Raw genomic sequence first — 52,763 nt, 5'->3', positions numbered from 1 at the left:
TTCCTTTCCTGTCTTAACAATGCTATTTATCTTCATCTCTTCTGCTCAGATTACAATTACAATTACAAATGTCATTGTAGCAGCTGCTTTTGTGAAGTCGTGATAGACTAATATCTACCACATTTTCCTTGCTTTTATAAAAGGCAGTTATCAGTATAAGGTACCAGACTAATCCTGGCTTCCTTTGGGAAGCTTGTTTTGCATCTAGAGGTCTTCTGTGCTTATATGTCTATGGATAGATTTCGTGAAAAGTGTTTTAACTTGGGAACCCCATGTGGTTGTAGGTTTATATGCATCTCCCTAAATCAAGGCTTTTGTAAGGTACTTCAATAATTTCTGTCGTCTGGAGACCCTGAACAAGACACCTTGCTCAATGTCCAAAGCTAGACTGACAGATGACACAAAATATATCATGATATGAAAACTCGTTGAATTTCAGATGATCCTAAGATTAGATTTTTTACTGCACTGCTGATGGCAAGGTGCTGGATATTATTTTCCTCCTGTTGAAAAGACTGAACAGAAAACTAGAAGCAATCTGTCCTTGCTTGCTGGAAGGACCTGGCCTTTCTCTTGGTGCCAGTCTCTTGCTGATATCTCTGCTTGCACAGCAAGTAAAATATGTCCAATTGTGCAGACTGCAAAAAAGACTGAGAATGCTTAATTAGAAATAGGCATCTTGCTTAATTAGAAACAGGCACCTTAAGACAGGCTTCTGATCTTAAGTTTGTTGTGTACTACACTGATTATTGAACATATTCAAAGTCAACCTTTATGTAGCCTTCTTCATTTTAAGAGACGTCATGCACCTATATCTGAAGACACAATAGGACTGATTCTTTTTCCAAATGCAAACCAGCTGATTTCACTGACTACACTAAAGCCCGAACAAACCGTGAGAACACTTACAGTATTCACTGTTGGTGCTTTCTCCTAGGCCTAATATTAGCATTGGGGACCAAATTATTTCCTTTGGTATAGAAACAGAACTCCCTTTGTGGCCAGTGAGAATGGTATGCACAGATCTGGAGAGGAGATGTGGGAATGAAAGCCTCACTTATCTAAATTCTGTTTGTCATTTTTGACTTTTCTAAGAGTACTCAGAAACAAGTGAACTGTGCACAATAAAGTTGCCTTTTCAATAAGGGAAGGCGTGCAAGCAGCAGCTCACACTACTGTTGCCCAAGATTTACACTGCAGTTTTATCCAAATCAGAGTTCTGTTGTGCTAGATGCTGAACATGCACAAGCACAGAAAAAAAAGTCGGATTCACCTTATCTACCTAGAAGCAATTAGCTTTCCATTGCTGGTAGCTTGAGAGAAAGGACCACCATGTCTGTCAGTGGTCATAAGGCCACTGATTTCCTTAAGCTTTTGATATTGTGATTCCATCTCTTTGAGATAGAAGGAGAAAAAAAAAACCAAACCAGTAGCTAATTGAAAATAGTCTCCTCGAAAACACTGAACAAGACTAGTTCTTAATTTCTTTTAAAAACAAAAGTGAATCTGTAAAAATATAAACATTCAAAAGGATCCAAATCTCATCATGGGTATTAATGGAAGAGCCAAAATTAATTTATTCTCAAAGTTTAAGAACTTTTATGTATGTTTTGCCTTATGTAATTTTACACATTCATCTTACAGACATTTTCACATGGTCACCTCATGTATATGTTTGAATGGGTTTTACTTATTCTTACTGTCCAAAGCCTTTGCAGTTCTACAGCAACAGGTCCATCAAGTTGTGAACTGATTTAGTACTTGGAAGCCTCAGGTTGCCCTCAGTTGTAGCATATGCCCAAGTGCAGCACCAACTAGCAAATTAACTTCCCAGCTAACATTGACTAGTTTGGACAGTTATAAGTAAATTGTTTTTGTTGAGCTGATTGTTTTAAAATTAAGCCTCCGAGCACCGAAAGAATCAGCAATGCTGAAGGAGACTCAGAGCCTGTCTTCAAAGTTATGACAAGTCAGGCACTTGGCAGTTTTCACAAGGACCTATATTTTAATATGGGCTATTTGATTATTTCTAAAGAGGCTTCTTAGCCATAAAAGAATTATGCTCATTGGCTGGACTGTGGCAAAAATACAATTGAATTAAGGATTGAAATAATTTAGGATCCAGCTGGACAAGTTGTCCCTGCGGCTGAGCAGTAACAGATGTATTAGGCTTTGGAAATTGCACAGAAAAAAAGGTATAATTGATCTAAGGTAACCTCACTACTTTATATTAAATAAATCAGTGCTGATAAGCTGAAAGGTTAGAAGCAAGAAGCTGAATTGAAGAAGGTGGACGTGGGAAAAAGCAAGTCTAGGTAAAACAAGTTAACTTTTAGGTCCTAAATGTGATAGGGACTGTGGACACTTGAGGTCTGTAAGGACAGTGGCTACGAGTTTCTAAATCAGCAGGAATTCTGTGGCGTGTTGGGGGAGAGAGGAGGAGGGGATACCAAATTGCACATCCTTGCAGAAGGGACATATTTTCTAACTGAGAAAAAAAGTTATAATCGGCCATCTCTATGTTAATTTGTGCATCTAAAATCATTTGTCACTGAAAAACATAAGTGACCCACAGTCCTCACTCTCTCGCACACATACGTACCTGTGGTATCGCTGCATTTCAGCTCAAGGATTAAAAGGAAAGGCTGCACCGTGCCCTGTGACAACCACATTACCCAGAGCAGTTGATGTTTTAGGAGTGCAGTGTGTGTGCATGTGCGTGTGTGTATTAAAAGAAGCAAATAAAACCAAAGTGTTGGCCAGGAATGTAGGATACAGTGAATTCCTTCTCGAGACACCCAGTGCCTGAACACTGCAAATGGGGTGGTACTGGAGTGGGAGGTTATAGAAAGAAGGAAAAAAAAAATTTCTCTATCTGTTCTTTGAAAAGTGAGAGACAAACTTTATGGAGTGAGAGCAACTTCAAATAAACTTGTGTATGTATTTAACGTAGATGGAAATACTGAAGGGTAGTAGAAGACAGAATTTCCCTGGTTTTCCTCACTTAAATTCTAATTCCTTTTCTACATTTCCAGACTAAGCACAAATGGTTTCATAGGCATCAACCTTGTTTCGCAAAGAATGAAAAGCCACAGGAAAAGATACTTGCATTATTGCTTTGGGTGTACATATATTAAAGTGAACATACACTTGCATGATTATTGAAAATGAGGAAAGAAGGCACACAAATCAGCAGAGACAGTATTGCCTCGACGAGGATGTTGTAGGAGTTGAGTTGCCCTGTGTCCCGCAGAGCGGATAGAGCAGGTGCCAGGGTGGGGTTGCGTTTGCCCGATGGCGGTCATGGAGCAAGTGCCCGGGGAAAGAATCACCCCCGCTGCTTCGGCTTCTGCCTGCTCACCGGCTCCGCCTTCCTGGCGGGAGCTGCGCGGCTGCCCGCGGGGGTGCAGCCGGGAGCAGCCTGGGCGCGGGAGCTGCGGCGGGCAGGGCAGGACGAGCCTCCTTGGGCTGCCCTGGAGCTCCGCCTGCCGGGGGAGCTCCCGCCGGCCGCGGCGCTCCGCGGCTGCTGCGCGGGGAGGCTGCGCGGGCAGGCAGCCGCGGCTGCTGGCACTGCTCAGCCTGAAACTGAGGAAAAGACGTTTAACGGAACCTGGGTCTTGCCCTGTGTGCCTGTTCTCTTACTCCTACAGACCTCTAAAAAGACTGGAGCTCAGTGGTTTTCTACAGAAACTAAAGACACCTTCTTTGAAAATACAGAAGACACAAACTTCCTTAATGATGCAGCAAATATGCTGGGTGCATATTGCCCATATTTGAGACCTATGAATGACAATGTTAAAAGCCAGTCCCAGCTGCAAAGTCAAGCAAAGTTTAGGAAATGTTGTCAAGATAATGTTTCGGTTTAAATTTTGCTGTGGCACAAGTGAATGGAAGAGCTGATGTTAGATCTTAGAAACATGGCTGTGCCTCTGACGTTCCTCTGACAGCCAGCCCTCTCCCACACCAGACGTCTTCTGTCTCTCTGCCATTTCCAGGAATTGAAATTTTTGTGACCTACTAATTCCACACAGATTTCCTAAAGCTAATACCAAATTTTGCCTGATTGCTCCTTGTCCTGAGCAGACAAGAATCACTGACGTAAAAGGAAGGGTAATGAAAATGCTGATTTTGAAGTTAGATGTAGATTTGAAGAATTGGTTGTTTCTTTGTTCATTTCAAATAAATGAGCTGAGATGTAACCAGCAGGTAAACATGCAGTTATCCCTCCTTACTGCGATTATTTAGTTTTCAAACTGTTCTTAATCAAAGTACATAGCTTGCATCTCAGTAAAACATAAGCACAGAGATGGCTAAACATAAAATTCTGTAGTTAAAAAATATGACAATACTTTGCCCAGCCAAAGCTTCAATTTTTATGTACTGGGAGGGTAGTGATAGCAAAAGATTAATCATCATGAGAGATTCTTCGTGAGACATTATACTCTGAAGGAAAGATGGGGTGTTCAGATGTATCCTCAACATTAAAAACCTCTTTTGCTTTCTGAAGATTTGCGTGTTTCATTCTCTTGGTGTCCAAGTTATGATGAGAGAGTGTATAATTCCTTGTGGTCAAGGTCAAAAATTATCATTCGTTGGGAAAGTTGAATATACTCACCTCCATACTGTCACTAACAATTTCCATGCTATTTCTGAGAGCATATTGTGACTTTCTGATAGCAGAGTCTAGAACCCTGTTGTAACAGCAAGTCTACAGTGGACTTCATCCTGTGCTCATGCACAGTTAGTGACAGGGACAGAAGATTATGGTGGCAACAGATTAGAGGGAGAGGAGAAGAGATACATAAACAGTGGCTCAGATTAGGCTATGGAAGAGGTCATCTGCTAGTTCAGGTCCTCTGAATGTTAATTCTTACCTTTTCTATAGGCTGAGGGTATATCTGCCTTCTGTACAGTCTCTATTCTACCTGAAATCCATCTCCTGGGTAGCTTAATATTGGGATTATTGCTCTTCTGATACACATTAGAGTACAAAGTTTTTAGCATTCCCAGGAGGGATTGTGGTGGCAAGTATGGTGATAATGGGATTCCACGTTGGTGACTGGAGTCCCATTGCACTCCATGAGGTATAAGAAGAATTTATATGCTCCTTTTCTTTCTTAGAGAACACCTACATTTGCAGTCTCCCTATTCTCTATCCTACTGGTTGTCTCTCATACCCCTTCTCAGATCATCATTATTAGTTGATTAGTCCAGATAATCTCAGCAAAAGGGTATTCTGCCTGAATTCCCCATGTCTGCAGTTTGGATTTTTCAAATTTAGGCATAAAGAAGATGACTGTGCACTGTAAAGGCAGAGTAAGTTGCTACGCAGCTTATCTCCAGGCATGGCAGAACATTGTGCTATGAGCCTGTCTACCCTTCATCTGTACTTTTGCCTCTGGTGAACTGCAGCCACTGTTCTTTTAGGATTTGGGCACACAATGGGAACCCAAGTGACAACATTCACTGCTGTTTTAAGTGACACCATTCATACACTGAGGACAGTGCGGCAGGAATGGGATGGGACCTGGGCCAGCCTTCATTGTGTAAGGGGAGGAACTGGGCTCATACAAATATAGTTGTGCTCTGGCCACAGACAGGAACTCAGAAAAATGAGTACAGGGTGGAACAGCAGTGCATGCTCTCAAAGGATCTCCTGCAGAAGGGAATTTCTTTTTAAAGAGGCTTAGAGAGTGCCAGCCCCAGGGAGTGTCTGGCAGCCAGGCTGAGGTGGAACAGAGCTGGGCAGGGCTGGTGGGTGGTGTGGCGTGGTGCAGATGGGCTGCTCCACTGCAGCTCCCCAGGGATCCTCTGCCTCCGCGGGTGGGCCCAGGGCTGCCAGCTCGCCCAAACCTCACCATGTTTAGGGTATTTTCATAAAGTCCCACCTTCTGTATTATTGTGGTTCTATTAGAAACCCAGCTTCCATTCAAGAAACATTTCTAGCTCATAAGCTTGAAAATGTGAACCATAAGGGCTCAAAACCAGAAGGCTAATAAAAATAAATGCCTTTCTATTATTGGAAGTAAAACAAATATTAATTTGGGAGGGTTTTTTAGTGTGTCTCTTAATATCTTCAGGAGAGAGAAACCACTTGAACCTCTTTCTGTGCATTCAGGGAGACATCTTAGAACCTTTCCAAGATACTTCATGTTCTGCAGCTCTGCCATGGTAGGGAGGTAGAGATGGGGAAGCAAATGGGATCAGGCCTAATTACATAATGTTCTACTCAATTGTGCTGTCCTGTAGCTGTACAGTGCAGAAATTTCCTGCACAAAGTAGCACATGGAAATTTAAAAAATAATAAAAAAAAAAGGGTGTGTGAAAAGATGTCAAACCAAAAGCAAACTAGCACGTTATTACAGAAAGTCAAGATATACTAACATACACGGTGTGAGCTATTGAGCAGCATGGAACAATGAGTTGTTCTACGTGCTCGCTCCTAATTTCTCAAAGAAACTTTTTCCGTTAATGGCAGACTGCTTTTAATTATTAGCCTTCATATTATTAATGTAGGCAGTGCTATTTCTTAATACATTCTTGTGATCTTTGTGTTTTCTGTTGGTTTTTTTGTTCAGGTTTTTTAATTTCCAAAGTCTGGACAAAGATCTGTTGAGCTTCCATATATACTGCAGAACTAAATCAAAGGGCCGGTCTCACCCCCGGCTTCTTCATTAGCAATTTGCAGATTTTGGAGGGGAGGAAGTGTTGAATATATTCAGTACCTCTTTATGAGGGGTTCAGACTCCTGCTGGGCCACACATCAGTGTGGTTTGCCTTGAGTTCAACTCCAGAAAGGAGTTCATAGTCCTTCCAGCAAGGGCTCTTGAGCTAAGGCAGTCTGATGAAAATAAGTTGAGTTAGAATCAAAACTTTCAGAGGAAGTTGAGAAGTTTCTTTATGAGAGAGAAAAAAAACTATAAAAAAAGAGATAGGTGTAGGTACTGCTTGGTTAGGACTTGGATGTGCTGGCAGCTAAGAGCTGGTTTGTTTATTTAGGTTGCAAGAAGGAATAGGGTAGCCTATTTGCTGCACTCTGATCTCTGGTTAGCACAGGAGGCCTTTCAATAAATTAACAAGTACAGAGGAAATTATAGGGGAGTTTGAGGATGGGAGAATAAGTTGTTTGAGAGTGGGACTTCTCTGAGTCTTCCTGCATCTTTTTTTCATTAGGGCTGTGGTCTAGGAGACCCTATGCCAAGTTTGGAAAGCAAACTCCACTTTGAAGGAATATTGTGTATTTAGTTACATCAGTGTATGCTGACTTAGCAAGACTAGAAGAGAGAAAATAAGAAGATAGAACCAAATTAAATTGGTACGGTCAATAGCTTCATCAGGAAGTGGGCTACTGAAGTCAAAACTACCTATATTTTGCTACATCTAGGTCAGTTACTAGTTTGTCTACTTCTTTTGGTTCTAGAATTGCTGCAATTGCCTTCAACATCTCCCTTTCCTAGGGGCTTCAGCGCCGATAACTCTTGATCTATGTGTCTGTAAGGAGGCATGAGCAGGGCTTAATGCAGCAACAGCACTTCAGTGTTCTCTTTCTCAAGAAATGAATCATTAGCATTGACCACTGACTCCCATACTATTTATCTTATACTTTTCCCTATTTTCTCTTACCCTCGTTCTTTTTTCCCTCTTCTGAGTTGATCTCAGCAACACTGTTCCAGTCCCCACTGTTGGGTAGGTCTGTGCAGCCCCTATGGGGAGAAGGAGAAAATGGGTCAGAGCTACAGGGGCAGCAGCAGGCCATGGTCTTCTTACTGGAATGAGTATGAGGCCAGGAACAGAGAAATGCTGGAAGCTTCGTGCAGTGTTTCTGTGGTATAATAACACAGCTCTGATGGCACACTAATTCGGTTTTTTTACTTTTAGGAACTACTAAGGCAGTACTGATGCTTCCTTAACTGTGCTAGTTCATTATCATACAATGTAATTATCTGATTCTGGTGTACACTTTGTAGGACCTATTTTCTGGGGCCTGTTTCTTGGCAGATCTACCTGATAACACAGTTTCCAAAAATGTACGTTAAAGGATCAGATTGCTGTGCTGAATAAATTATAAAATATTTTGGTGGGGTTTGGGGGCCTGCTGTGATAGGCTCTGTAAAATGTCTAATGTAAGGCCAGTCCAAGCCCTAAAGAATCCAAGTTTTAAAAAAAACCCAGTTAAGATTATGTAATAGGCTCAAGTCAAAATCCCAGACTTTTGGAAGGAATTTGGATGTAAATTGGAACTTGGCAGCTCTGGTGGGTTTATAATTAAAAATGCCAAATAAAACTCTGGTAGGAGCCTTACCATGTCATTGCTGACATTAACGTTAGGCTGCCTTACTGGGATTGATAGAAGCTTTCTTCCTTTTTGTTTAATAATATATTTCCTCTTGGAGGAAAACTGTGGTGGTAAAACTCAGCAAAGCCAACAATGTGTCTCATAAACAAATTCATTTCCTTCTCCAAACATTGTTTCATTCAAGAGCAATACATTCAAAATTCCTTTTAGCACTGGTCTTTAATTGGTTCCTTTTGCAGGAATGAAGCAGCTATTCTTTGAATGTCCCTTGAAGTTTGCTGAATTTGTTAAAATCTGCTGTGTTATCTCCTGTTGGGAATGCATCCTTTATTGAATTCCAGCATGGGAATGACCTTGATAACATACTTGATGTAAGACTTTATTTGGAGTTTCTTAGGAGAAACCCACACATTTGTTTTTAATAGTGAGCATTTGCCTGTAATATGTAAAAAAATCACCCTTAATGTTTCTGCAGAGTCTCAGGATGGCTTAATGATTTTTAAAACAAATGAGGGAGACCTGTTCCTGGAATGAGGAGATCTCATTTAATCCATCTCCAGAAACTTATTTAGTAAGGCCCAAGGAAGGGGTAATAGGGCATTTCCATTTGTTTAACATTAGGCATAGTTTTTGCTGCATTTCTCAATTCATTGATTTCTTGTTTTTCACATACTACTGTGATGTACAGATGTGATTTCAATAGTTTTTTTTATTGAGACTATATAGTCTCTTTGAATCCAGTTAATAAGTGTAGTTATTTGAAATGCAGATGTACCTGTGTTACTTCCAGTGTTTAATATTCTGTACAGAGAAGAGACAGAAATTGAGAGAGTGAAGGTAAAGGAAAAGAGATATGATCTAAATGATTTTGTGGCCTAGGACTGAACGCTGACTAAATTGGGGAGGAATAAGCACCCACTTGGGAAGTGTTTCAGCTGTTGAACTAAGTTCAGTTTATTATATTCTGTAGGAACAAATGAAATTCAGATTGCTAGTTGCAAGACGTTCATTGAAACAGTTATGCCACTAAAGTTATCTTGATCTTAGCATTAATATTGCCTGGAAGAGCATGAATATTTCCTGGAAGGCTGTGGTTTAGGTTAGTGGTTTGTGTTCCCTTCTTTTTGGGATGGTTTGGAATTTTTAGAAATACTTTTTATCCAATCAAGGAGTAGGGGACACACTATGTGATTGTAACCATATAGCAGGAGTGATGAGTAAGGCTAAACCTGTCTAAGACGGTCTGCAGTGTAACCCAGGGCTGAATGTGTTCAATTAAAACTATTCATTAGATGCTCTCTCATGATGAGGGATTCAGAGAAAATCAGCACTGGCTTTTGAACTATTTATCAGTTAATGAGAAACAAAACTTGTAATGAGTATGGTGAAGAACTCTGACTAGTTATAGTAGAAGCTCATAAGCAAGAAGAGGCCAGAGCAAAATCTGGCACTGAATAATGAAAGAATTAAATAGAAGTTGCCACTGTTGGAAAAAAGCCTACACACAGACCCGTCTTGTGAGCCAGCACTGACTTTCGGCAGCAGTAACTAAGTCAGTTATGAGATGAGCTTCCTCGTGCATAAATGAGGCTTTCAGCAAAGAAAATACATGGAGTTTGTTGCACTGGGTGGCAAACGCCTTCCATTATCTCCATAGCAATGCTGACTGGAAATTACTTGGCTTACTGCTCTTAGGCAAAAAGGCTGTGTCATGCTGCTGCTGTGCCTCTAGTTGCAGTTGCCTAATTACCAGGACCGGAGCGGTTCTTCCACCAGTACTGTGAATGCTGCCTGGCTTCTCGTCAGTCTTTGCTTGCTCCAAGGAAGCAATGGGGAAAGACCGACTTGGGGTGTTTTACCAGTCCTGTGCTTAGGTCCTCCAGAGAGCTTATTTTCACAATCAAAATGGAATTAATAGGGATTTTCTTCTCTTCTATCACACCCTCTTTGTGCCCTGCACTTGTTTGGGCTGTGTTTTCTGAAAAAACAGACTGAAAATGTATTTTAATGATACTTGGTCCTCTGAATTGTAGGTGGCTGTTGGAAAATTAGGCACAGAGGCACCTCTGAGCTTTAAACAACATGACCTTCTGTCTCTAGGTGCTTCCACACAGCATTTGTCTAGTGATCAAGTTAAATTTTTACCTGAGATGCTTCTTCTGAAGTAACTGCTTCTGAAGAAATAGAAAAGTGCTCTTGAATTCTTTTTAATCATTCCCCACTATCTGAAAGTGAGTGCCACCAGTGGGTCACAGGCATCTGTCTAGTGGCAGACTTCTGTCCCAAAATGAATATTCTTGTTTGATGGTTGATTTCACCACTGAAGTCATGAGCTATAGAGTTCTATTCCTTAGCATTTGGGTGACCTGATTGCAATTGCACTGTTTTTAGGAGAGAAGAGATGCTAACCTTATCATCCTGGCTTTATTACAGTTAAGGTTGCATCTGAAACAGTTGCCAAGGTGGCCTCTTTACTGATGTTTTTAATTAGGAACCATCACCAAAATAAATTGGGTTCAGTTTTGCTGTATCAGTATCATTTATTATAGAGAGCATTGTGAGCTGAAATGTATGTAGATGGCTCACAACTTAATGTCATTAAGGTATTTTATATTTTCTCATCTAGAAAATGGTGGGATACCCTGGTGGGTAGGCCTGATGTAGGATCAGAATAAGATTAGAATATATTTTTCATCTAAGAATTTAGGAAGTTTCAATATATAAAGAAAGGGGCAAAGTGCTTAATATTTACTGCACTTATAGCATAAACTACTTTCAGAGAAATATCCAGTGATTAGAAATGATTGTCTGGATGAATTACCCTGCCTTATACTGTGATATAGCTAAAGGACACTTCTAGCTGGCTTCATTTTGTATGACTGGTGTGATATGTTCCCAAGAGAGTGAAGCACTTTCTAAGGAGGGAATACATCGTCCTCATCACATCAACAGCCCTTTCTTGGGTACATTGTGACATCCTTTTTGTGGGATGTGTTTGCCACCGTGCTGTATGGGAGATGTGTGCGTAATGAATCCAGTGGAAATAAACAGTGTTTTCCCCCTTATGAATATTTGATCTATGATTTATTTATCCACCCAGACTTGGACTAATAGCATGTCAAATGCTGCCTGTTTGTTTTCCTGTTGACATATTTCTATCAGCAGTGTCTTCTGTATTATGGACAGGAAAAATATTAGCAGATTTATAAAACAATGGCTTAACGAGACCAGTTCTTTGATGTAAGCTAGATGGACTCCACTTGGGAAAATAATAAGAGATTAGGTGGAGGGGAGGGGTTTTTCATCTACTGTGAAATTGTTCACATTAGGCTGGAAGAAGAGTAAATTGAGACTGACTGACTCCACCAGAAGGTCAGATGCTGACCGGTGCTGGCAGGCCGGGTGTCAGCTAGGGCAGAGCTTGCCTCTGTACCCCTGTGTAACTGTATGGAGACCTGATATCTCTGTCTCTTGCACCTTAGCATGCACCGAATCATGGTGTAAAGAATCAGGCTTGATATCACTGAAAACGCCTAGTGACAGCAAGCAAGTCAGAGATAGCTGCAGGTAAGAAGTACAAGTACTTTGATAGGGAAAAAGATGCTAAAAGAGTCCAAATGCACCATTTTGCCATAAATGATCTGTTTAATCTATAATTTTCTGATACTCAGTTCACCTTGCACCTGAAAAAAAGAATAAATCAATGAGAGTGTTAAAGCAAAGACTTGATTATGAGGTTTGGGACACCATGAGCACCCAAGGGTAATTCATTTAGTCAGAATTCTTGCATTTCTCTCTCTCCTGTGCCGGTACCCTCCTGTCTAACTTTTGGCAAGGTAGTTGCTTTCCATTTGCCTTGGCTATTTATAAACAGTTAAATATCCAGGAAAGGTAGAAACCCTTATTATGTGTTTGTACAATACTTAGTTCAATGGCTGTTTCTTCTGTCAGAGCTGCAAAGTCCATTGTAATAAATTGAATAATAATGGAGAATTTTGTCAAAGGTGTCTCCTATTACTTGTCATTATCTGGAGGACTGGTTCTCTTTGGTTCACAGAGTATATTTTCTACTAAAAGAGAAGTTTCCACTACATAAAGCATAGACTTTTGCCTTTAAAATTGACAATAGCAAAGGTAGAAAGAATGGCTCCTGCTCGTATTTATTTCAAAGGTTGTTTTAGGTTTAGTGTAGCTTTGAGTTAATAATAGTTCAAACCTACATTCAAACCGTATAGGTGAAAATGCTACTGTTTCTCTCTCCCCAGTGTATGTTGACAATATACTTTTCTGCTTACAAGAGACAGGCTGTCAAAGACATGTAATTAAATAACATTATGGAGGTTGGCATGCTTTCATTCAAAAGACCAGCGTACAAAATCTAAACATTTTAAATTATTTCTGCTTTGAATGGCTGCTGTAGTTCATGGCTGGTTATCTCCCGTTTCAAAGACTTCCGGCATTGAGGAAAACAACTTTCCTAAAAGCTGCTGGCAGTTCTGGTATGACTCCTTCTAGTCTCCTACACTTTTTCCTGTTCATTTCTTTTTTACGTTTTAAGAAAACATTTTGAATTTTCCTGCAATCTTTGATATCAGGAGATAGGAGCAGATACAGACTGGCGTATCTAATTGTGCACTTGGCCTTATCTTTGTCTGCAAGGCTGTTTACCTTTGAAAAGGAAATTATTCTTTTTGAACAATTATAGCCTCTAAGCTTTCATCATGTCTCTCTAATTTGTAGTGCTTTGCTTGTAGTGCACTGTCAGATGCTTAGTGAAGTTATCCTTAACAAAAGGGAAGTAATTTTTATTTTTTTTTAGAAGAAAACTCTTTTTAACAATAATCTGAGCTGATCAAAATGTTCTTGATAATATGGTCTTTTAAATTCAGTGAGGATAAAGCTAAGATACTGCAGTAGGCAGGAATGAGCAGTTGTTGGAAGGGAGAAAGGAGGAAGCTGGTTAAGGTGCAGTTCTTTAGAAGAGGATCTAGGGCTTACAGATCAGCAATAGCTGTATATGAGTGGGCAATGCTGTGGTGTTGTAGAAAAGCCAAGTCTTATACTGGATGTATATGAGCAGGAATATTGACTGCAAACTACAGAAAGAAAGCTTTCTAATCTACTGAGGAATGGTAGGGCTGGAGCTGAAGTGCTATCTCTGGAGAACCTAAATGAAAATAATCAGTAGTCTAGAAAGTGCAACCTGTGAGAAAGGAAAGGAGGTTCTGGTTTTTGGCTTAAGAAAGGCAGGCTGAGAGATGCAAGAGTGAAACAAGCGTGATGATAAGCTCTGGATATAGGTATGTACAGGTATAAGTAGTTACCCTGCAGAGAAACAGAAATTAATCAGTTCTCCTTGAGTGAGGGGAACGCAAGACCTAGTGACTTCAGCTGCAGAAGTATTCAGGTTAGACCATGAGAAAAACTTTTCTAACAAACAGTAGAAATTGTTAAGCAATGAAGTAGATTGTCTGGCAAGGCTGTGCAGTCTTCCTCTGCAAGCAAATTCTATTTGCTGGGTTTATAAGAAGGGAATAATTTTTTGCATGTGTTCATTGGGTATTCTTGCTAATACCAAATTCACAAGGAAAAATCAACTAAGTAGCATTCTTAAAATGCCTCACTTTTGCTCGCAATTCCTAGAAAATACAAATTCCCCAGTCTCCTTTATAAAACCCATGACTTGTTTGAATGGTTCCTGTTGTAGTACTATTACACTACTAAATTAAGTCTCATGCAACCATTGTGCAACCTCAAGAGATAACATGCTCAAGGAGACTTCTAGTAACTAGGGAAACATGCTCTTACCTATGCCCTGTTTGGAACAAAGCAATGTGCATGCAGGCGTAGCTTTAGAGATGAGCCTCGCTTAAACCTCATTGTAACATGCTAAAGAACATTTTCAATAGACTATAGATAGTCTAATAAAAATTAACTGATGAAAAAAGTCAATATCATTGATTTACCTTCAGCACATTAAAGCATGTAATAACATGAAAACATAGAACAATTATGATGTGAGAATAGAGGAGGGGCATATATTTACTTTATACCTGTTGCAGCATGGGGGGTTTAAAAAACAACAATGGTCGGTAGTGCCTAGCTAAGGTAATGAAGTATTTCCTATCATAAAATTGCCATGTGTCTCTGAAGTCTCACAGTCAAGCTGTGGTTGTTGCAGAATATCTTAAACTAAGAGGATGGCACAATAAATGAAAACTTTAATTAAATTTAATCAATTGTGATATTGTTTTTCTTGGTGAGGGTGGTGTAATGCTTACCACCATTAATGACTAGCCATGGAAATTTTTCCTGTTTTCTAATTATTAGTATTATTGTGTGCTTTTAATAAGTACAAAGTATCTGGTTGATGCCCACAGGATTAAGCATACACTTAAGTGCTTAGCAGAAGTTGGGTCCTTAAATGACCCTTCTGTATTTCCTTTGTCATGGCACTAAACCTGCTGCGCTTCTTGAACTTTATCTGAGTAAGTGCTGCATACTGTATTTATATCAGACACATTTTTTTGTTTGCATTTTGGCTTTATGAAATGTCAGAATCAATCTTATACTAATGAAATGTTCAAATTTCATCTCAGCTATGAACATAGCGGCTAATCCTATAAGATGTTTACTTTCTGCCTCTCTGGCTATGTATAGTAACAGAGAGTCTGCCAACTTAAGCACTGCTGACAAACGTCTCCCTACTGCTAGTCAGTCTAACAAATGTTATTTCATTGAGTAAAGATTGAAAATTAATTAATTAAATGTCATTAAAATCCCTTGCAACCTTTGACAAGTTTGCTCTTACTGCAGACCAGTAAAAGTAGTTACCTCAAGACTGCATGTGCCACCTGAATCCCACCTAACTCGGTAATCTGTATGTTTTAATCTTACAATTTCTTAATTTTAATCATTGTGGAATACATCTTTTAATGGTGGTAGCTATGTTTTAGGTGGAAATGTGGAGGGAGAAAGTAGAAAGAAAGGTAGGCTGTTCCAAGGGGTGCAAAAGCAATAGGAAAAATGTAAGCCAAAGGCCACCGACCAGAGTCCAACCTTCCTAGCAAATCATTCAGAGTGTAACTACAAACCTCCCAAGCCTTTCTTTAAAATTAATTTTAAATTTTTTCCTGTGGCATTCTGAGAGTGAGAGCTATGTAATTCTCAGCGTGAAATCTCAAGCTGCTTTCCTTGTTGAAGGCTGTGGTCAAACAGTTCACAGGCAGGCTGTCCACAGAGGAGTGTGAGTGTGTTTTTCTATGTAGTGACATTTTTTACATTTAGTTTCTAAGCTTCAGACTCTGATTTTCCACATCCGTGCATTCTGAGTAGCCCTTGGCATGTATGCAAACACCACCAGAAGCCTGCTCAGGCAGAAAGGCGTATTTATTTGCACTGGCATAGTGCCTGAGGAATTACCCAGGAATAGGGCCCTGGTGTGCTGACCACCATAGGAAAAAAGACCTCAAATGTTTCTCAGGTTTCTGATACCCAGGGAACACTTTGTTTTAGATGGGAATTGCTAGGCAGACGACAGATGTGGCCAAGCAGCCCTTACCCTGGGCAGCAGTCCTATGAACGGTCATTAGACCTGTCACACACCACCCCCCTTCTTTGGACTCCCAGGGCTCTTAGTCCTGCTGAGTTCTTGAGAGGGGTTGAAGAGGTAGAACACACAGCTATCTTGCAAAATTTCCCTTGCAAACCATTCGGGAATCACTGAACTTTTTTCCCCTCTGTGTTATGGAGCAAGCTGATGAGGAAGAGGAGGTAACACCCACAGGAACATTGCAATGCTCAGAAGCAGCAGCCACTGCCTGGCTTGGTACCTCTGACTGATGCTGCACAGCTACTGACTGTGAAGACAGATCCATTTCCTGGATGCTTTCCATTGAAGTGTTACTGGTCCTCATAGTTCAACTGATGGACAGCAACCCGCCAGGAATTATGTGGTTTTGGCAGTTTAGGACCAGATCTTGTAGCAGTGTGATCTGACATGAAATCTGGATGTGTTATCTCTGTTTCTGCTTCTGCAATTTTTTAGGCAGTGCCACTGATACAGCAAAGGAAGTACAAATACAGTTTTAATTTTCTTGGATCAGAAGATCTTTCTCTCCAAAACCAAACTCTGGTGTGGCCAGTGGAGACCCTGTTGGTTCACCTTCCTTAAACAAATTGATCAGGATTAACAGTATTAGTATCTTCCTTTTTCCAGGGTGAACAGGGAAGGTCCCCTTTTCTAGGTGGCTTGCCATTGCCTTTCATGTATTCAGAAACAGGAGCTAGCTTTTAAAAAATGTAGATGAGATTTATTTGTAGTGTATGTACACAGTTTTCAGAAAACATGAAAAACAGCAGCCCATGAGCCTCTGTTCTTGAGAATTAGTTGTGTTTTCCTCTTGTAACAGACTTGTCCTCTTCTGATTTTCACCCTTGTTCAGTTAAGATTGCTGGAGTTTCTATATACTTTACAGTGTCTTATTTTGGTATCTGTGAAGGATTTATCATCAAATCCATGTTATAGCATGACAGAGAAGTACTGATTAAATAAATGATATTTCCTACAGTGACATGGGACCAAAGATACCTTCCTACTAGCTCTACTGTGCAGGACTCAAAATAATCCTTAAGCAGCCTGTAGACTTGAGAACCTCAGGAAGTCTCAGAAGGGTGTTATCCCTCAATGAGGACCATTTTCTGTTTAGTATTTTTAACCTTCTTCTTCTGTTTAGTTCCTGCTCTGTCACTTAATGTAATGCCCGTTTATTGCAGACTGCTTTTAGTTTGGTCCTTTTAAAAGCTCCCTGAGGCACAATGATGCCTAGAAATTAATGTATTCCCTTCCCGCACATCAAGCAGATGTGTGTATATTAAGTTAGTGTCTCTAACATTTAGCTGATTTCTTTTCAGGGCATAGTTGAATCACTGCTACATACCAAACCCATTTGTGGCCTTTCCTCCTTAAACTACTGGGATATGTACATTTATATACACAATATTTTTAGCTTTAATTGCAAAGTGCTTGTATGACTTGCAGGTTTTTATAAAATCATTAGTCCTAAATATGCTATGCTATTGGGCAACATAGTGCTCCAGTTGTTGAATGTGGCTGGATTCAACAGGAGCACGTGTAAGACACCCTTGGCATTCCAAGACCTTGAAGTGGTTATCTTTGGCATCTTTGCCCACCCATCTTTTGCTTACTGGTTGGAATAGAAGTAATCTTTGAAAAGATTACTGGTTGAAAAGCTGAGGACTTCAGTTAACGTGCTAGGTAAAAGCATCCTTGCCAAGGAATTAACATATATTCCAGCTAATTATGCAGCTAGGTCAGGGTAACTCCTGCTTCTTCTCTAAAGTGAAAGAAAATCCTCTCCTAATGTTTATATTACACAAAGCCATGATTGTTACTTCTCAACTGTGCTTGAGGTCACTAATTATACCTGTAAATGGTGAAGCCTTATTTTCTGTTAGAACAGGGAGGTGTCCCTCCCCATACCCGCAAATCTTCTTTGTATTATATCTCCTCTTGCTGAGGAAGTCAACAGAAGTAGCTCTTTGGAAGAGCATCAGTCCTGTCCTACTTTCCTAGCCTTACCATAAAGAAAAGTGCCATCACACTCAGAACTAAAAATGCCAACTTCAGGTTGTATTGTGTTTATCGAGGTAAAACATCATAAGGATGATTTCCTGGAAATCCCCCCAGCCCCTTAATGTAGAGAGAGTACCCTTCCCACTCTACTAAAAAGACTTAGCTGTTCAGGTAAAGTCTTTCAAAAATATAGGTTTATTTTAAGCACATGAAACATCAGGATAGGCACCATTATAAACACAGAAAGATTAAACATGGCAATGAACTTGCAGCCAGACAATACAAGCAATAACTTAGAGGCAGAGGTTACCATTTCACATATGAAAACCTGCTGAAAATTGGTTATTTTTGGTTCTAGAAATTCTAGACTTTGCTCATCTCAGTATGCCCTCTCACTCCACCCCTTCCAAGTTTTTATTTAGAAGAATTTGTGTAAATACTTTTTGTGTAAATAATATTTTAAATATTCTATAAAGTGCATTCAGATGAGGGATGGAAAAAGGTAAAGGCCCAGTTTCCAGTGCACTAGAGGGGACTGAGGCAAAACATACTCAAATCATAGACTGGAAAGAGATTGGTTTTGAATCAGACCCTAAGAACACATTGAGTAATGGCACAGTAATGCAAATATAATTTCTAGGAGACAACTTTAGAGTAGATACTAATTACTAGAACTATGGCTTGACAGCCTATTTGCCTCTTAAGTTTTGCAGAGCAAGGTCACATTCCTCTGTTGATAATTACTAGAATAAAAAAATGCTGAAATTCAAAATGTTCCTTCTAATGTGATCCTGAACAGTTGTTACTGTAAACAACATTCTGTTTATTTTGAAATAAGTCTATCAATTCTTGGGTCTTATTGTCCGCATTTTCCTGTAGACTGTGAGCTGCTATCTGGGAATTCCAATTAGTTTTTGTTGTTAGAAGTACAGTCATTTCCATCCTTAACTAGCCTTTAAGCCTGAAGCTGTTTCTGTTAACATCAGTGAATCAGCATGTCTTGTTCAGAAGCTTAGGCTTTATAGTTCACAAGCAGCGAAGCAAAATCTAAGGACAGCTAAAAGAGAACAACCAGCTTCTTGTAACTCATTTGTGTCTCTCAGAAACTTGAGAAAGGCTAAGGGATATTGCAAATTAAAACACTCTGGCATCATTTTTTCCCTTAAGACATGTTGGGGATGTAGAGGAATTGAGCAGCACCAAAAATTCCACTTGTTCTTACACAAGAGGATTTCTCAGTCTCCATTGAGAGAACACTGCAGTGCTGGAGCCTCTTACCCCTCTTAGCACATCTGTTACTTTTGTGGAAGCTTGAACTTGGAAGACAGTGAAAAACATTCCCAGTATTGTGATACTGACATCAAGGACAGAATAGTTACAGTGGTTTTTCCCTTACACTCAAACAGGAATAACTCCTCCTGCTATGAAAGTACAAAAAGAAACCTTTTTTTTTAATTGTAACGTCCATCTCTATTCCTCCTGCTATGAAAGTACAAGAAGAAATCTTTTTTTTAATTGTAACTTCCATCTCTATTCTATAGCAATTGTGCTTATGAATAGTTAGGGAAAAAAATCCTGTAGAATTCAAGAGCTGGATTCTTTAACTCTTCTCAGTCATCCTTTTTGTCAGAGGTACTCAAGTTATCCTCTTCATTGCCTTCAGGACAGACTTTATTTCTTGCAATTGGTGTTTCTGAGACTGGGATTGTTGTCTTTCTAACCGGACTGTGTTTGACTTCAGGTGACTCGCTGTCATCCTCCTCCAACATATCTAACTGGTATCTCTGTAGCTCTAGGTACGTAGTAAACAACTTGGCATATTCTGGATGCTTCAGTGCAAAGTCCTTGAACTCATCTGAAAAATACAAATGATACAGATACTATAGTGCAACAACAGATCAGAGAACATTTCAGTGCCTGCTCCTTTTACTGAAGCTGATCTCCAGTTACTTTCCTCTGAAGCATCTCAGGCATATCCCACAAAGTATCTAGGTCTGTGCTTCAACAGTTTTACCCAGAAACCACCAGATATTTTCAGGGAGAAAAAAAGATAGGAAACTCTCACTGTCAATATGACTAATGAGTGCTCTTCGTTACAAAAGGATGTAACTTACCATAGGACAGCTTCCCGGTTTCGTCTGCATCTATTTCTTTAAAGAGCATAGAAACATCAAGCTCAGGCACCCCCAGGGCTGACTGAATGATACAAGCAAACTCATCTTCTGTTATAGTGCCATCCTCATCCACGTCAAAGAGCTGGAAAAGACATAACGTATAGAAATACTTCAGTATCAGTTTGCCTCGGAACCTTCTGTGCACATCAGCCACCCATATCAGATTTCTAGTATTCAAGAGGTGATCTGCAAACAATGCCTGAGATTTGAAGAGACTGGCTGCATTTCAGCTACTCTCTCTTGCAAAAGATTTTATGTGTTTTCCCTGGAATAAGACTAAGCAGACACTTAGCAGAGCAATGTACATGCTGTAGTTGGGATTAGAACACTCTGCAACAACAAACAAACCTCACAGCATTAGTTCAGTAATAAAACTCATACAAAACTGATAAAAACAAAACATAAACAAAGGTTTATGTTTATTGTCACCATAAGCTATGATGAGGGTCTACTGGATTCAGCCACTCTATACTGGAACGTTTTAGGTTTTAGTCTTCATTTTCATTAAGTTATGGCACATCTGCCATCAGATTTAATTTGCCATAGTTTATGCTCTGACGTAAAATACCTAAATACTGGTATACGTGATTGGTCACCTACTAAGGAATTATTGTAATTAACAAGGAATTTTGGTGACTGGAATGCAGGCAATAGATGTACACTGATCATTCCATCCTTCCCGGTGCAGTGACAGTAAGTATCTGCTATGAATCAACCCCTTGAGAAATACAAGGATGGATGGCTGTAATTCTTAAGTACTTGCTACAGGCAAACTTTCCCATTGCAAAGGGAAAGAACATTTAGTGGCAAATAAACCAAGTAGCAACAGGAAAAACCCATAGTTCCATTTCAGACTGAAACAGGTTTTTACCAGCTGAAACTGGGCATAAAAACAAATTACTAATTTTATAATCAGCACAACTGTTAAGATACTGAAGACTATAGTCTAGAAAACAAAATAGTGAAACAGCAACAATAGCTGCTAGGTTTGCTTCTTCACAGGAATCTGTAATGATAAAACATCCCTGAAAAAGCACAAATCACTTTGAACAGCTGCAGCTCTTATCTGTAAGGCAGCCAGTGGGTATAATGGATTGCCATAAAAATTCTGGTACTTCCTGAGTATGCATCAGTACTAAAAATTACCCAGTTTAAGATGAACATGATCCATCTCTCAATATACTGTTTGATATGGTTCATTAGAACAGATTAGTGGGTAAAATAACTGAATCTGTTTCAAAGATCTACTAAAAAAGTCACTGAAGCATTTTTCTATTGAAGGACTCACCTGGGCCTTGCTGGTCATATACAGCCTGCTTGTACTATCAGGACACCATAGTACAAGCCAATAGATCTTAGATGCGGCCCAATTTTGGATGTGCCAGTCTTGAATAGCCCTTCTTGATTTACCCCCCTCCTCCTCTTTGTTAGCACAGTGACTCTACTGAGCGCTTGACCCACAAGAGGATATTGCTCCATCTATTGTCTGCTTGTGACATTGAAGAATCACAGCTGAAAAAACCTCAGGCGAAAAAAATGCATGTGCTGCTGAATCATTTTTAGAGTTGGCCTGCCAAGTTACATATTCATTAGTGCCTTCACATGGCTTTTGAAACCCTTTTCTATGATGCCTGCAATTCTCCCCCTCCCCTTCACACCCTAAATGTCAATTGGTTTAAGAGTATTACTCACATTTGCATAACAGATTGAAGCTATAAACTTATGATTTGAAAGCTAACAGATTTACAGTCAGTCTTGATTTGTCAGGTTTGTAGATTTACACTAAATTGAACTTACCTTAAATGCCATGCGAATAGTCTCTTCTGTGTTGGCTGGGTTACAAAGAATAGACAAACCAATTACGTATTCTCTGAAGTCGATGGTGCCATCTCCATTCTGTAATCAAAATATGCATGGCAGTAGTTACAGTTAATATTGCAAATCACTTCAAAAGCTGTTGTATAGATCAACTATACAACATGCACTAAGACAGTTTACAACACTAGAGGTATTTGTTCTTCCTGGAAAAAATACTAAGAGCTCATTAAATATATGTACTACTAGGGCTGAAGTAGCAATACACATACTTTCAATAGCTAGAAATTGGGTATGAATTTCTATCTTACCAACACCCAAACAAAAAATATTTAAAACAAATTACAAGTTTTTCTTTAGTGTATGACCTCCAAGAAGCCTCTAACAAGAATTGGAATACATGTGTTTAAGGTAATTGTAACAGTTCATGTAGGACCAGCAACATCCTAGAATAAATAGGCCAACAGTGAGGCTGTTGCCCTGCGTTAATTCTTCCAAAGAACCTTCAGCAATAAAATATATGCCAGCAAAAGTACAGCCTGATGATGCAGTAAATCTACATGGTCTAACTTAAGCCTCTCTTTGAAGCAAAAGCATTGCCCTACATGCTGTTCTGAAGCCAATACACTGTCCTACCTTTTAAGCCAGGAATGCAATGAATTAAATTGTAACAGCCTCTCTGATAGTTCCAGTTCTGATCTGAACCAACATTTCAATGTGTGAGCTACAAAGCTACATCAACAAAACACTTGAAGCTTGCTTTGATGGGATTTGTGATTAATTCTATGTAAACTGCATTATATTTGCAGATAGGGAAAATGGCAGATGCCTGTTGACATTTATGCTTAAGTCAGTACTGTTCCTGTGACCATACTGAAAGTTTCTTGAAGGTTTTGGAAAACATCCTGTCTGGAGAAAAGCCACATATAAGCGTTAGGTGGTGGGACATAGAGTAGTTAATGAAAGCACAGCAGAGATGACTAGTAGCTCATAGTTTGGAACATTCACAATAAGGGCATTCATCAAAAACATTTTACAAGGAAACAAAAGCGTAAAGCAGAGTTCCCTTTGTGGATATAATGTGTTGCACATTTCAAGAAGAAAAAGATTTTTTTAAAAGTGGACTCCCTAAGTCTGAGAACAGCACAAAACTTTTTCAGCCAAGCAGGAGAGGGGTGGTCTCCTGGCTAAATCTGGAGTGAACAGCCAGATCTAGATTCTACTTCTGGCTCCCCTACCAACTTCTAATGCCCACTTGAGCATACCAACCTTAACCTTTCTGTTCTTGGTTTTCTGCTGCTGAATCGTGGAATATGGAGCTTGCCAGTGGAGAAATGCTAAGGCTGCTCTACAGAGTGCTTGAAAATCTTGAGTTCTATGAAATAGGGATTTTTGCTACTGAATTTTAGGTTTTAAGAGAGTTCTTGATTAAAATATGTGTAATAATGTGTTGAGTACTAACTCTTCTTTATCAAGCTATACATTTGACAGTGTTTAAAACTGTTAAGATAGAATTTTATTTAGCCTTCAAAACCAATCCAAGACTGTTTTGAGCAGACAACTGTTATTTTCTTTATATCAATGGTCTAACCAATCTTTTTTGAAGACATGCAACCTTTGAAGATCTTGTACTTTAAAAACCTGTGAATTTCAGTGAAACTTTTTAGCAGAGATATGAATAGTCCTTCAGTTACTTTCAAGTGTGTCTCACAGATGTAACTTTTGACAGGTTTTAATCATTAGAAAAGGACAATGTTCTCTCATAAATGCTGTTTTATTTATAAATCTGTGCTCTCATTATACTGCAGAGTTTGACTAAATATTTTGGCTACATCGTAGTTCTCATAATAGAGATAACATCTAACTTTAAAATGTACCATTATAAACCTAAATTTTTAAAACAACTGAGGCAAGAGTGTAGATAATAATTGTTCAAAGTTCCATGGAGTATTATTTTTGGACAGTTTTATAGACAGTGTTCTTTGCAAAGGATTGTTTGATGTGACTAGAATATTTTTTAAAATTTATTTTTAAAGTTAAGAATATGTATCACAGGAAAAGAATTGGGAAGTAAACTTTAAATAAAATAGTCTCATTACAAAACAACTTCTGACATAAGTTAACACAGCTGTGGCTGCACATGGAAAAATGACAAGAGCTAATAAGGGTCATATTACTTTCACTAAAGTGCTAAAACCCAGTAACCAAAACTGAGTGCAATCTGATACACAGAACAGCCCTCTGAGTAGGAAATAAAGTTACTATACTTGCAAGATCATGTTGTGACTAGCTCTACTAAACCCTAGGATGCTGGCTAACTTCCAAATGCTCTGGCATTTTGGTAAAGGAGAAATGATAGGGTTGTTGCCTGGAAAAAGAGATGGGAGTTAAACTGAAAATGCACGAAAACCTTCAGTGCTTGTGTAGTACCACTGCAAACAAGCACTTGCAATAGTCTTTCTACATGTACCTAGCTGTGTTTGCAGCCTGTGCAACCAAGAATACTTCAAGGAAGCAACATGAGAGCTGAGCTCCAATTCTCTAAATAGCAAAGTAGAACATAAATATTTAGGTATTTGTATTTACATTACATACAATAATCAAAACATAGTGTAACCTCAACAACCCTTGTTTTCTTTAAAGAAACTAGTTTTCTGCTACTGTTTTCACTATACATGCTATGGTAACTAGGGTTTTATTGTTTTTTTATACAATACAGTAAATCTTACACTTTGGGAAACAAGAAAGTTTGCATTGTTATAAGCAATCTCCACCTAGAGTTGCACAAGGACTGCAAGACAGATGCAATCAATAAAGTCTAAAGTAGTACTGCCTCAAAACGTTTTTCTCACTATGTGAGGCAGTGGGAAAAATCAAGTGTGTATGTGTGTGCGGTAGTCGGTTGTGTTTAGCTAAGTAAACCCTGAGTCACTTACAGGGAGGGCTACCACAGAGAAGCTACAACTGGACCATTTGGAGAGGGACTGCAGATGCACCTCTCGTGTTCATATCCAGGCTCATCATGTAAGAGGCTATTGCTATAACCGCAGAATTCCCACCGTCTGTTGCTACATGCAAGTTCTAACTAGTCAGAAAGGGAAATTCTGAAACAAACCTGCTAGGATGATGCTTACCTGGAGGTATCACACTCTCCCTCACGCTCACTTTTCTATTGCTCAGAGACCAGATGCCACTGTGGATAACTCTGTGCTTTCCCACTGAATAACTGGGAGGGGGGTGAATGCCATTAGGAAGGAACTGACCTCTTTCATTACAATTTGGGCCAATACAAATATTTTTACTGTTTCTGTCACCCAGTTTGGTATTAAACAAAGTGCAGGAGGAAAAAAGTCTTGGCAAAGGTTGTAAGTTACTCCTTCCTAAGTTGCAAGTAAAAGGCTTCTGCAAGTATACCAGGGAGGAGATTTCATCAGTTTGGAAAATACTATTTGCCAAGTGTAACTGCAAGACTTAGAAATCAAAGCTATGGAAATTTAGAAACAAAGCCAAACCACAGTACTCCATTAGCATTCAGATGCCCTGCAGGTATTGTGTGGTATTTTTCAATTAGTCACTGATGTCTCCCTGGGGAGGGGTGGACTCTTACTTCTGGAGACTGCCTGTAGTACAAGGCTGTGCTGCTCAACTCATCCTTTCACATTCCAGTCAGCTAGCACACACCCTGGACAATTTTCTTTTAAAGCAGCAGAGCCCTGCTGAGAAATCAGCCTTGTTATATTGCAGTGCAAGAGCTGTTTTCATCAACTATGTAATCCTTAATTCAAAGAAATGTACCTTTGACAGTTCATGTTATTCCTTCTTCTTTTACTCAGAAGTTGACATCTAGACAGAACTGCATAACTAGCTTGAGTGAGACACTGCACCCTGATAAAATTTAACTCAGTCAGAAGTTGATTTTGGCTGGCTGGCTGCTATGTGACTGCATTATTACAGCAAGCTTCTCTAAATATAAATGCAGTATTTTAAGATGTTTTCATTATAACTATAATAAGGCTTGAAGTAAAGAGAGAAAAGACTAGTTAATAGAATTGTGGGAAGGCGAAGAAGGTTGTAAAAGTAGCCTTATATAAGTCTTCAATTTTGTCCTAGCCAGCAGGTAGAGCTGACAATACCACTCAGGTTTTGCTTCAGCAGACAAGCATGAAAAAGCAGAAGTAGGAAGGAAATGAAATATGATTACGTAAATTCATTGATCATTATAGTTATTGCAACTCTCATGTCTTTCCCCTTCTTAGAAATAACTGCACAACTCTCCTTACTAGTGATTGCCTTCAGGCAAACAGAGCTTTATTCCAGCTTAGCGAATGCCGACAAATCAAAACAGTACCATCAACACCAAACTTTTTATATAATTGTTATAATCATATACAAGCCACTTTATGTGAAGAAGTAACTAAGCTTTGATCCTTCAACACATTCCCTCACTTCAGAGTGTAGAGAGTTTTCTGAGACAGACTTATGCAGCTGTTCAACTGACAAATTACACAAACCCTTCAGAAAAGCAGGCTAATGCATGCACAAGAGGAATCATAACACTTAAAGCTGAACTATCTACCACTCGCTACCTCTGCCTTAGAGTAAGGAAGAGACTACAGTTCTACAGTACAGGATTGTAGTCTTCCATGTATATCTTCCAGACAAAGCTTATTCTTCTCTGCTGTGCCTTCACGAATACATGGTCAGCTGCAGCCAGTCTTCAATAGTCATTTTGATCTGTCCATTTCCATCTCGGTCCAGGGACTTGAAGGTCCGGAACATGCTGTCCATTCGTACCAAGCAGCTAATGAAGTTGTTGAAATCCATGCTACCGTCCTCGTCAGCGTATCTGCGCACAATTACCTGGAAGAGTTGTTCGTGCAGGTGGAACCCTGCAGCCTTCAAGGCGCCTGGCAGCTGAGCTCTCCCAACAGTGCCTGACTGATCAGTATCATACTGCTTGTACACACATTGCCATTTCTTGATGTTGTTCCACAGATACTTGAACTCTTCAAAGCCCAGTTTGCCATTTGTATCACTGTCCATGACGGCCACCATGCTACGGCATGTGTCTAAGCTGAAGCCATCTGTCTTCAGGTCTTGATGTCTGGAAATGACTTTGTTCAGGATGTCCCGTAGCTCTGTGGCACACACTTCCATATCATCTCCAGCCAGCTGGACAAAAAGGCGACGGAACTGTCTGATCTCCTCACTCTCATAAGCTTCCACATTCGTGAAATGATTGTGAGGAGGTGGAGGTGGCTCCGGGTTATATTGAGCTGCTGCTTCACTTATAAGATTGACAAGACCTCCAACAAGTCCTCCAAGATTCCCTCCATGTCCTCCTCCTGTTAGGAGACCTCCAAGGCCACGTACAAGGCTCCCTCCACGACCACTACCACTTCCTCCACTCAGCAAAGCTTTAACAAGGAACATTACGAAGATTTTTTGAAGGCAGTTACTCAGAGATCCAGCACTTCTGTAACTCTCCGAAGCCGTATTGTGTCTGAGCTGGGCGTGGGCAAAACACAGCTTATCTGCATGCTTAGACTTGATCACGTCTGTGCATGTCTCCAGCTGCCAGTTATCTCAGGTCTCAGTAGTTTCTGTCAATTGTTGCTATGCCTCTATTTCTTTTTTTTCTTTATTGCATAGATAGCTTTATGTGATTTGAGGAATCTTTTTAGAAAAAAATGCCAATGATGAGGCTTAAAGCCACAGAGCAGAAGTCTCAAAATACTCGTGCTCGTAACTGAAGCAATTTGAAAAGAGCCCTGCCACATTAATGTGACTGTTCCTCAGTTAAACTGATCTCCTTTAAAGATGAATGCAGTGCAAGCTTACTAGGGTCTTGTTTGTTCTTCCAATCTTTTACGCCTTCAACCTTCTACTGAATTCAGCATTACATTGCTAATTCTAGTCACTGATGCTGTTGTGCCAGATAGGGAAAGTGAAAGGAGCCTTGATTGCCCTTAATTATTTTGGTTGCCATACCATATTTTTTTTGTATGTACTGTGCTTCAGGACTCAGCTTACATGTTCACAGGAGCCAATGGTCCAAGATCCCCAGGCAAGAATGAAGAAAGGATGATTACCTAGCTTTACTAGAGCTTCAATGCATTCTGCAATTAAGGAAATAAATTTGACTCTTCTCTATTTTAGAGCTTGTGAAACCTTTTTATCTGGAAAAATCCTGAAACAGTTTTAATCAGCATGTACAACGCAATGACTTCCCAAGGACTGGCGTACTGCTAAAGCTAACTTGATCAGGAAGAGTGATGCTGAGTTGGGAGAGCTCCTGCAATAAGAAACGTACTCCAGTTCAAAAGCACTTGAAGTACAATGTGCTGCTTGCATTGTAGCACACATAGGTTGTCTAGAAGTAAGATGAATTCTATGTTATGCTCTAGTCACTAATGCTTCTGCTATAGTCAGAGGGACACATCCACAGAGCAATTTTTCTCATCTTCAGAGAGAAGTAGAAAATGGGAGAGATCACCACTGACTACGGGGGAAAGCCTAAATGATCAAATAAATACATAGCCTCCTTTAGGGCTGGAGATAGGCAAGAGGAGTCCTTATAAAGTCTAATATCACCCTTCACAAACACAGCAGGAACATATACTCTAGTCACCTTCAATGTGTCTTAAATGATCTACTTACAACTTCATCACTAAATTAAGCTGTCAGATTGTACATAAACTCAAAATCTGGGGTAGGCAAAAGGAAATATTCAGCCATTACCAGCACGAAGATTATCATCTGATGGTGGTGCAGCAACTTGCTCCAAGAGATGGCTGTTATCTCACAAGCTACAAAGTGACCAACCTTTTTCCATCAAAACTTAAGGAGGAAACTGTAACAGTCACCTATCTTTTCTACAAGAATTGTTAACCAAGAACCATTTACTAAGCTGGACATAATGAATTAAATATCCTTTTGGGATGTGAGTTTTAACAAAATATTGTCAATAAGTCAGTTAACCAACTACTCACCCTGTCAAAGAGTAGAAACAGCTCTTTGAGGACATCTGAAATAGGCAGCTTCAAGTACTCTGCAAACTCCTCAATTCCAATTCTTCCCCCTTTGGAAGCACTTGCAATAGCAGCAAAGGTATCCAACTGCTCTCTGACATGATTCCATTTTAGGCTATGCAAACATGAGGGAGAGGAGATATTTCTATACAGCAGATCTTGGACAGATGGAATTTCAGTAGGAGTTATTACAGTGTTCAAAGACAAAAAATAGCCAAACAGACATGTGTGTACAGCATTAGAAATGCTGTACTTCCAACCTGATATTTTATACAAAATTAGCAATTAAGGACTGCTCCCCCCCCCTTATTAATATTAAAAGCAGGCAGTTCTATGCTTGGGTCTATCAGACTTCCTTAGAGTAACTTCCCAAACTAGAATCATCTGTGCTAGGTACTAGGCGAGTCTAGCAGAGAGCTTTTCAGTACCATAACTTCAGATGCAGCATTATTTTGCTGCATCATGCTCTAGGGTGAGTATTTCCTTAATAGATCTCAGCTCTATTAGCTAACTCTCTACCCAAACGCTAGTATTGCTACAGCCTGAGAAGTAGCTGATCTCTTTGCAGAAATACACCACTGCCCCTCAGTAGGAATAATGAGGATTGCCATGTAACTATTGACGATTGTTCCAGACAGAGTGCTATAAATGGATATATAGCACACATGTAATAAGCCGAGATTCACTGCGCACATACTTCAGATTTGACCACAGCCATGCCAGGTTATTTGATGGAGTTACTGCATGATTAAGTGGTTCAGTCCTCAAATTCCACTGTATCCAGACAGAAACAGTCAACACCACTAGCGAAACACGCCTACACAATATAACTAAGAACAGTAAACCAGCGGCTGAAGTCTTGGTCTGGAAAGAAGTTTTTTTTACTTCCTACCACAAACTGCCTGTGCACTTCCACAAAAGCAATTTAAATTGGGCGCCAAGATTACCATCGAGTGCCTAAAATAGGTATTGCTGTACCTTCCTCACCTTTTGGTGAGATAAATCTATAAAAGATTAGAAAAATGCATTTTTCCTCTTGTAACACTGCCCACATAAATTACTTGGGATTAGTTCTTACTGGGGTTTTCCTAATCTCTGATTTCCATATAGTTTATGTATATAGGTTGTATACATAAATACACTATATTACTGTCATGGTTTAACCAGGACAATTACACATGGCCCAAGTCAATTGTCAGGTAATTTATCCTTTTGTAGATGACCATCAACACCTGCAGCACTGCAGTAATTATGCTACCAACAGCTAAGCTGCCCTTACTTGAGTTTCTTGCTGATTTTAGTGAACTCCACCAGCCCAGCTTCCATGGGTAAAGTCAGCTGTCCTGCTGAAATCATCAGTCGGCAGTCTTCAAAAGTGTGATCAGTGACTGGCACGTTCAAAGCACTGAAAAAAAATTAAGGAAAAAGAAAAATCAGTTTCTTGTATTAAAATTACTTTTAGTTGACTGTTTCCCTTCTCTGTCTCAGTTTGACTTTAGTGCTAATATACAAAACAAATGGTAATTCATTCTTGCACTGCTGCAAGTAGGATAAAGCAATACATGTCAGTTTGTGAAACCACGCTGTGAAACTATATTATGGCAGTGTCATGATGTTTAAAGATTTACAGTCTTGTAAATGCAGCCCAGTAACCCTGGAGAACAAACCACCTACTTATTCTTGCCAGGCAAGTAAGGGAGAAATTTATTCCAGCTTTTCATGAATTGAACATACTATGTTCCAGTGTAAGACAACCTTCTTTATGCTCCATGTAAAAACAATCAGGGTGTTTTAGTATAGGAATTTGACACCTCTTAGTGAAATTCTAGAGCAATTCCTATATAGAGTACCTGGGACTTGACTAAATTGTACTTTATGGCTAGGATATATATGGAATTGCTGGATATAAAAGAAAAGTTCTCAAAGATTTTATCCATGACTCATTACATACGTTGCCATGGTTTGTCGGACTCTGTTGGCAAAAAGAAAGGGATCATTCTTTTCTTCCTCAGTAGGAACATGAACAGGCAGAAACTGAAAGAGATGAGTTATCCAATCAATTCAATAGTCACCACTTTATTAGCAACATGAACAATTTCTTGTTATTTGGAATGGGGGAAAAACAGAAGAAAAAAATTAGCCATGCAATAAAGGAACTGGACACTAGAGGTCTCAACCGCCTTAGAAACCTGGCTCTTCTGTCCTAGCCACACAAACGAGATTTAGTCCAAAACTACATCTTAAAGATTGGTAGAAGCTGCTTTAATATGAAAAATCAGCTCCCCGAAGAAGGAAAGTATAATAAATGCATACTTAGTTAGAAAATAAATGCTTCATTGGTAAGAATGTGAGTCTGAAATATTGTACAGTCTTTTTCAAAGATCCTTTATAGGTGATGTTATGTACTGGAACAGTGTATGTAAGATTTTTAACATTTTTAAATATACACTGCAGTTCCACCTTGTACCTATTATCTGTCAGCATGTGACTAATAGGTTTCCTGTGAGTTTTTCCTCCATGATAAAAATGTTAAGTAATCTTAGTTCTGAATTGTAATTAGAGCACTAACCAGATACAAATACTGTAAAATTTTGGAACTCCAAGCAGAGAGTAACAACCTCGCCCCCCCAAAAAACCCCTATCCTCCCAAACGTAGAAAACACTCCAGATATCTAAATGGCAATACATTTACAGTTGAGGATTTATTCAGTGTTAATATGTAAGAAGTTGAAGTAGCATTACACTAAAAATGTACTATAGATGAATTATTATCTAACATAGCATAAATCAGCATCTGTTTGTTTGCAAAGTAATGTGTGTGGAAGAGTATTTTGTTCTTTACACTTCAGTGTACAGCGTCTGCTTGCAGCTCTGTTTATCATGCCTTTTCTCAGTTTTGGTTATCATTCATCTGAGTTCTGCTACTCCCCGCCCTGCAATCTTGCCCTTAAATCTAAGAATACACCAATTCTAGATTAAGTGTAAGGTGTTGCTCATGGTTCATTGAAAGACACAGTTGCTAATTATGTGTTAATATCTTTCTTCAGTTATACTGCAGTTGCTGGTGATGCACTAATTTAGTGGTTACTGTCTCATATATATGCAGTCCATCCTCAACAGCCTTTTTATGTTTGTTTTTAAGGAACACTGCCTCTTTATGATTAAAACCAGTAAGTTTATGGAATCAGTTGTATGTCAGATAGCCACAACAATTTTCTGTTTATACCTAAAAGTTTTCTACCCTTTAAGGACAGCAGGGGTCCAGATGTTCACATGAAGGTTTGAGATTTCATTCCTTCCGTAAGCAGTTGCCAGCTCTGTTCAAGGTCTGACATATGTCCCTGCCTATTACAACTTCCCTTCAGAGCCACATAACTCTTAAATCGAGGAAGCACAGGCACACTGTACAGACACAGGAAACTGTGTCATCACTGGGTGAGATGAAGTTATAACTCTGAGAAGTTTATCTATGCAAACATGGGTCATGGTCATGGTTATTACATCATTTGAGGCTAAGGTTTTGCTCAGACAGCAACCTAAATTTCTGGCAGGTTAAACAACACCTCTGTCCCCTTCAAAAAACCTACCTACAATTATTCATAAAACCAGTTTGTCGGAAACCACAGCTGGGGATGAAGAATTTGGTTTCTTGGCCTCCTGAGGTGGCATGCATGATCTCACACACACCCAGCTGCTTATCTGGTGAAGGCTAGTCAGTACACCTTCCCTGTCAAATTGCAGTCCTGTAAGAAAAATTCTTCACAGCTCTTTCAGTAGTGAAAATTCTTCTCTGATCTGCTTCTGACCTAGTGTCTCTTCTTACAGAATTTGCCAAATGCTGTATTCTTTTGCAGCCCTAAGCCGCACTGCCAGGTTCACTGTTTAATCTTCAATATCCAGAGTTTGTTAGAATATGACTGGACACGCACACACACTCCCTTGGACTACAGGAGTACATTGCTGCTGGTGCACAGCAGGCAGAGGCAGCACAAGACTGATGGGAGTGGAGAGGCTACTTGCTCACAGTATGGGACAGCGACAGAAATGCCCATTCCTAAAAGGAGTAGTCTGATTCCCTCCTTCCCAGGAAAGTTTGCCTCTTCTCTTTTTAGAAATGGAAGGACTTCTGCATTGATGCTAAGAAATTAGTTCCACTTTGGGGACACATGCTGCTCTGAAAGCTGCATGTATTTTCATGTTTCAGTTTCATCTTTTGGAACATGAAATTTATTTTCTAATAAAGAAACCTGCCTTCTAAAGGCAAGTTTGAATTCTGTTCTGAAGTAGGGGAAAACAAATCTTTTACTGGGAGGGCTACATTAACTATTTCTTGCTCCCACACATATAAATCACATAAATATGTCCTTCTGTACAAAATCATTAGGAGAATTAGCCCTTTAGTACACCTAAAAATACGTGTCTACTGCATGTACTGTACAGTTACAAGGTGCTCCTTTAAAATGAATTTCATTGTTTCACAACAAAGGCCATATTGCTAATTGTTAGTACTAGCAACACTGCTTGCATTCACAAAGCCAAAGCTTTGCTAAATTCTGTGTTTTGCAAATAAACAGCAAAACCTGTCTGATTTCTCCCATTCCTCAGGTCCCTAAACCATCTTAGTCCACGCTGACAATCCTTTGTGGTGTGGTAAGGAATGTGAAGTACAACACTTAAACAAACTGATGGCACCTCAGTTATCTGGCTCTTCACTACTGTGTTCTGGATGTTGACTCCTTGACAGGGAGCAGTTAGAGTATGTGTACTAGTATTATGAAGTGTGCATGTTCTTTCAGTTGTCATTCATCTGTCTTTGTGGTGCGTAGCTGATTTTGATGATCAAGGGAACCGGTTCATTATACAAGGCTCAGTACAAGTACTAGAGTCCTTAAGTAAGCTCTTAGTTGTAGAAACCTTTTAGAGTTCAGTCTGGGAAGACGGTGAGGAAGAAAACGAAACTTTGAAGTCAGCAGGGAAATAAGAAGGTGGGAAAAAGAAGTTGTTACCTTTAACAGAACGTATTATAATTCTTAGTTTTAACATCTGTAAAATGCATGTGGTGATAATATGCAATGATTTTACAATGCTTTAAAAATAAAGGCATTTCTGACACCTTTCTTTTAGGAACTCATCAGATTAAGTGCTACATAAATATGGGCAACAAATCTAAATATATTACTCACCATGATTCTGTTCTTGTTTCTAAGACATTTGTTTATTATTCACTGACAGTGACTAATAATGTGAATAATGCATTTATATTCAGTGGTTGCTGAATCTTGGTACAAAAATATTTCTCATTCTTACCTCAACTTCTACTCTTGTGAACAGCTGACACAGTGTCATAACGCACAGCTCTTTTCTGCAGGCAAAGAGAAAGAGGAAGAAAACCACATTTTACTTATTTAAAAACAAAGTATTTGCACATAGGTAGATTAAACTTTTTAAAGCATTGACAAAAACACAGCCAATATTGGGTGAGGTTTTTATGTACCTGCAGTGACGTTTCCTGAAATGTTGCTTTCAACATTTTTCCTATGGGGCTTCTGTATATACCTGCTGCTTACTCATTGGGCAGGCAACTTATTGTCTGTTGTCACCCATACTAACAACACTCTACAGTTCTTTGGCCAGCAGCATGTCTGTATGTTACTTGATCTTTAAAGAGGTGAATACCTACTGTATTTCAAAGCTTTAAGAGCTCTGATTCTGAGAAGTACCTTTACTTTATTTTTTATTCTCTCATCTGCAAAATGGGACCAGTAACTTCCTTCTGCAGAACTGAAACAAGGATTTGTTGGTATTTGCTAGCCATTTTGCAAATTAGAGTAGCGTTTACACAAATGTGTTAATGAAGTGTCAGTATGTTCGGGACCATGAGTGCTTTTAAAAAAAGTCACAAATTTTAGTATCAACAGGTAGGGGGAGGAAGAAACTGCAAAAGAGGATAAGCATAATCACTTCCACTTCTGACTTGTTCTTTTCACTGTGATTTTTAAGCAGAAATGCACATTTGCTCTTTACTTTAAATCGGGCAAGTTACAACAGAAAACCTTCAATCAATCTTTCTTCTGTTCTTGTTTTGGACAAAATAAAAAAGAGAAAAGGAAAAGGCAGGAGAACAGCTAAGGGATTCCTTCTACTTTCTTTAGAAATCCACTCTTAACACTTGATTTTCTAACACATAACATTATGTATTCCTCCCAGTAAGGCACAAAAGTAAAAAGTAGTAAGTGAAAGAAGAAATTGGGTCAGGAGGTTTCTGAGAAGGAGACTGGTACTGTCCCATCCTGGCTGCAATATCCAGGAAGTTTGAGAAAGATTGTGACAGTTCTGCATTTTGTGACCTGCAGGTTTGTGCGGGGGATGTTATTCTCCTGGTTCCAGTTATTTTTGTTAAGAATCTCTAGATTCTACTCCATCCATCTTTTCTCTTCCCGTGATTTTACCAAGCTGTTCCTTTCATCTTCTCACAGGTTTCGATTTGAGCCTTCATCATCCAGACACCAAGCTTAGAGCATTTCTCAATTTTTAGTGAAAGGGCAGCCTCCTCCCTTCCACAGGAATACCTCCGACTTAATTTCTTTCTTCACCTATTCTTATACAATCTCTTGTAACTGAAGATATAACTCCTTTTCAGTCTTCCAGCATTCATCTTTCATAGGGGAATTCTGTAGTACGTTACTGAATTTGCCATGTTCATTACTCTCAATATGCTGATAACTGTAACACCAGTAATAATAATAGCAAAAAATTCTTGGGAAACAGATAGGCATTTTCATCTAGGTCAGCTTTCATAATGTCCACTCTGTAAGTGTGCAGTGGCTAGGATTAACTAATGATAGCTTTAAAGGTGCTTATGATCTGCTCCACTAGTTCAGTCATTAACTGAATTAAAAATTTTAGTCACTTAGTAAATCAGTACTACTGTACTTACACTACGTATTTCACATGAAAATGTGGTATATGGATTCTGCAAATCCACATTTTAATGGATGTTTATAAGGTGAAAAGTATTTTCCACACATATTTTGAGTGCAGCTGTAAAGGTTTTTTTAATACTTAATAAAATATTTTAGCATACTAGAAGGCCACCTGTGTTGAGAAATAAACACAGATCCATTGCCTAATTGGTTCATTGAAATATTTTTCAGTATTTCATTACTTCAATGTCAGATACTATATATAGCCTCTTCACTGGAATCTCAAAAGAATTGCTTTTGTTGAGTCAGGCAAAAATAAAAACATAAAGAAGAATCCTAGATATTTGAATGGGGAAAATTAATACTTGTTTTGCCCACCTTCTTCATTTACTCTCATATAACTTCCAATGAGATGGAGGAATGAATAAACAGAGGGGATAAAACAACATTTATTTTTTCTTGTTTGTATACTATGTAGGAAACTGTAAACTTCTATGGGTTTTGATGACTATAATTGTTTCCCAAAGCAAAAGAATTTAAAATCTTTCTTTTGCTCTAGTGTAACATGCAAAACAGGAGAAAATTAAACAAAACAGTGATAGAGGGAAATAATGCTTCCCCATTTGCAAACCCTTCCTCTAGCCATTCAGATATGAAATCTGCTGCATGACAACATTATTCCCAAGTATTTCCCCCTCATAAAAACAGATCTAGAAGAACATGTGTCTTGGCTTAGCTGAATCTGTTTGGCAGACTGTTTAGCAATGGGGGAAGAAAATTCTGTATGTAATTTTCAGTAGGATTAAGGAACTTACAATGAATAGCCCTGCCATGTCCAGGTCACAGTATCCTGAGAAAAGAAATAAAACACAGAAATGTATGACAAAATCAGATGAAAGTTAGGGAGCAGGTAAGTTACAAAATAAAACAGGCACAAGTTTAGTAAAAGCAGATGATGGTTTTATCATCCTGTAGTGAAAATAAATAAAGGTGTTGAGGCGACTAGGATTTCTTGCCTTAAAAATTTGGAAAGAAACATGGCAGACTTTTGAAAATATCAATTGGGAATAAAATTTATACAGTTACTTAAATATTTTAAATCATTGATTCTGATCCAAACAACAGAAGTAGGAAAAAAATAATCTAGTAAAACTTTTTCAGATGACCTCACTAGTGATTTTAGAAAGGCACCCTCATAGATATGTTTGATTTAGTTTTTAAGGACATTTCTGCATAGGTAATCTATCATGCTTTTTCTTTGCTTTTTTGCTTTGCTTTTTTTTTTCTTATTCTATGTTTATTACTTTTTATATATAATTTTTACAATGTATACTGCAGATCCTTAAATCCTATCAGAGAAATAAGATATCAGTTCCCTTTAGTGGTTCACTTCAGTTTTGAAATTGATTTGTAAAAGGATTTTACAAAGGAATTTTTGTAAATAACAACAACAACAATAACAATCACTTGTTTTTCATCTTAAAAACCATTAGGAATTAAAAGTTTGGTCTTTTCTGGATTTGTTGGATGACCAGATAGTTTAAAAAAAGTTAACAAGTTGCTAGACTCATGTCCCAGCATTACACCTGTCAGTGAAGCAGAGACATACATCTGTACCCCTCAACTTGGCAGAAAGTGTAAACATTTACTGGACAAAACAAGGGAAAGTTGCATGAAAAGAACCATCTGCAAAGCTGCCTTCCTGAGGTGCCTGAAGGAGGGGGTGGTGGAGCTTCTGCATGGCTCAGCTTTGCTTTTGTTCAGAAGCTTTGCAAGCCCCTTTGCATTTCGTGCTTAAACAAAAAATGATGACCAGTAGGGAAGTTGTGTGCATTTTAGACTTCAAAGTACAGGCTCTGTGGCTTTGCAGGAAGTTTCTAACTTCCGCTGCAATACTTTCCTGTGTTCCCTCTTTAACTAAGAAGCCCAGCAGTAAGTTTTTCACGATCAGAATAGCAACTACACAGTGGTGACGCTTGGGAAGCCTGGTTGCTTCCAGGAGCTCTCCAATGCTAAAGCTCAAGACAACAGATTCTTCAGTGACAATGCAAAATAATTATCATAGGTACCATTTAAGTCAGGACTTCAACTTCCATATTACTAGTGACAGAAGAATGTTCTGCTTACCAGCTTGTTGGGGTATCGGAGCAACACAGGTTGTACAGGGACTTGTGGAACAAAGGCACCTGCAACCACAAATTAGAATTGATTGTTAAGACTAAGATTAATACAGCAGTTGGGAGTTTTAAGTAAATAATGTAAGACATGGTATCTGGAAGGAGAATTTTTTAAAAGGGTAAGAAGAATAGGAAGTGTTCTCTTTGTTGTGTTTTTCTGTTGTTGTTTTGGGGTTTTTGTTGTTGTTTTGGTTTGTTTTGTTTTTTGAATCAGCAGCACAACTAGCAAGATGTCAGGGCAGAAAAGGGTTAGTCTCCAAGGAGAAAGCTGTCTAAGATTCTTGAACTGTTCAAATTCATTTTCTGTGTATTATCTCCCCATTGATTAGCATTTGTTTCAAAGGATTAGATGCTCACAAGGCTGTTGAGCATTTCCCAAACCCTTCTCTGTTTTGAACGTCTTCTTAAGTGATACGGATCTGAGCATGTAATACTGGTTTTGTAACTTTGCTACCCAAGACATTGTAAGAAAGTAAGAAAGGAGAGCAACATGGCGTTAATTGAAGTGCAGCACAACAGTCTAATGATCAGTGATGCGTTCAAGTACCTTTCTGTGTTAAAAATCATGTATTGGCCTGACTTGCTAAGCACTATGCAAAGAGATTTCGTAACTTGGTTGCTAAGTCTTGCATGGCAAAATTTACACTCATGCCATCTTAGATTCCTGTAAGTTGAGCTGAAAGAACATAATAAGTGGCATGTATTTTGGTAGTTCATCTCATAATAATCACAGTTAAGTTTCTGGGTAAATAAATTAGATGAAAACTGACCCAGAAAAAACCCCAACCAACCAACGTATACATCATAGATATTCTGCATCCAACAAAATACCAAAAATCAGAAAAGTAAACTGACTACTATAAAATAGTGAGTTTAGTGCCACTGAAACTTTAATGATGTAAAACATTACTACAGTGCTGTTGTGGATTATGTACCTGCAGAAGTATTGGCCTTACTAGAACTACCAAATTAATATACATTATTTCCAACAATGATGCGACAAAATCTCTCACCTTGTTTAAATGTGATCAGGCAAGATCGGTTTGTGCAGGTGCCTTCTGGAAAAATCAGTATCTTGGATTTAAAGAGAGAGAAATACATATATACACTCACATTTCATAGAAAAGTTTATACTTCAGCATCAGTTACGTAAAGGCTGACTTTTTATGCAAGTTCTGTGACATGTTACACTGTATCACAAGAATATCATCACTGTTTCAAAAGTAAATTAACAAATAAGTGAAGGATTCTCACAGTAATATTAACCTGGTCCATCTTGATTTGGAAACAAATGCTTTCTAAGTGAGGAGTTCTAGGGAAAGGCCTTTATCAGTTCAGAAATATGGTACAAAAGGCTTTAAGTGTTTCACTTGAAATGTTTAGTGTTGGTAACGATATGAGAATTGTTCCTCTGCCGGCAGCTCCTCAATGAACTGCAAGTGTATAAGCATCAGGAGTCTGGGCTGACATGAAGTGCATAAGGTACTCGGGTGTTTCCAGGCACAGATGCTATCAACATGAGCGAGATGCCAGCTGTGATGAGCAGATCACAGCTTGAGGGGTAGCAGCAAATGTGCATCTGTGATGCAGAGCTCTGAAGGCATCGCACACCACTACATAGCCTCTGAACCTGAGTGATTCAGACACCAAATACCCAGGAGGTTTCTGAATCCGTGTCTGAAAGACACTAGAGTAGGTGCCCTGTGAGCTGCAGTGTGACACGCTGCATCCGGCCCCCTGTGGAACAAGGAAGCTTTGTGTTTCTCATATCCCTATGGGATCATAAGCAGTATTCCAAAAAACACTCAGCACAAGAACTGGTCTGGATCAAAAGAGTGTTCAGGGTGTGCTCCCACTTCAGTCTGAATGAACAGGTCAAGGCGAGATGAAAGAGGGCATCACTGGGTCACACGCAGGAGACACAGCCTGTTCCAAGGTGTGAGAGGGACAGCTGCACATACAGATTCACAGTTAGTTCTCAACCATGCATTCTGTAATCAGAAATTGTTCACTGGTGCTACGGACACAAAAATGGATGTTTCTGCTTAGCATATGTTATAAGCCCCAGAAAACATATTAGTGACTGACCAAAGAGCAAGTAATCATTCCCTCCTTCCCCTTTGTTTTGGTACAGGGTTGGAAGAGCACTAATCTGAAAGTCACGCTATTAATAAGCACAAGTGCTGCCCAGCCTGTTGTGTTTTGGTTTTAAGGGGAGGGAAGGGGGAATTCAGCTACTCTTTCTTTTCTATTGGGCTAAGAGAATGCAGCCCAGGCACTCTGAAGAGGATATGACAGACATGATCTTGTGGTCAAGTTTCTCACAAAAAAAAAAAAAAAAAAGAGTAGGAGGAAGGTGTGACCAGAGCACAGGACTAGGAATCACCCAGTGACACCCCCACTTATACAGCTGACTCAGTCTTGCAGATTCCCAGATTACTTGACTCACAGACTATTTATGCCATCATACATATCTAGTTTTTATCCCAAGTGCAGTATTGGTGTAGAGACAATTCCCCTTTGCTCCCCATGCTGTTTTCAGCAGTGATTAGGTCTACCAGGGCTTTGCTGGAATCACTTCATCCATAACAGTTTAGCAAATCACAAGCATCAGTATCGTTTGTAAGAACAGTATTACAAAAAAGAAACCCTTCCTAGCTTTGACGTGCATATATAAAATCCAGCATAAAACTGACAAATTGAAAAAAATATTGGAGGCTCTAAAAATATTTATGGCAGCTAAGAAAAATGCATTTATGAGTCAAATTAAAGTAGCCTAAACACTAACTAAAAAACTTTCTGTAAAGTGCTTGCTAAGTAAAAATGATGCATGAAATGTCTAAATAATGCCATTTCAAAAAAAGTAGCAAGTGTTGGTCTTCTGTACTTCAAAATTCTGTTTCTAGAGACTATTCAGAGAGTAGAGCAGTGCATTCAGGTCTAGCTGTCACAGAGAACCTGCTACTGAAGTCTGTATTTTCACATGCCTCTTAACTTTCCTCAAGAGCCATTCACTGGAACAAAAGTGAAGGAAAAGTTAACTTTTCTTAGTCATTTAGAAGGTATCCAACTCTGACTAAAGAGATCTTGTGACTTTAGCTACTGAACCAGTCACTTCTTTGAGTTTTAAAGTAAATTACCCCCTAAGAAAAAAAGTCAAGAACTAATTCAAAACACAAAGCATGAGTTTGTACACAAATCTGCACAGGATATCTTTGGAGAAAGGTCTTGTGTCACTGACTGTATTTGTCCAGCAGCGTGGCAATGATACTGTATTCGTAGTATGTGAAGGCAATATGAGGGCAGAGTCGATGCAACAGAAGAAAGCAGAGAGGCACTGCCAAATGAGATGCCAGTAGGTTCACAAGTGCTCCAGGTCTTTCTTCTTGCAAAGGATGTAGATTTCCATCCCAGCCGTCTCCCTGTTGTAAAAGCAGCAGAACTGCTGCCTCAATACTTTTCTCCCTCCTGAGCAACCCCTGCCTCATTAGCTCTTTGGGATGGAAAGCCATCCAAGGCCTAGAAGTGCAATAGCAGCCTGCTGCTGAGGAATGACCATGGGAAACACTGTGCAGAATCAGTAACTATTGCTTCCATGTTAAAATCTTTCCACAGTTCAGACCAATCTAAAAGTCTTGGGTTTAGTGCATTATTAACCTAAAGAGTGAACTGAGCTTCACCTCAGCTATTCTCCACATGTGAAAGTGATGTTTTAAGCTTAAGTACTGTTCATGCCGGAGCTTGGACAGCCTGGGTCACCCATCTCATCCACTGCTCATCCCCTAACTGTTGTGAGTACACCTTTGTAACACAGCTTCTCACACATGAGCTAACTTGAGAGTACTGATTCACATATACCAATGCAAGTCATCTGCTATGCTGACGACAGCACGTTAAGACCTGAATAGGGAAAAGAGAAAGTCAACAGCATCTGCATCTGGAACAGCAATTGGTACTGGCTGGATTTTAACTGATGCATTTGTCACGACAAAACTCTTACTGGGCACCAGCCTCTTGTCTTCCTTTCCTAAACCAGTCATATACCTGAGAGCTGACTTCATCTTCATACATCAACAGAATCCTATTCAGCTGGGCACTTGTGATATTATGATGCACAGTGAATATGGAATATGAACACATGACAAAAGAATAGTAGTATATTTATTACCTGTGGCCACTGGCCTCTTGATAATGCTCGCTTAGTTATCTCGATGACTGTATTCTTCCGTGAATCAGGGTCCTGACGAGAAACTGAAACAGGCTGAAGGGAACTTAAAATTGCTGTGAAAGAGATAAACATTTTTATTTGTCTTGTACTAGTCCTTAGAAAACACATGAGTTCAAGGCTCCCTTGTAGTATGAGAATAACAAATTTTTGTTAAGAGACAGACTCTGCACAAACAGCTTTCAGACTAAATAGATAAGAAGAATGTTATTATTGTCCTCATTCTGCAAAAGGGGAAGACATAGAAGACATACCTACACTGCCAGCTGAGATTTGCAGTGGGTATAAACATGTCAAATTCAGCCAAACACATTCTACCAATATTGCTGTTATTTTTCACTGGGCACTTCCACACAATTCTAAGGAAAAGACCTGATCGGGTCTCTGCTCATGGGCCACACTCAGGCCTAACTCATGCAGACTGCAACCAACAAGTAGTTTGAGCCTATGCTGAAGATGTCCCTTTTCAATTACAAAGCATGGGCAGCTTCTGTGTAATTACAGAAAATAAAAAACCCTCATTTAATCAGAAGTCTACATCAGAATGTGTGGACCTATTAAGATGCGATGAGAAACTTGGGGAAGAATTATTTTCTATGTCCCACTCCTGAACTTTTAAGAGAAGATCAATATATTATCAGTTCGTTTGTTTCCTACAATGACACTTTTCTATGTTGCCTGCTGTGTTTAGTTTTGGGTTACTGTACAGCCAGCAGAAAGTCTACAGCTGATTCTAGTAATAATGCAAACAGGGGTTCTTTTTGTGCCAAAAGGAGGAGAAAATAATAGAAGCATGAGTCATCTAATCTTTCTCATTCTCTGCACTTTCTTTTTGAGTAACTTCTCTTTTATTCTTTCTTGGTTTGACTTCCATTAAAAAAACCAACTGTAACAGTGCCTGCAAGTTTAAACTTATAAATACGGTATTTTCCAGACTGCTGTACTTTGGGTCTGTTTTGAAATAACCTTCACTAATCCATGTTCTACATTTGTGGGCCACACTGTTAAAAGACAGCAGTCGAACAGATTTCTCAAGCTACCTACTGGGAGAATTTTAAGTGAAAGCTTCTAGCCTGAGCAGTTATGAAACATGCTTTGGGTACAGAGAAAATGTAAAGTGATATTATATTCCATATCTGAAAAGAAACAGCATACTTCTAGATATATTGAGCAATTCAGAAAGATAACTTGTCACAGATATTTCACTGGAAATGATCTGTCAGTATCTGTGGAATCTAAGGATTTAAAAAAGTCTGCCCCTAAATCCCTTTCAGATATAAGATTTTTGGCCTCATGTCAAATTGCTGACTCAAAACATTTTTTTTTTCACAAATACTTACTGCCAAATACCGGAGTTGACAGGTTCTCTGCTCTAGACACTATTGATGGCATTCCAGTTAGGGCAGAAATAATGGCATCAAAAAAGCTTGAATGAGGAGCTGCAACAAAGATTGGGGCTTCCAGTAGACTTGCTATTTTCCCCTTTACTTTAACTTGGAAACCCATTACGAAGAACAAGGTACGAGTTAGGCATGCGAGGGTTGTCTGGATCATCCTCCTTGTAAACAAACACAAAAATAACATCCATCTTACAGTTAGTATTTCTTTTGTACTTTAAAAGAAATGCCCATAAAAGATTTCCTAGTTCTCACCAGCACTGGGGCCAGGCACAGGGTAGCAATACTACTCACCGGGAGAGCTGAAGGGGAAGCAGTAGAAGTAGGGAAGGGAACATCACCTTTTCATGTTGAAATCACATTATAATTTTAAAGATAAGGCAATGTACAGCACCTTGCTAAACCCAGGTACGCTATTTCTCTTGCCATATTTTATAACATTGTAGCATAACACTATTTTGAGGGGTGGGTGGGTAATTAGCAGATTCAGTGTCCTCTCTATAAGAACTTAGGTAACTCTGATACTATTCTTTTACTATCAGTTTTAAACAAGTAAGATTAAATGACAATATTCCCTTACTGGAACATGTTCCCTGAGCAGGGTACATATTGCCTTCATAGGACTTTCCGTAATCTCTTGGCCTTGTTAGAATTCCCTTCCTGTGTCCCCTCCTCCTGCGTGCAGCTGCAATGCACTGCAGCTAGGAGGGGACTTCATTACTCTGAGGTCAGAAGCTGAGTGACTGAAACCCAGAACCCGCAGAGGCAGCTGTAAAATACTTCTTCAAGGGCAACATAGCTGAGAGAGTTGACAGCTGAGGAGCTGTCAAAGCTAATTTTGTCATAAATTATAGCATAGCAGCAATGACAAAGGCTACACAGAAACTCAGCGTATGTAACATTCCAAATACTTTTCCTAATGAGTTTCTTTTCTCAAATATTCCTATCAGTATTATTACTAAAATAAGTCCTGGCTTATAAATAGTTTATAAAGATTTTTATACAGATTCGTTTTAGCCTCAAGACAATTGAAAATCTACCTATTTAAAAAGCTCCACTATTGCTGTAACTCTTTGTAACTCTCTCCACTATTGCTGTACTCTTCAAAAAGTTACTTCACCTAAATGGGTAAAACTAAGATTTGACTGAGGACTCCTCTTTAATCAAAAGGCAGAAAGAAGAGTAGGGGGGAAAAAAAAAATCTTTAGCCCCTCACTTTGTGTTATTAAAAAAAAAAAAAAAAAGCACAGTTTTCACAAATATTGGTCACTTTTTACCTTCTCCATCCTTTAAGTGGCACAGATCCTTTTCCAGGGTGACGGAAAGTTGCGATTGATGCAAACAGCCATGCTAGCAGTATAATGAATGCAATGCATATGGCACGGAGGGGTAGCAAAATAATCCCCTGAAGAACAGTCTGGAAAAAGAGAGGGGAAAGAATCTTAAGAAATGGTATAAACAGGAATGACACTGCTATCTGTGTACTTACATTAGATGGACTTTAAAATACTAACATTACTGCTATGTGATTCAGTAAGGAAAGCATTAATTATTCCAGTGTTCATATGGGAAGTCAGTCATTCACAGCATTTCATTTTCACTTTTGGGTTCCCATTTCAGGTATAACTGGAACATCGGTGTATTCGAGTTTTTGGCTTGAATGTTGTCAGACAGAGGGTAAACAGGGTTTGCTGCTTTAGTTTATGTTAGACTTGGTCTGCAGCATACAACCAGCTCAGACGAGTCTGCCCAGCTGGTACAGATCTCCACTATGGAGCCTTCTGTCACCAGCTGCCTGTCTAGAAGCCATAGGAATTGTTATGATGACTAAAATGTACTCCTGCCCTTTCAAAATGACAAATCTTGTGTTGACTCACACTACTGCTGCAAGTCATCCTCACTACTACTGCTTGGAGTAGTGTGAATGCAACACAACTTCATTTCCCCTAGATGAGACTGAAGCAAAATGGAGTTTTCCGTAAAACTGAACCTGTGGCTTAAGGCAAAGGCTCAGACTTTCCATCACTGCTGAAGCTGCTGTAGCAGCTCTTGGCTCATTGCCTTTGGAAGTGGTTTGCTCACCGCCCCCTGCAAACTCAGACCAAAACCTTTCTGATTATGAAGATTAACTTGTTGCTTCCTGTTTGAAACATCTTGGATATTAACCTCTGTGCTAGGGCTTCCTTGAATTTTTAAGAATAAATTGAGAAAGCTTAGTCCCCTTTCCTCCCCACAATCAGGAAACTTTAACTTGCTTTAACTTGAAGCAAAAGAAACTATTGAGAGAGTTCTGCCACATTCATAGACAGCCAAGCCAGGTAGCAAAACCAGTATAAAACAGATCCAAACCTGTTCAGTTCTTCATGTACGTTTGTAAGGGGAGTGAAGGGAAGGAGAAACACTACCATGCCCTGGTTGCAAATAATCCTCAAATGTCATCCCCTGCCCCCACTAAGGAATTTTTAGCTTGCATTTTTTTGTGCACAGCTCCAGAAAACAGGTGTATTGGCACATGGCTGTTAACAGGCAGCTGGGATGCAGGGCAGAGCAGGAAGAAACTCTTTAATTGTTTTATCCCAGTAAATTAGGTTATAAACTATATCCCGAAGGCTGGCCTTTGTGGCGCCACACAGCACTACGCAGCTTGAGCAAGCACAGGCCTGGGAGGCAGGCAAGCAGTGTTAGCCTGCGGAAGTCGCAGCCTAAGGTTCCTGGTAGGCTTCAACTCCTTATGGCATCTAATCCAGCTCAGCTACCACTCACTGATGAGGATCAGCTCTGTGTGCATACATATGCACAAAACAATACACACCCAAGCAGAATTGTAATAGTGATTTTTTTTTTTTATTTGGGCTATGTTTCTAAAAGTCCCTTAGAACTTATATAGAATGCGTCACTGGTCACAGACTGACAGCTCCACCATTCCAAAGTATGGTAGAAGTTACTGAAGGGGAGTTAGGCTAGTTTAACTTATGCTCATGAGTTTACTATTTGTTATGCTTTACTATTTTACTGAACAACAGCGTTCCTCTCTCAAAATCAGCTTTTCTAGTCAGCTCTTTAGCAATGGCTACTTACTGTAACAGAAAAAGCAAGGCTTTAAATTAGAAGTAAGATTTACAAAATAGTTTGCAACTTACACACTTGAGCTATGACTATTAAGCAACATAGTGGATTTTAATCTACCTCTTTAAAAAGGAACAAGTGTTTGTAGTACATTTGGAATATAAGCATCTTTGAGTATTATTTATCCATTTTTTTGATATAGTAGGCTGGTTCTAATCTACCTTTCATCAACATGGTCCTTTCCCTCCCCATCAAATCCTTTATATCTTCACATAATGTCCTCTTACCAATGTTCAGGAGAGGCTCTGGCCTCTGGCTCTGAACTGTGATACTGACAAGGATTAACAGGAGTTTTGGGCCTTCGGGACTCAGTTCTGTGTTACAAAAGGCACAGTGGCAACAGACCACACATGATAATGAATACACATTATATACTGGGATAAGCATGAGAAGCTTATCAACTTAGCAACACTGTGTTGATGTTTCTGTTCTGGAAGCACTGCCATATAACATGTTTCCAGGAGAGATCTGAACATTCAGGTATGATTATTTCCTTCTTTTATATAACAGTTGTATATAACTAGCTATGGAATTTTAGCCATAACTTCATGGACAACAGGAAAAGGACTGCTCTGGATCACAGCAATGGGTTCAGTAGCTGGGTATGACAGATTTAGCCTTGGAGATCTACTGCTCCTGCTCTCTTTGGCGCCAGTTGTGGCGAATCTGAAAAAGTTAGGTAGTAAGTTAAACCAAGACTCCTTGCTTGTCTCCCAAATTCAGGTGTGTCTTTTTTTCTATATATGCATCCTCTTGTACTATGATCTATAGTCCCAGCTCAACATTTCAGCTGCATTCACTTATCCAGAATGGGCAGCATAAGCATAAATCAGTGTGTTTTGGCTTAAAATAACTCTTTTCTTTATGAAAAATAAAAATATATATGCACTGACCTACAATGAAAAATAAAGGATGCAATAGCAAAAGCAAAACAATCCCTTCCTCAAAACTTTAATAAATTCATTAATCTATTTTAGGCAGATGCACAGGTGGTACTGATTTGCTGATGCAAGCTATTGGCTTTCTAGGTCACTGTGTAATGAGGCAGTTGATTTCTGCTCCATCAGCTGCAGAGTAGGGTAAGAAAAGGACAGAGAGGAGAAGGGTCAAGGTAGGTTAGAAAAGAAAACATATAGAAAAACATACAGAAGGAAATACAGGTTCAAAGTTTAGTAACTACTAAGGGTCACTCCAGCTTCTGTATACAGTAATCACAAAGACAGAATTATTCTGTCATTCAAAGAGCCTTTTCCCACATTTGGAATCACCAGTGTCCCTTCTATTTAAGGTGTCTGCAGTAACTGCATAGTGCATCACTGCAGCAGTCCTTGCAGTCCTGCTCACGCTCCCACTGCTGGCTGACCCCGGAGCAGTACACGGGACTGTACGCTCACTAATGGCAGCAACTGGGGAAGGGGAAAAGCAGGTCTGTCAGGAAACCACAGAATTCAGTTTGAAATTGTGTTCAACTTCAGCTGCTGATGAATTATCTAGGAAGCAGCAGAAGAGCAGGCTGGGGACCAGAATGAAGCCCAACTCCAACTGAACTGAAACTGAATCTGAAAATTGTGATCAGATGGACTGTCTCCCAGAGTAGTACATGCACAAGCAAGACAGGGTCTTCCACGAGGGTCCAGAGTATGTCACAGCTCTGCCAGGCAGCCTAGCTGCTTGCTTCCAAGCACAGGGTTAAAAATACCACTTTTAGCATGCTGGTTGTGCCATCACATAGCTCACCATTACATAAATCCGCTGAGCATCTCTTCTGAATAAAGTGGAATCTAGTAATGACTTAACTAGTATTTGTGCTTTGCAGTTCAGCAGTTAGGAGGGCAAGTGAGCAATCAGGATGAACAGAACTAAAACTAAAAAAAAAAGAAAAAATCCCAACAATGAATTGCAGCCAGCTTCAGTCAGAGGATGGAAAACAGAAGTGCTTGAACAACTATCTTAAAATCTTGTTTGGCATATGCGGTTGTTTAGCACAGCACAACTGATCCTTGTTTTGCACATTCTAAAGAAAGACAAAAATCTTATTGGCTGGTAAACTATCAGCAACACAAGGACCACCAAAAAATTGTAAAATCTTCTCACTCCACTTTTCAGTCTGGCTACAGCCTCTTTTTGTATTTGAAGCTGAATGACATGCAAATAGCTAGCCTGTCTCACTTTCAAGCTCCAACAGCCTTTACATTCAAGGAGCTGAACAACATATGAAAATCCATCTTTGGGCTCCCAGAGAGGGTTTTGAAACTGTATCTGTTTTTATCAGTGTATGTTAAAGGAATAGTATAGAACAGGAGGAAGGTAAGGCTCTGATTCCCAGCTGGTCTGTCACGCAGTGCTGGGCAAGAAAAGAGCAGACATTTACAGGGTAAAGCAGACAGTAGGAAGTATTCTAGTCTCTATGACTCTAAGGGGAAAAAGAAAAGAAACAACACACAATACAGAAAGGTTGTCTCTCCCATGTCTTTCTGTTTTAAAATGCTGTGACTACTGCAATTTTGCTTCAAAGCTCCCTAGCACCGGGCCCTGAGCCAGCCGGGTGCTTTTCCTTCCAGGTGCATTGTGGAGTTATGTGTGGAGTATATCTTGCTTTAAGACATACCACGTTTTTCATCCCTTCCTCCTGGAGGAAAAAAGCAGGATTATTTGTTATAGCTAAAATGGTAACTGTAGCTTAAAATTGCAAGCTTTTGCAAGGAGTCTGTGCATCCTCTAGAAAGAGCAGCCAGCTGAGAAAGCTGTCCATTTCTGGAACCTCATTAAGAAACTGGTTTCCTTACCTCGGGGTTCATGCCTACAGCTACTGATTCAGATGCACATGAAATGTGTTTCAGGCTGCTAGTAAAACATAGAGGATAAAAGGATTTGAAATTGTTTTCCAGGTTTCTCAGATTTCCTCCACCCAGTTACCTTCAGGGTAAACATTGTTTATAACTTGAGGAAGAGTAATATGAAACAAAATATTTAGTTGCCCATCAGCCTCAGATATTTATAACAATCAGAAAATGCTGTAAGTTCACCTACACACTGATGTCCTGACAGTCCTCATTGAGATGACAGTTCATATTTGGTTCATCAGCTCAATTTTTAAAGAGAATGTTTTAAAAATCGAAGCCCAGAAATACTGTTTGCTTTCTTAATTGTAAAAGTATCCTCTAAGTCTTGTGTGTGCTTGTATGCAAGCTGTACTGGGACAGCATTCAGCCTAATTCAATTCACCCAGTGACACCAGTCAGTAACCCAGTGGAACTGGGGATACCTTGTTTGTTGTCCACACTGCAGTATGGAACCAAGAGATTAACTCTCCGCTGCCCCCCCGCCCCAGCCTAGGTTTAAAATTAGATTAAAGTGAGATAAGCATCTGAAACAGGACTACTGTAAAAAGTTTCTGCTTTAGCTTATCGTATCAGAGACAAGTTGTCATCATCTTCACTCTAGAGCTGAGGCATCTGACACGACGGATAGATGGATGATATTTCATTCTTGCGATTCAAACAGGATGCAAACCAGAGTCAAACCGGACTCCCGTTTCCTCTAGGAGTAATGTGCTATCTGTAACGATTTTACAAATTTTTTTCAGAGACTTGTTGGAAATCTTGTGTTAGTAGATTAAGTTTGAAGGCGATAAGCCTCCGTGCGTGTAGAGCAAGCACGCAGTTTGTGGACTCAACAGCGATGGCCTGAAGAACTTGGTTTCAAAAAACAGTGACCTTTTTATGCTGAGCACCTTCTGCACGTTTGCTGTGCCCATTTACATAACCTATTCGCTTTCTGCTCTATCACTAGACTAGATCAGGAAGCAGACTATGCCGTATTCTTACTAGACGCCTCTTCCTGGCAAAGGCAGGAGCTGCCGGTGTTTAACCGGGTGCCAGGGTCGCTCTGCCCGGTGGCGGCTGGGCGGTGGGGCGGCAGGGTAGGCCCCAGGCCGGCCGCGCCCGCCGGGCAGGGGAGCGGTCCCAGCCCCGGCGGAGCAAGCGGCAGTTTTAAACAGTCTGTCGCCACACCGGCGCCCTCTCCCATCGGAAGGGGGTCTTTGTAAACGGCCGTCGACCTTCACGCCGCGCGGGTGGTAATCCCTTGGCTGAGGAAGCAGCGCTGGTTCAGACAAGCTGGCAGAAAGCCGCGCCCGGGGCGGCACGGCGGGGGGTGGCCGCCTGCCCCGCCGCTCTGCCGGCTGGGCTCCCGTCCGCACCAATGCGCAGCCCGACACCGGGCAGCCCCAGCCCGGCCCCGGCGCCCGCTCACCCCCGCGCCGCCACAGCCTTACCCGCAGCTTGTCCCCAGCGCCCAGGCGCCCCGGGTGGACGAAAGGGTTGGGGACGGTGGGCGGGCGGAAGGACTGCTGCCTGGGCAGCGGCAGCACCCGCGGCGCCATGCTCCCGCCGCCGCCGCTCCGGGCGATTGCGCATGAGCCGCCGGCGGAGCCGGGGGGCCGCAGCACCCCTGCCCTGCCCTGCCCGGCCCGCCTCGGCCGGTCCTGCCCACCGCGGGGAGCCCCGCCTCGGGCGGGCCCCCTCAGGGCAGGTGAGGGCGGGCCGTGCTGCCCTGGGCGGGCTGTGGCGCCGCGGGTCTCCTGAGGCGCCGGGGTTGAGGCGGCAGCTGCCAGGTGGAGGCCCGAGGGTGGTGCTGGGGGCTCCTGCCCACCGCGGTGGCCAGGCAGCCCCGGGAGCCCTGCCCGCCCTCTCCTCCCCCGCCGCGGTAGCTCCGCGCTGCCCGTAGCCACGTATGGCTGCTATAAACACCCCAGCGCCGGGCGGAATCGCAGCTGCGTGGGTTATTACAAGCCCCGGCCGCTCAGGATCAGCGCGGTCTGTTATCCGAGGGAGGAGGGTGGCAAACGCGGTCACGGCTTGCGGCTGAAGCCGTTCCTAGGAGAAGGATGTGTTACCCCCGCTGCAGGAGGCTGATACGGGCATTCTGGCCTTGCGTAGGTGAGGTCCAGAGACCCCCCCGCAGCCTTTCCCTCCGCGCGGGGTTCCCGGGGGCGCTCCCGGGCAGGGCCAGCCGCGGCCCGGCAGTGCTGTGAAACGCGCCGTCCGCCAGCGCCTTCGGACGTGACGCCGCTGCTTCTGGTTTCAACCCAAAAGGAAGTTTCAGCCTGACCATATTGAGGAAACACGCTTTTAGGTTCTCACGGCCATCCCCTGCAACGGTGGGGGTGAGCCCAGAGAGCGCTGCTCTGAGGCTGCTGGCTCCTGGCCTCATATGCGATACTGGGTCAGACACTGTTTTGTTATGGTGCTTTTCCCATTCGCATATCTGTCCTTCACACAAAAATATTGGTACTCCCTAACACAACATTAGTCTGTATGTTGCTGGACTGTTTGTATTGCTGTAACAAAAATAATTACAAAGGTCTCATAGTTCAGTTCCCAGTTTGACGTGACAGCTTCCACAGAGATAGCATTGGAATTAATAAAACTTAATTATGAGCAAATTATTATTTGTGTTTTGCAACTGCAGGTGCTTAAGGAGTAACCGTAATGATATATTTGGGCTAACTGAAGCCTGTGTATAATGGAAGCTTGAGGAGTGTAGGATTTCCCTTGGCTGGTTTCCAGGGTTGCCCTGTGATTGCCAGTCCTTGCAACCAGCACTGTGCTCTGGAAAACCCGAGAGCTGGGTACAAACCAGATCAGCACAGTTGTCACAGCAAGTAAGGCTGGGGGGAACTCCAGAGGAGAAAGATCAATTCTACCTCCGTCGTTCTTGACAGATGATTGTACAAGCTCTTCTTAAAACCCCATGACTTCTCTAGCTGACCCATTCCAGCACTTCTCTGGTACTATCATGAAACAATTTTTTCTGTATCTGAGCCGAGTCTTTCTCATTGCAATTTATATCCATGCTGGCTTTCCTCTTTGCAGCTACTTTTTGCAAGCTTGTATAGTGCTGTGATTCTCTCGAGCCTTCACTAAACAATCTAGTGTTTTCAGGTTTTCGCTCCCAGGTTGTAGTTTCCAGGTATCTGAGCATTCTTAATGCTTTCCTCTGG

The 52,763-nt window shown here is 40.3% G+C and overlaps 2 protein-coding genes across 4 annotated transcripts; both read right to left on the bottom strand.

The window, feature by feature from the left end:
• Positions 1–18,065: 18,065 nt before the first annotated feature.
• LPCAT2 (lysophosphatidylcholine acyltransferase 2) lies at positions 18,066–51,745 on the bottom strand. Of its 3 annotated transcripts, none has more exons than XM_074839598.1 (14): positions 51,036–51,745; positions 44,911–45,050; positions 43,577–43,794; positions 42,180–42,292; positions 39,025–39,085; positions 37,962–38,020; positions 36,650–36,684; positions 34,219–34,273; positions 30,863–30,945; positions 30,191–30,316; positions 28,873–29,026; positions 21,863–21,961; positions 20,006–20,147; positions 18,066–19,746 (listed from the first exon to the last, which is right to left on the bottom strand). In XM_074839598.1, exons 1-14 carry the CDS (start codon positions 51,141–51,143, stop codon positions 19,502–19,504), a joined length of 1,638 nt encoding a protein of 545 aa, XP_074695699.1. In that variant the 5' UTR covers positions 51,144–51,745; the 3' UTR covers positions 18,066–19,501. The 3 variants fall into 3 exon arrangements, with proteins under 3 accessions (XP_074695699.1, XP_074695701.1, XP_074695700.1); XM_074839600.1 differs by lacking the exon at positions 51,036–51,745 and adding an exon at positions 50,142–50,251; XM_074839599.1 differs by lacking the exon at positions 51,036–51,745 and adding an exon at positions 49,546–49,914.
• On the bottom strand, positions 26,161–27,397 carry CAPNS2 (calpain small subunit 2). The gene has a single exon (XM_074839561.1). It carries the CDS (start codon positions 27,311–27,313, stop codon positions 26,567–26,569), a length of 747 nt encoding a protein of 248 aa, XP_074695662.1. The 5' UTR covers positions 27,314–27,397; the 3' UTR covers positions 26,161–26,566.
• Positions 51,746–52,763: the final 1,018 nt, after the last annotated feature.

The sequence above is a fragment of the Strix aluco genome, chromosome 14 (genome assembly GCF_031877795.1).
Source record: "Strix aluco isolate bStrAlu1 chromosome 14, bStrAlu1.hap1, whole genome shotgun sequence".
Classification (NCBI taxonomy): Eukaryota; Metazoa; Chordata; class Aves; order Strigiformes; family Strigidae; genus Strix; species Strix aluco.
This window is presented reverse-complemented; position numbering and strand designations above follow the sequence as displayed.

What these genes read in the sequence shown, in the direction of transcription:
- LPCAT2 (XM_074839598.1), bottom strand. Translation starts at nt 51,143, where the DNA reads ATGGCGCCGCGGGTGCTGCCGCTGCCCAGGCAGCAGTCCTTCCGCCCG. An exon ending in GTCAACTCCGGTATTTGGCA is followed by an intron (nt 42,293 to 43,576) that starts GTAAGTATTTGT and finishes TCTCTTTCACAG; the next exon opens with CAATTTTAAGTTCCCTTCAG. An exon ending in CTATTCGCATGGCATTTAAG is followed by an intron (nt 20,148 to 21,862) that starts GTAAGTTCAATT and finishes TGTCTTTTCCAG; the next exon opens with CTCTTTGACGTGGATGAGGA.
- CAPNS2 (XM_074839561.1), bottom strand. Translation starts at nt 27,313, where the DNA reads ATGTTCCTTGTTAAAGCTTTGCTGAGTGGAGGAAGTGGTAGTGGTCGT.